Raw genomic sequence first — 72,089 nt, forward strand, 5'->3', positions numbered from 1 at the left:
TTAATTATATTTCCAAAAATGGTATGAGCGAGTAGCCTGTATTAATATTTATCTTTATTAAGAGGCAAAACTACTTTCGTTAATATGAGACTACTTTAATATACTACTAGGTATTAACCTGGGTTATCCGCAGGCTGAATTCTTTTTTTTTTTGATAAAAAATTGTTATAATTTATTTTGTTATTATATTATTTATTAATTTTTAAAATTTTAGCTGTTAAACTGAATTGACAGAGATTTTCTTTGATTAGATTTTTAATAATATTTTTTTAAGCACGAATTAGTTTAGATTCAGATAGATTTTATTTATTTTTTAAATTTTCTTTAATTTTGTAGATCTAATTTAATTTGATCTTATACAAATTTTTTTGTTTATTTATAATTAATAAAGATTAATTAAGTAATTATATTTTTCTAATAGCAAGTGAATGTAATTTTTTACATATTTTAAGGTTAATTTCATATTTGTACTTCCTAATTAATATAGTAAAATTTGTTTAATTCAGTTTTTGATTTATATATTTTTTCTAATATATTTTTCTTTTTAAAAAACTTTCCCTATTGTTTTCTCTGATAACTAGAGCTAGAGAAGAGTAGTCTGCTGCCCTTTGCAATCTATAGAATCAAGGTTATTCCAGAGACTTCTCTGATTTGATATTTTTAATGCTTCTGAGTTTCAACCGTCCGAACCTTTGATCTGTAATCTTTTCGGTACCCGAAATCAACCTTTAATCCATTCCAATTTTTTTCCATTTTTAAATACCTCATTGTCCTAAAAGGTAATTGAACTTGAGGCATCAAGGAACCAAACCCTTTGTACTACCACTAAGGCACCAAGGTTTTGGTTAGTGTAGAGTATATTGGATTGGAACCTAAGGTCATCCCCATCAAAGAATTTAATGAGTTGCTTAGGAGTTGCTAAAGTATTTTTACAGATTAAATTTAATTCTTTTTGTATGATTTAGCTTAGGATCGATGGTTAGGTAAGATGTTTTAGATTTGTTCAGAAACTTGGGTGTGTCAGTTTTTGATTGGATGAGTGAAAAATAAAGTTTTTTTTTTGTTATGTGGTTTTCTCTCTCTCGTCTCTCTCCCGATGGATGGCAATACTCCACATAGAAGAAGCCGAGAATTGATTTCACCGGAGGCATCATATCTCCACTGTAAGAGACACTATCGACGATCTCGGTTCATCAATCCGGGAGCCAATTGATTGACCAAATCGGAAATTTTAGTTGCCAAATCTCCAACGGGGTGGTTCAATGATGCTGTGTAAGTTTTTTTCTTGGTCAAAATCTGATTGATTTCATATGTAGATGGGCATGCATCATAGTTTTATGGATGAGAAGAATTAGGGTTCTACAAATTAGAATCGATTTTAGCAAAATTATGGTTGTATGATGATAGCTGTTTGAGTTGAAACTTATTTGTTTGTTTGTATACTTGCGTTTTATACTTTGTCTGATGATAAGAAACCATGTGTTTGATAGATGTGAATCAAACACTACCAATAGGAGCCAGTGAACCAAACAAAAATAGACAAAACAGAAGACCAAGAACACTAAAATTAGGAGCCAATGAAACTCTTTTCATTTCGTTTTTGATCTCTATTGCTGTGTGGTTTTGTAACATTGCTCAGTAGACTTCTTATTGAAACTGTTTTGATTGATGGGTTTAGTTTGACCAATTTTGTGGTGACTGTTTTGTTTTGATTTCTGTGGTGACCAATTCTGACCAATTCAGTAACATTGATCTCAATTTTGATTTTGTTTGACCAATTATGTTGTGACTGTTTTGCTCGGTAGACTTCTTATTGAAACTGTTTTGATTGATGGGTTTCTTACTTGGATGTTTTGTTGTTCAATATTAACTTTCTATTGGGTTATTGACTATGCATTTTACTAATTACAATGAGCTCTCGTCTTGTACACTTTGCAGGCTGCTGATTCTCAAGTTGTTTCAAATTTTGATATACAGGATATCTTTAACTAAATAAACAACATGTGTTCAGATTAAAGATTACACTACAACAATCTCTCTCATGGAATTCTTCGATTGTCCGCAACAATTCTCTCTCTCTTGGATTCCATCGCGATTTACTCGGCGTTCCGCGAGCTACTCAGTTTCGACAGAGTTTGAATTCTTGGAATCCAATTCTAAAGAGCTATGGTTTGTGATTTTTGTGTTCAGATTGATATCTTGAAAGTGGAGCGGATTTGGTGAAACATAGAGGTCCATCTTCTGTTGCAGGTTTTTATTTCTATATTGGTTGTGTTCTTGCTTTTATTATAAAGAACTATGCAATCTCTTGTATTATGTGTTTTTTTGTATCAATATAGTGATACTCACTCTTGTTTACAAATGAAGCAATGGACTTGTAAAGTCATGAAAAATATACTCTTGTTTGGTCTCCATTGCTTCATCTCTCTTTTTTACTTCTAAAAATACAACATATGATGCATAGATGGACGTCGCTTTATTCATGATCTACCAAAATTAACTTGTTGTGTATTCACTTCTATTCGTGATGTTCTTCATCCTTCATTCGTGAGGAACATTGGGTTTGTTGCTGAAGTAGTGATGAGTGGAATGACCCATTGAAGGCAAAAAGCTTGAAGCTTTCTTCACATCTGATGCATGGTTTGGTTCATTGCAATGGTTTTGGTCATTTGCTCTGTATCTCTCTACACATTGTTTAGTGATTTTGAGATTGAATCACATAAATTTTGACATTATTATAAACTTTTTGTTTTTGGGTTTCTTTGTTAAACCATGATTGAATTTGAGTATTTCTTTTCAAGAACCCCAAATTTAAAAACCTTCAATGGACCCGTGAAATTTTGAAGTTTCTTAAGAAGTTCTTATACTAACTTTTTTCAAGATTAATAGTAAAATATGTTTTTAGCAAACTTTGTTTACATCCATTGATGGAGATGCCCTAAGGCCTTGATAAGTAGGATTATAGTAAAGTTGTATAGCAGCATGCATGGAACATAATTTACGTGTATACATATATACTAGTTACAAATGTATATCTGAAATATTTTAGATCGCAGCACATGAAAATAGTTGTGAGATTACGATAGTATGTCATTAGTTAATTTAACTTTGCAATTTAATCTAGTAATGACTATCCTTAATTACGTGCCCGGATGTAATTAATAAGCATTCAAAAGATTCTATCATTTCTACAAAACATATATTGCATTGCATGGATAGTACTTTAATGTTATAAGTTATGTGTGAGGTAAATTTATTTACTAAATAAAGAATTATATACACTACTGCCACAATTTACAACACACAGTTTGCCGTCCAAATCGGTTTGGAACATGAAAACAATTAATAGTCTCTTTGGCTATTCTCTCGCGACCGTAAATGAATCCACCAATTTCTCTTACTCAAATTTAGAATTTTTAAGCATTTATATAAGTCGAGTTCTCTCTTAGAAATTAAATCATTCAAGAAAAACCCAAAAAAAAAAACTAAACATAAACTTAAAAAACCAAAAAAAAAAATAGAAATCCTTCTAATATTGTTTACCCATCTGATAAGAAAATGGCTAGGTTTCCTATAGAGATATGTCTGATGTTGATACTAGTAGCATCAAGTACCATATACGAAGCGCAAGGGACGTTCTTATTAAGGCATTACATGAGGAAGTTTCCTAAAATGTCCCAAGATTTTGAGCCTTTCGCTTACAAGGGTATGCTTAGTTTTGTGGACAACCTTGAGAGTATGTGTCCATTAAAAGGAGAGTACAAGGACTTCTTCTCAAAGCTGAAGGCTTTCATATCCTTTATAAACACCGCAAAAGGGTCGTCTTCGGAGTTCCAGTCTCAAATGAAATCACAATCTGAGGGTCTCTTCAAGGCAATCTCTGCTTTAGGTGTCAAAGGAGGATCATCGGTACGCAAGAATTTATATTTTATTATTGTTCACATGATGAGTGTTAGAGCATGTTAAATATTGTTTGTTGGTTTTGTGATAGGCGGATACGAGCAAATTGATCGAGAGTTTGATGTCAATGGGAAAAACTTTTGCTGAATTTAAGAGGAGCGGTGCAACAACGATGACCAGTGAGCAAAGAAGAGAGCTGGTCATATCTATGTCAAAATGGGCACAAGTGATTGGTCAATTTGTGAAAACCGTTGGCGAGAAGAGTGGTGATGGCGGAAATATTGATCTTTCATCTATTCTTGGCATTGGAGGCTCTGGTGGTGACAATGGAAGTCCAAGCTCTGATACCAGTTTCCCCTCGACCGACGCTGGGACTCCTACCAACAGTGGAAGCTATCCTGACAGCACCGGTGACAGTGGAACCTCAGCTGGTGGACCGAGTGGAAGTACAACTGATTCAGGAGATGGAAGTATGGGTGATACGGGTAGTGGAAGCACTGCTGGTGGCCCAAGTGGAAGTACAACTGATTCAGGAGATGGAAGTATGGGTGATACGGGTAGTGGAAGCACTGCTGGTGGCCCAAGTGGAAGTACAACTGATTCAGGAGATGGAAGTATGGGTGATACGGGTAGTGGAAGCACTGCTGGTGGCCCAAGTGGAAGTACAACTGATTCAGGAGATGGAAGTATGGGTGATACGGGTAGTGGAAGCACTGCTGCTGGCCCAAGTGGAAGTACAACTGATTCAGGAGATGGAAGTATGGGTGATACGGGTAGTGGAAGCACTGCTGGTGGCCCAAGTGGAAGTACGACTGATTCAGGAGATGGAAGTATGGGTGATACGGGTAGTGGAAGCACTGCTGGTGGCCCAAGTGGAAGTACAACTGATAGTTTAATGGGTGCCGGAGGTGGAGCTGCTGCCGATGGCGAAAACGGTCGAGCTGCTGCTGGTGGCGAAAACGGTGGAGCTGCTGCTGGTGACGAAAGCGGTGGAGCTGCTGCCGATGGCGAAAGCGGTGAAGCTGCTGCGGGTGTCGAAAGCGGTAGAGCTGCTGCGGGTGGCGAAAACGGTGGAGCTGCTGCCGATGGCGAAAGCCGTGAAGCTGCTGCCGATGGCGAAAGCGGTGGAGCTGCTGCCGATGGCGAAAGCGGTGAAGCTGCTGCTGGTGGATCAACTCAACGTACTGAAAGTGGTGGAGCAAATTCAATGGGTGGCGCAACTCAACGTACTGAAAGTGGTGGAAGCGCTGCTGTCGGTGGTGAGAGTGAAACTGAAAGTTCAATGATTGGTGGAGGTGCCTACATAGATTCTACAGGTGGAAGTCCTGCCAGTAGCCCCTCTGCTGGTGGCCCGAGTGGAAGTACAACTAAAAATTCGATGGAAGGTGTTGCGGGTGGCAGTGCAACTGTTACAAGTTATCAAGCTGCCAACTACCAAAAGACACACTCAAAATCGTCAGGCAAAAGCTCCTTTAGCCATTCTTTAGAGGAGAAAAACTCTGGAGGTACCAATGCTGACTCGTAGATTCAGACCCGTAGAAGTCAAAAATTTATTAATACTATATTATTTCAATAAAGAGATGGCCCTGCTTAGTACAGCGAGCTGTAGAATGTTTTGTCGTAAGTCTATTAATTACAGACACTCAATACTAGAGAAATTACAAACATGCGTAAACTGCATGGATATCAAATTAACTCTCTCTCTCTCTTTTTTTAATATTTTTGTTGTAAAACATATTGATACAAGAAATTTTGGTTAATTATCGACATGATACATTGAGTAAAAATTTTGTAAAACCTCGAGCATGAGAAGTTTATTTAATAAACACATTAAATCAAAATTTTGATCCTTATCATCATGTTTTATTCTCTTTTAATTTTTTTTTCCCAAAATTTTATCCTCATTTAGTATCCCCTTTTTAAAATTATTATTGGTGATATAAACTTGACAAGATCTTTTAGAAGAGCCCAAATAGTCAAATAGAATAGGCAAGAGACATACACACTAAAAGAAATTGTCCATATTCTAATAGTACTATCTTGTTTTATCCCTCTTGTGAATTGTGATTAGTAAAAATATAGAAAACAATACATGTCTTACCAGAAGAGTTGTCAAAATGGAATAACCTATAGCAAATTAAAATAGTTAGAGCAGTTCGTAGAGTTTTGCTTAAAGCAGTTCTTAAAACTAAATTAACCCCATGAGGCAGAACCGATCGAGGTTATTAATCAGGCGGACAATGATAAATTGTTATGAGAAGAGGCTAAGTCTTTCTATTCGGCTACCCTACATTCATTGCCTGTGGAGTCTCGGGTTCCTTCTCCCTGGTGTCAGGTTGATGGTTCTTGGAAGGCTTCAGATCTTCTTGTAGGTTTGGACTGGTGGTTTTGTAATAGTGAGGATGCCACGCTACTACTGGGAGCACAGAGTCAACGTCGCATTTCTTCCCCTCTACATTCGGAGTTTCAGGCATTGATTTGGGCGATGAATTCCCTACTGACGGCGGGTGTTGACTGTCAGAGCTTCGAGACGGATTACGCAGAATTAGTGGCGATGGTGCAGTCTCCTGATGAATGGCCCGCTTTCTCCAACCTTTTGGACGATTTCAACTTACTCCGACCATCCTTCCAGCTGTCAAGGATTCCACGGACGTCAAACGTAAGGGCAGATTGTTTGGCTCGTTCTTCGAGATCTTTATCTTCTCAGACTTTTTTTGTAAACTCTTATCCTCCGGTTTGTGCAACCAATCTTGGAGTTATTTTCTAGATTAATGTTTGGTTAAAAAAAAAAAAAAAACTAAATTAACCCATGGGAGTCTCCTACTTAGAGTTTTCCTATTAAAATAAACAAAAATTGAAAAGGTGAAGAAAGAGTCAAGATAAAACCATCTCCAAATGTAGAAATTTTTAATTTTTTTTTTACAAAACAATATGTATTAAGTGTTGTATACAATATGACAAAGTACAGAAGAAAGAAAATTTGACCATTTTCTCCAGTACTATTGTGGGAAATATTCCGGAGAATAAATTTTTATGAATATCCCTCAAAAATATGTTAGGATTTCTGATAGTTTATGTATTGCTATTTATGAGTATATCAAGAATTAATAATAATTAATTAAAATAAAATAAAATAAAAATTAGAATTGTGAAATTATTCTTAAATCATAAAATAAAATTATAATTTAAAAGAAAACAATAATAATTTTAATATGAAAAAAAACTGAAATTATTAAGATTCACCAAACTATCTCAGCATCGATTATGTGGACTTTGTGTTCTCTACGCTATTCCAAGTGTTTTTTTTCTCTCCGTTTAATCTCTGCATTATGCGCTAAGATTTTCTCGTTCGTCTAAAAACATTGGATTTTTTTATGCATATGATTTGGCAGGATTAGAAAACAAAAAAAAAATGAACAAAATATACATATCCAAAGAAAATCATTAACCACATAAAACATGCAAGATTATTTATGTCCTAAATACATAAAACATGTGATCATCTGAATGACTAATGAGACTTTTTCTTTTTACACATATATGACAAGAATCAAGGTCGGCCCAAGTTTATTGGATGCCTAAAACAAAAATAGTTTTATTCACCATTAAACATAAAAAGAAATTATATCAAACACGTATTTGCCAAGTTCAAACTCGGAAAATTTTGGAAATAAATGAAAGTGTTGACCACTGCACCACAAAAACTTTTCAAAAATGATCCCGTAAGTTCCATTATATTAGTTTCTGTCTAAATCTTTTGCTTTACCAACGTTAGCTGCGGGACAGGCCAAAGAAAAATGTATGATTTGCATCCACATTTACATTCTTTTATAAAAGTCTAAACCTCAAAACGATTTGGATTTAATTTACAGTTAAAAATATTTTCTAATTAATCATAAATAATAATATTTTAGAGTTTATTATTTATATATGTACTATCTAACCATCCATATCTAGTCCCTTTAAAGTTTCACCGTTTACCTTGAAGTCCAAATTTGAACTTGAAGTGGAACTCGAAATCGAACTTGAGCTTGAACTAGAGTTAGAACTCTTCTTCATGTGATAGCCATTTCCGGTTGAAATCTCGATTGAAAATTGTTTCTCACTTTCTGTTGCAACTTTCACAAATTGAGAAATAACTTGTTCCCATTTCAACAATATCTCCTTGATTGCTTCTTGTTGTGATAGTGTGAGCGTGAACAAACCACCGCTCGTAGTTTGTTTTTCAAATATGGCTTTGGTCATAACTGATTGTAAGATGTTTAGAGTCTTCATCACTTCTTCTTGATATCCTTGTAGTATTGTTTTCATCTGTTTAATAAATAAATTAAAGTTTCATTTTTCACTTTGTAATTTCTATAATTTTTTATGAGTATTGTATTTAGTTAACTCACCTGTCCTGACCCACTTTTCTTGGCTTGCAAGACAGCCATAGCATATGAGAGTTTTGTGGCCATATTTACCATTTCAGACATGTAATAGCTCGAGTCTTTTGCTTTTAATGTTGAAGAGACTGGACACAAGTATTTCATGTAATCTTTAAGTTTCTGAAAGAAACTTTGGTACTTTTGGGTACCTGGAGATTTCTTTTCAAGGTTTGATATGAAATTTGTAACCTCTTTAGAAGTATTGGTCTCAATATCTGTCTTTAGTTCTTGTTTTGTTGTGGAATTTACGCCATGTTCTATTGTTTGATTATTCATAAAGTTAGTATTGCTTCCTCCATCATTATTTTCTTTATTCTCCTCTTCTACGCCATTGAATCTCCATTACTACTTTCTTGAGCTTCAATTGTCTAGTTTTTCATAGAATCTCCACTCATATCTACTTTACCTCCTTTAGATTCCTTTGATGTAACGCTTGTTTCATTTATGTTACCATTTTTAGAATCTTCTCTCACTCCATTGGCTTCAACTATCTTACCATATGCCGTCAAATTTGTAGCTCCATTTAAATTTCCTGTCGCACTATCTTTAGATTTTTCCTCCATTGAATTGTCTTTACCTCCAATTATTCCAGTTGTTTTATCATAATTAGAACCTTCTTCCATAGTTACTTCTTTACCTCCATTAATTTCATCTGACTTACCTTCTTTGAAACCTTTATTTGTAGAGTCTTCTTGACCTTTATGCACTTCATTTATATTACCATCTTTAGAATTTTCTTCTACAGAAACATTTTTACCTCCATTGGTTTCAGCTCTCTTAGCGTCTTCAGAATTTTCTTTTATGAAATCTTTTTTATCTCCACTGGTATCAACTATCTTACTATCTTCAGATGTATTTTCCATCGAATTTGTACCTCCATCTTTAGATTTTTCCTCCATTGAATCTTCTTTACCTCCATTTGCTTTAACTTTTTTATCATCTTTAGAACCTTCTTCCATATTTACTTCTTTACCTCCATTAGTTTCATTTGTCTTATAGTCTTCTTGACCTTTATCATCTATATGATTAGCTTTAAAAGTTTTTTCCATTGAAACATCTTTACCTCCATTGGTTTTCACTGTACTACCACCTTTAGAACTTTCATATGTGGAATTTGTACCTCTACTTATTTCAACTATGTTACCATCTTTCAAATCTTTTTTGTTTCCATTGATGTTCGTTGTCTTATCATCTACAGAACCTTCTTCTCTGTGATTCTTACCTCCACTTGTCTCAACTAACATTCCATTTTTAGAATCTTTATTCATGGAATCTTCTTTACCTTCATTGATTTCAGTTGTATTACCATCTTTAGAACCTTTTTCATTAAAATCTCTTTTAGCTTTGTTATGTTCATTCTTCTTATCAGCTTTGGAATTTTCTTCCTTACCTCTAATGCTGTCTTTGGAGCCTTCTTTTAAAGAACTTTCTTTACCTCCTTTGATTTCAACTTTCTTACCATCATTGGAAACTTCTTCTATGGAATTGTTCTTACTTTGATAAGATTCAATTCTTTTACCATCTCTGGACTCTTTGTTTTCTCCTCTAACCTCTATACTCGTACCATTTACTAAATCTCTGTTAGTTTCTTTAGTTTTTCCCTTTGATTTTCAATATTTGTGTCACCCTCATCAATTTGTTTTTGTTTCATTAAGGCTTCATCATTTTCTTTAGACGCATCATCACTAGACTCATTTTGCAATTTCTTCTCACTGATATTTGATTCCTTATTGGCTTCTTGAACCCCTACATGTTTTTTCATCGAGGAAGCTTTACTATCTTCTTACTTTTTCTTTGATTTTGTATCTTCTATCTTTTTATCTAATGCCTTCTTATCTTCGATCATCTTTCCAGATTTCTTTTTAAAATGTTCATTTTTTTCTTTACCGACTTTGTCTTCATTATCTTCTTTACTCTTTCCTTTCTTATATTCCAAAGATTCTTCACCCTTTACTTGATCATCCGCTTGCATTTCTTTCTCATATTTTTCTGATTTACCATGTTTAGACACTTTGTTATCTTCTTTCGTCTTCTTTTTATTCTTTTCAGAATCTTTGTTACTAACTTGAATCCCAACTTTCTTTTCTTTCCCATGATTTTTCTTTTGTTTTTCTGTTTCTCTTGACTCGAAATTCTTAGATTCCTTCTTGTCTTCCTTTTCTTTCATCAAGTATTCTGTATTTGACTGAAATCCTCCTTGCTTTGAGTTTCCAATGTGTTTTTTACTGTGTTTTGATTTATTGTCTTGAGACTCTTCCTTCTTCTCTTTATTTTCTTCTCGTTTCTTATTTTTTGCTTCAAATATTGTTTTCTTCTTTCTATCTTCCTCATTTTTCTTCGTAATTTTGTTGTTAGACTCTTTCTTATCTTGTTCTTTTTTCTTCTGTTGGTTGTGTATGGAATTTTTCTTTTCTTTTTTCTTTGATTCACTGTTTTTAACATCTGTCGTTACGCTTTTATCTTCTATATTTTTATTTATTATTATTTTTTTTAATATCTTCATTCTTCAATGATTTACCGTCTTGAGACTTCTTCTTCTCTCTCTTATCTTCTAGTTTTTTCTTTGATTTTTTTTCTTCATGCTCTTTCGTTTCTATTTTCTTTTCTTCGTTTTTCTTCATATTGTGATCCTTAAACTCTTTCTTCTCTTCTATCATTGATTTCTTCTCTTTATATTCATTCTTTTCCTTTTTATTTGCTTCATGTTAAGAAACCATGTGTTTGATAGATGTGAATCAAACACTACCAATAGGAGCCAGTGAACCAAACAAAAATAGACAAAACAGAAGACCAAGAACACTAAAACTAGGAGCCAATGAAACTCTTTTCATTTCGTTTTTGATCTCTATTGCTGTGTGGTTTTGTAACATTGCTCGGTAGACTTCTTATTGAAACTGTTTTGATTGATGGGTTTAGTTTGACCAATTTTGTGGTGACTGTTTTGTTTTGATTTTTGTGGTGACCAATTCTGACCAATTCAGTAACATTGATCTCAATTTTGGTTTTGTTTGACCAATTATGTTGTGACTGTTTTGCTCGGTAGAATTCTTATTGAAACTGTTTTGATTGATGGGTTTCTTACTTGGATGTTTTGTTGTTCAATATTAACTTTCTATTGGGTTACTGACGATGCATTTTACTAATTACAATGAGCTCTCGTCTTGTACACTTTGCAGGCTGCTGATTCTCAAGTTGTTTCAAATTTTGATATACATGATATCTTTAACTAACTAAACAACATGTGTTCAGATTAAAGATTACACTGCAACAATCTCTCTCATGGAATTCTTCGATTGTCCGCAACAATTCTCTCTCTCTTGGATTCCATCACGATTTACTCGGCGTTCCACGAGCTACTCAGTTTCGATAGAGTTTGAATTCTGGGAATCCAATTCTAAAGAGCTATGGTTTGTGATTTTTGTGTTCAGATTGATATCTTGAAAGTGGAGCGGATTTGGTGAAACATAGAGATCCATCTTCTGTTGCAGGTTTTTATTTCTATATTGGTTGTGTTCTTGCTTTTATTATAAAGAACTATGCAATCTCTTGTATTATGTGTTTTTTTGTATCAATATAGTGATACTCACTCTTGTTTACAAATGAAGCAATGGACTTATAAAGTCATGAAAAATATACTCTTGTTTGGTCTCCATTGCTTCATCTCTCTTTTTTACTTCTAAAAATACAACATATGATGCATAGATGGACGTCGCTTTATTCATGATCTACCAAAATTAACTTGTTGTGTATTCACTTCTATTCGTGATGTTCTTCATCCTTCATTCGTGAGGAACATTGGGTTTGTTGCTGAAGTAGTGATGAGTGGAATGACCCATTGAAGGCAAAAAGCTTGAAGCTTTCTTCACATCTGATGCATGGTTTGGTTCATTGCAATGGTTTTGGTCATTTGCTCTGTATCTCTCTACACATTGTTTAGTGATTTTGAGATTGAATCACATAAATTTTGACATTATTATAAACTTTTTGTTTTTGGGTTTCTTTGTTAAACCATGATTGAATTTGAGTATTTCTTTTCAAGAACCCCAAATTTAAAAACCTTCAATGGACCCGTGAAATTTTGAAGTTTCTTAAGAAGTTCTTATACTAACTTTTTTCAAGATTAATAGTAAAATATGTTTTTAGCAAACTTTGTTTACATCCATTGATGGAGATGCCCTAAGGCCTTGATAAGTAGGATTATAGTAAAGTTGTATAGCAGCATGCATGGAACATAATTTACGTGTATACATATATACTAGTTACAAATGTATATCTGAAATATTTTAGATCGCAGCACATGAAAATAGTTGTGAGATTACGATAGTATGTCATTAGTTAATTTAACTTTGCAATTTAATCTAGTAATGACTATCCTTAATTACGTGCCCGGATGTAATTAATAAGCATTCAAAAGATTCTATCATTTCTACAAAACATATATTGCATTGCATAGATAGTACTTTAATGTTATAAGTTATGTGTGAGGTAAATTTATTTACTAAATAAAGAATTATATACACTACTGCCACAATTTACAACACACAGTTTGCCGTCCAAATCGGTTTGGAACATGAAAACAATTAATAGTCTCTTTGGCTATTCTCTCGCGACCGTAAATGAATCCACCAATTTCTCTTACTCAAATTTAGAATTTTTAAGCATTTATATAAGTCGAGTTCTCTCTTAGAAATTAAATCATTCAAGAAAAACCCAAAAAAAAAAACTAAACATAAACTTAAAAAACCAAAAAAAAAAATAGAAATCCTTCTAATATTGTTTACCCATCTGATAAGAAAATGGCTAGGTTTCCTATAGAGATATGTCTGATGTTGATACTAGTAGCATCAAGTACCATATACGAAGCGCAAGGGACGTTCTTATTAAGGCATTACATGAGGAAGTTTCCTAAAATGTCCCAAGATTTTGAGCCTTTCGCTTACAAGGGTATGCTTAGTTTTGTGGACAACCTTGAGAGTATGTGTCCATTAAAAGGAGAGTACAAGGACTTCTTCTCAAAGCTGAAGGCTTTCATATCCTTTATAAACACCGCAAAAGGGTCGTCTTCGGAGTTCCAGTCTCAAATGAAATCACAATCTGAGGGTCTCTTCAAGGCAATCTCTGCTTTAGGTGTCAAAGGAGGATCATCGGTACGCAAGAATTTATATTTTATTATTGTTCACATGATGAGTGTTAGAGCATGTTAAATATTGTTTGTTGGTTTTGTGATAGGCGGATACGAGCAAATTGATCGAGAGTTTGATGTCAATGGGAAAAACTTTTGCTGAATTTAAGAGGAGCGGTGCAACAACGATGACCAGTGAGCAAAGAAGAGAGCTGGTCATATCTATGTCAAAATGGGCACAAGTGATTGGTCAATTTGTGAAAACCGTTGGCGAGAAGAGTGGTGATGGCGGAAATATTGATCTTTCATCTATTCTTGGCATTGGAGGCTCTGGTGGTGACAATGGAAGTCCAAGCTCTGATACCAGTTTCCCCTCGACCGACGCTGGGACTCCTACCAACAGTGGAAGCTATCCTGACAGCACCGGTGACAGTGGAACCTCAGCTGGTGGACCGAGTGGAAGTACAACTGATTCAGGAGATGGAAGTATGGGTGATACGGGTAGTGGAAGCACTGCTGGTGGCCCAAGTGGAAGTACAACTGATTCAGGAGATGGAAGTATGGGTGATACGGGTAGTGGAAGCACTGCTGGTGGCCCAAGTGGAAGTACAACTGATTCAGGAGATGGAAGTATGGGTGATACGGGTAGTGGAAGCACTGCTGGTGGCCCAAGTGGAAGTACAACTGATTCAGGAGATGGAAGTATGGGTGATACGGGTAGTGGAAGCACTGCTGCTGGCCCAAGTGGAAGTACAACTGATTCAGGAGATGGAAGTATGGGTGATACGGGTAGTGGAAGCACTGCTGGTGGCCCAAGTGGAAGTACGACTGATTCAGGAGATGGAAGTATGGGTGATACGGGTAGTGGAAGCACTGCTGGTGGCCCAAGTGGAAGTACAACTGATAGTTTAATGGGTGCCGGAGGTGGAGCTGCTGCCGATGGCGAAAACGGTCGAGCTGCTGCTGGTGGCGAAAACGGTGGAGCTGCTGCTGGTGACGAAAGCGGTGGAGCTGCTGCCGATGGCGAAAGCGGTGAAGCTGCTGCGGGTGTCGAAAGCGGTAGAGCTGCTGCGGGTGGCGAAAACGGTGGAGCTGCTGCCGATGGCGAAAGCGGTGAAGCTGCTGCCGATGGCGAAAGCGGTGGAGCTGCTGCCGATGGCGAAAGCGGTGAAGCTGCTGCTGGTGGATCAACTCAACGTACTGAAAGTGGTGGAGCAAATTCAATGGGTGGCGCAACTCAACGTACTGAAAGTGGTGGAAGCGCTGCTGTCGGTGGTGAGAGTGAAACTGAAAGTTCAATGATTGGTGGAGGTGCCTACATAGATTCTACAGGTGGAAGTCCTGCCAGTAGCCCCTCTGCTGGTGGCCCGAGTGGAAGTACAACTAAAAATTCGATGGAAGGTGTTGCGGGTGGCAGTGCAACTGTTACAAGTTATCAAGCTGCCAACTACCAAAAGACACACTCAAAATCGTCAGGCAAAAGCTCCTTTAGCCATTCTTTAGAGGAGAAAAACTCTGGAGGTACCAATGCTGACTCGTAGATTCAGACCCGTAGAAGTCAAAAATTTATTAATACTATATTATTTCAATAAAGAGATGGCCCTGCTTAGTACAGCGAGCTGTAGAATGTTTTGTCGTAAGTCTATTAATTACAGACACTCAATACTAGAGAAATTACAAACATGCGTAAACTGCATGGATATCAAATTAACTCTCTCTCTCTCTTTTTTTAATATTTTTGTTGTAAAACATATTGATACAAGAAATTTTGGTTAATTATCGACATGATACATTGAGTAAAAATTTTGTAAAACCTCGAGCATGAGAAGTTTATTTAATAAACACATTAAATCAAAATTTTGATCCTTATCATCATGTTTTATTCTCTTTTAATTTTTTTTTCCCAAAATTTTATCCTCATTTAGTATCCCCTTTTTAAAATTATTATTGGTGATATAAACTTGACAAGATCTTTTAGAAGAGCCCAAATAGTCAAATAGAATAGGCAAGAGACATACACACTAAAAGAAATTGTCCATATTCTAATAGTACTATCTTGTTTTATCCCTCTTGTGATTTGTGATTAGTAAAAATATAGAAAACAATACATGTCTTACCAAACAATACATGTCTTATCCCTTTTGATAGGAAATTTTTGTTTTACAAAAATATCCTTCCAATTTTTTTCTGTAGGTCGCAGAATTGTTTTTTTATTTAATTTTTTTAAAGTATGTCATTCAGTTGTCACAGATTTTATATTCGTGGCAGATTTTATTATTTACGACAGATTTTTCCACGACAGATTTTTTATTTTTGACAGATTTTTTGTAGTTCGTTATGACAGATTTAATTTTACTCACAGTTTTTTGTTATACGACAGACTTATTGTTGTTTTTACCACAGACTTTCATACTGTACGACATATTTTTTTATTTTACCAAAAAACTGCGGCATAGTGGCAGATTTTTAATTTAAAAAAGAAATCCTTGATTAACCCACAGTCGAATTATTGTTGTTTCATGTTATGGCAGATTTTGGTTTATGTTATGACAATTTTTAGTTTTTTTTTTAAAAAACTGTGGTTTACTAACAGATTTTTTAAAGAAAATAACATTTGCTAGAATGACTTTAAGAGTGTTTACACATTTATTTACGTTTTTACAGAATTTTTTAAGTTATGACAGATTTGTTTGAAATTTGTATGATGACAGATTTATTTTTAAAATCTGTATAGTGACAGATTTATTGTTTCTTTTTTTAAGTTATGACTGATTTGTTTTAAAAATCGTATGCTGACAAATTTTATGAATGTCATAACATATATGTTTTTAAATCCTTATAATGAAAGATTTATTGTTTTGCTTTGGTGTCCAATATTTATTGAATAAACTGATTTATTTTGTTACTAAACGGCAGACTTAATATATATATGACAGATTTTTATGATACTTGCCATATTTGTCATCGAAACCATATAATTATTAGGGTTATAGATTAGGCAACAGTTTCCTTAACATTCGCGATCTCCATCGTCGGTTTCCTTAACATTCGCGATCTCCATCGTCGCCTCTATTTTTTTCCTTTTGTGTTCTTTATCCAATCAATTCCGATGGTTTTTTTTTCTTTTGGGATCATCTAAGATTCGGTTCTGGGTTCTAAATCTTAGTGGGTTTTCTCTTCACTTTTTCTGTTTTGGGTTTGTGACCGTAATTTCTCACGTATCAAAGAACTGGATGTCACATGGAGCAAGTGATTCTCGTATGTGGTAAGTGGATCTTTGAGGAATCGAAATGGTTGTTTGCTGTGGATAATAAGAGAGGTTGTCGAATTCTAGAGTGTAACAACAAAACGAGTTATGATTATTGTATTCAAATGGTATATGAGGATTTCTGTTTGGATGACAAAGTATATGATGTTGGGTTGAGTTACAAGATTTCGAAGATGCTTTTACAGAAGTTACCGAGTGATACACCTCCAGTATTTATTGGTAATACACGACAGTTTCACACGTTTTTGGGGCAACTGAAAAGGGATACTTTACGACTTTGTGTTGAAGTGAAGGAAAAAGTTGTGTGTGAATCGAATCAAAAGTGCCCTTTAGTTGATCCAACGTTACATAGGAAACGTTCAAGAAACGAGGAAAATTTAGTGGAAGATGTTTATGTTGAAGATGTTGTCGCTAAGGAAGATGATGATGATGCTGACGATGACGAAACTAGATTCGATTATTGTGACGATTCTGATGGAACAGATTCTGACGATGAGAACTTTGCCAACTGAAACTGACTACTTTTGTGGTGTGGTGGTTGAATGATGTATGGAATGATGACTTATGAATGAATGGATGTCAGGGTGTTTCAATTCCCCTTATGCAATTGTAGTATAAGAGGTGTCAATCCAATCTGAGTGTTTGTGAACAATCAAGATGTGCATATAAGTCTAAGTCAAGCCAGATGTAAAGGTTGTTTGTCACTAACAATCCTATGATGAAATGGAAAGTGCAGGAAGTAAAACTACAAGAACTAGGAGGTAAATGCAAATGGAACAGAGTGATTATGACAAACAGAAATAGAAACTATGGAAATGGAAGTATTGAACTAATGCAAGGTAAGTAATGAACAGGATACTAAATGAATGCAACAGAAATGCAACTAGGGTGAGACAGGACAAACACAAATCATAAACACAAGTTCTGGGTTGGAACTCGAGCAATCACTCGATCGAGTGCTGATCGAGTGCATGGTCGAGCTGGACAAATACGCAAAACAGAACAACACAAGAAAAACAGAGCAATACCAAAACGAATCAAACAACAGGATTTAAGCTAAGAAATCAATAAACAAGGAAGGTCTTGAGGAGGGATTCATGGGCTGGACTATGATTGAGGTCATCTAACTTGGTCAACAAATCTCAAACAACTTGAGCTAATCTCTAGACATATATTTCTAAGACATGTTTAATCCACTCTCATGGCAAGAAACAATCAAACTCATGCATCTCTAGACTTGTTCTCACAAAGTAAAGAATCTACACAAGCAGGCATTAAGCAATATGTCAAAAATCAAACAAGACTTCTAATCTCTTAGCAAGCCTAATGATAATCTCTAGATCTAGCCTTATCTATGCTCCTTAGACATTGGTGTGATGCTAAGAGGCTTGAAATCAGATCCTACCCTCTCAGATATAGGATCAGCATTAAGAACATCTAGCCTAGAAGAGATCTACAACAATAAGGCTTGACCAAATCAAACAAACCACAAACACAGCCCATCCTAACCCATCCTCAAGATCCTAAGCAACTACTCACAAGAACACATGATGAACATCAAAGTCATAAACCCAGAAAATGATGAAACTTGCATGATTAGATAGATAAAGCAAAGATCTACAATATTGAAGAAGGAATCAAACACGAATTCTTAATATCTTGAAAGTTATGGAACCAACAAAATCCAAGAATCCTTTGTTTTTCTCCTTTTAAAAGAAGTACAAGATCTATAAAAAATAAAAGTGCAAAAGGAATAATTCTAAAAAAAGTAAAAACTAGGTTTTAGACTCTCTAAAAAGCTGGCCTCTTGGTGGCTGCAGGTACAAGGGCCTTATATAGGAGATGAGGTGGAAGCCCTAAAAATACAAAAAGTCAAAGCAGTCAACGGCTCGGTCAACTCGACCAGTGCTCGGTCGAGTGGCTGGTAGAGCTGGCTTCTCTCGTGCATTCTCCATTTGGTCGAATCTTTCTCAGCACCCGGTCGAGTGTTTGGTCGAGTGTGCGGTCGAGTTGGACTCTGGACCTTGATTCTTCAGCCTTAACTCTCTTGTTTTCTCCTCATGATTGCTTCACTTCTCCTCAGCATTGCTTCCATGCTGCTTAAGCTCCAAAATCACCTGTTTATGCATGAAAAGATGCAAATGCAATGCAACTATACTCTAATGCATGATTAGTCCTAAAGCTACACAATAATGGCCTAAATGGATAGCAAAAGATGCAAAAGTTGTGAATAAACTAAGGGAAAACAAGGTAAAATATATGAACATCAACACCCCCAAACTTAGTCTTTGCTTGCCCTCAAGCAAATAATCAAGAAAAAAGAAGGTAGGTGAGGTTTGAAAGTGGGATCTCAGCTCCTAAAGCTTGCAAATAGACTATCTAGAATTAATGTCCAAGTTACTAGTACTATGATGCAAGTTGAATGAGCTATACTTAAAGACTTTAGACAAGCATATCACAACCTTTATTGATTTGAGCCTTAGACATCCACATGCATTCAAATCAACCATTTCCTTTAACATTCATTAATCAAGAACATGAATCAATTCTATGCAATGCTTAAACTCATTTGGCTTGGAAATAAAGGCTTTGAGACAATGATGGTCTCTTTTTAGAGTAGGGCTTATCAATACCAAGGTTCTCTCATGAAAATGGATTGAGCTTTAGAAGAATGCTAAAGGCAAGAACACCTAGACACATACAAGAATAAAACCTTGTCTACCCAAAGGCTCCCAAAGTGTTTTATCCTAGCAATCTAAACCCAAATGATCCTAGTTCTACCCTTTAACTTCTTCTTTTCTTTTTCACCCTTTTCTCTTTTGGTTTTCAAGTCTTAGGAGATGTTTCTTATTTGATCTTTCTAGTGGGATGGGGGATTCTTACTTATTTGCTATGGTTCTCTTTTCTTCTTATTCTTAAGACATATAAGCACTTTGCTAGACTTTCCTTTTCTTTCTTTTCTCAACATTTTTTACTTCCCATCCTTTCACTAGACTTTTACTTAAACACATTCTCCTCTTAAAGACTCTACCCTCTTTTCTTTCTCTTTTTCCTCTTTTCTTTTCATAACAGCCAAGTCCCAAACCCAACAAGTGAACCACCTAGTCGTATCTAGTTTGAAAAATGCAAACTAGAACTACACAAGGCTTTACTCTTGTCAGTTCAAACCTAACACTATCTACCAAGCTCAATCCCAAAAATAGGCCTCACGCACACAAGAATAAACATGGCTTGAAAGAAGGTTTGGTTTAGGGGTAGGGGAACTGATTCTTAATGAGGAAATCAGCTACTTGGATCAACAAGAGTGGTAAAAAGGAAGAAGATGATCCAAATATGTATATGGTATCCATGAGTTTAAAGCAATGCACACATTGATAATTGAAAGTCAATATTAGGTTCTTATAAATAGGAAATGGTTTCAAATCTCAACATGCTTCAATTTAGACCAAATGCAATGTAGGAATTCAAGGCTTGGTTCAATCTTATGCTTCTAACCACTCAACTAGCATCAAAGTACTATTAACTTGGGCATTGATCCTAGTCTAGTGAATAAACAAGCTAACAAGGGAATACTCATCATAGATCCTTAATGCAAATACTATACAATCCTACATGAAACATGCTAAACAAGGTCCTAATATGCAATGCAAACTACATGAACACTCTTTTTTTTAATAAAGATTTTTTCAAAAATTTTCAAATTTTTAGGGTTTTTCTATGCCTTAGATGATATGCAAATACTAACATGATGATGCTAAAAATTTGAAATAAGAATCACAAAACACAATGTCAAATGCTATCTCAAACCCTCCCCCAAACTTAAATCACACAATCCTCTGTGTGAAAGAAACTTGATTGAGGTTTCAAGATCAAAAACAAAACACAACATCAAATGCAATGGTATCTACAAGTGAAGGTGATAGTGGTACCTCAAGGATTGGAGAAGAAACTGTCTACATCCTCCTGCATGTTGTCAAAGGTGTAATTGGGATCTCGTTGATGAATTGGAGGTGGAGATTGGGGCAGCTCGACGATGGGGATCGATCGGGACTCGGTCGAGTACGTGTTCGAGTGGGGGGGGGGTCGAGCTGGACCACGAGTGTCAAAATTCTGACCTTGCTGCTGGTAGAACTGTTGGTAGAGTGCTGGATCCATGAAGTACTGGGGTGGGATGGGAGGGTAACCTGGATATCCTGGATAAGCAGCTGGAGGTGGGAAGCCATATGGTGATCTGGGCTGGAACTCGGCCGAGTGCATCTGGGGTGCTCGGTCGAGTGGGTGCTCGAGTGACCCAGTTGAAAACCTTGAAAATTGTTGTTCTCGGGTACTTGAGCTCCTCTTCCTCTGATTTGGCTCATACATTGAAGCCCTAGCTGGTTCCACAAGGTTCGCAACTCTAGAAAGTGCTCTAGTTGAGCTACTCCTCCTCAAAGGGCTTGGTGGTGTAGGTGAAGAATTCCCACTCTTCAACTCAGCTATCTCCTTCTTTAAGCCCTTGATAGACTTAGCCATGTTGGTCACCTTCTTCTTCAGCTTATCAAACCTCTTCCCATGCCATTTGTTCCATTTTTGCAAAAGAGTTAATCTCTTCGTAGTCTCCCTCACTCCTCTACTATCTCTTGGGTTGAGCTCATAATCCTCAAAGTAAAATTGCTCCTCCCCATCAGCCATTTGTGCATTCCCAGCTTCCCCAACTCTAGGTTGAACTATCCCATCAAACAAATGCTCCTCATCTGGCCAAAAGTCAATGTTGGCTCCTTCTTGAATGGTGGTGAGCTCTTGGTTAGGCAAAATCAGTTGCTTTTTCCCAAGTGTTGGAAGCTCAAAGTTGAAAATGTGATTCCCTTGATGCATCTTCTTGGCTAGGATGAGAGTAGAGGTGAGGTAGCTAGAGTCAATCCATCTTGGTGAAACCCTTTCTCCTCTAAGTGGAACCTTAGCAGCTTGTAGGATTGAAGTAATGATGCCTCCAATGGTTAGTGCTCCTCTTGATCCTTTGTTCTCCAACTTGCCTACCCAACTTCCCAATTGAATCATGTGGTCAATGAGTACCATTGCTAGGTCAGTCTCCACAGTGCTCCCAAGAATGATGGTACCATTTCTTGCTTGAAAGATGATTCCATTGAGAGCCAAATCAATCATCTTTAGCTCCCCCTCATTAATGTTCCCAGTTTCCTTCCTAGCAAAGAAGGTGTTGGCAAGAGCCTTGTGGAAGTACCTTAGGACTGGGCTCCTTATCCTTGAGCTCTTGGAGTTGGAGGATGAGTAGTATTTGTTGTCCCCAATGGTTTCCCACACAGCATACAGTTCTTCTCTTGGAATCATCAAACTCCTATTGCTCCCAACCTCAAAACCAAACACATTGGCTATCTTCTTCATTGAAAGATCATACCTCTTCCCCTTGATTGTGAAAGCAATGTGACCAGCTCCTAACTCAGCATCCTTCCTTGCATATGTGGTCAGCTTGACAGTGGCTAGGAACTCACAACTCTCTTCTTTGTAGCCCTCCATGCAAAGCCTCATAAACTTGGTTAGGTTGCTCTTCTCAAAGAGATACTCCACATCTTCATCAATGGCTAGCTTCTCCATGGTTTCCTTGCGTGGATATCTAGTCCCTAAGAACTCCATTCTCATGAAAGCATCATAATGTTGCCTCTTTGACAACCCACAAGACTCAGCTTCTCCATCATCCTCTAACTCTTCTTCTTCACTTTCTTCCTCACTCTCATTCTCACTCTCCTCTTGTTCAACCTCAACTGCTGGCCTCTTCCCTTTGGCCTTGTGTCTCCTCATGAACTCATTGAGAGTTGGCTCCCTTTCCTCCTCACTTTCAGTCCTCTCAGGATCTTCCTAAACTGACTCTCTCCTTGGACACGGCATCTGGCTCGACCGGCTGCTCAAACCGCCACTCGGTCAAGTGCATGATCGAGTAGGGCGTCGAGTGGCTCTTCCAGCTTCTCCTCTTGATTCAAGGCTAGCATCATGACGTTCCATGGAGTTTGCAGCGGTTTGTTGAGACTTCCTAGTGATCTTGAAGACATTTTTCAAAAAGAACTGAAGGGAATAGACTCAAAGCTCAAAGTTAATAGGTTAGTGACCCATAAACTTGAAAGAACTAAGCTTGAGCAAAAGATAAGCTATGAGAGAGACTTTAAAACTTGAATTTAATTGTTTTGAGCAAATGAGAGAATCTGAGAGGTATAATCTCGTGCAAGGTCTATATAAAGAAGCTAAGGAGACAAAGAGACAAGGGTGGAGCGTCCATACCATTCAAATTTGAAATGGGAATCTTTGACCTGCTTTTTGCTGCCACTCGACCCCACACTCGACTGTACACGGTCGAGCACCTTGACCAAATTTTGAAATTTCAAAATTTTTCTTCTTGTTCTTCCCTCCACTTGATCGTTCTGGGCCTTAATTCCTTTCTAGCTCGGTCGAGTACCTCTCGTGGGCAGGTCGAGTGGGCCTGCGAGTCTCCTTCTCCAAGTCTAAATCTCTCCTTACCCAACTACATTTTCACCTAAAGGCCTGTCCAACACAAACATAAAAGAAAACACATCAGAACTACAAGGAAAATAAACCATATTTACAAAGGATACCTTAGGGACTTCCTCCTTAGTGAGCTTGTTTAAAGTCACTAAGCTTGACTTTTGTTTCCTTCTTAGACTTGATCTAGATACCAAGGAGGTGATGAAATCCTCCCTGGAACCTCTTGGTCATTGTGAAGTTGATCCTTAATCACCTCACCCTTAACACACAAACCATATTTCTTCTTGATTTTGAGCCTTGGTCTTGCTTTCCTCAAAGACCTCTTGTTCAGCTTAACTTGGAGATCCTCAACCATACTAGTCAACTCTTGAACTGTCCTCTTAAGCTTTTCCACATAATCTTCTTGAAGTGAGAGCTCAGCCTTTGGAGTTGCCTTATCACTTAAACTTCCTTGACCACCTTTGTCCTTGATAGTAAAAGGCTGATCATCAATGGTAGGAAGGTTGGTTGGGTTATAGATGTTGAACTTCATAACTACATCTTCAGCAATGTTCAAAGTCACAAGACCTTCCTTGACATCAATGACTGCTCCAACGGTGGCTAAGAATGGCCTCCCAAGAATGATTGGATCTTCAGGTTCCTTGTCCATCTCCAACACCACAAAATCTGTATGAACCCTTGCCTTCCCTATCTTGATTGGGACATTCTCCAACCTTCCAATTACTTCTCTGTTTGACCCATCAGCTAGGCATACATGGAGGTTGGTGGATTTGAAATCAGTTCTCCCTAGCTTTTGTGCTATGGAGTATGGCATCACACTTGTTGAAGCTCCCAAATCACAAAGGCATTGGTTGTAGTGGAGGTAACTGATTGTGCAAGGCAGATAGAATGGCCCTGGATCCTTAAGCTTAATTGGGATGATCACTCCGCCAAGGTCCTCAAGATCCTTCTCATCTTGAGCTTGAGCCTTCTTCTTTGACAAATCAAGCAGAAAATCTCTATAGAGAGGATATGGTTCATACTTTTCCAAGGCAGGTCCTCTCTCCTCTTCTTGGTAAGCAATGATGACCTCTTGTATGGCCAACACTTCCTCTTGTTTCTCAACCATAGCTTCTTCCTTCAAAACCCTTTCTTCCTCTTGTTGCTTAGCCAACATTTCTTTTTTCTCAATGATCTCCCTTAGTTCCTTAATCCTCTGTGCTTTGAAACGCCCTGGGAATGGTAGTGGAGGCTTGTAAGCAGGAGGTATGTACTTAACAGGTTTGATAGCTTCGGAGTCTCCAGCTCGATCGACGACTCGAGCATGCACTCGGTCGAGTGGCTGCTCGAGTTCCTGGTCGAGTGCAATGTCGACCTCCTTTTGCTTTGCACAAATGTCACTTGGGGCTTCAGTAACTGATGAATTCCCCCAAACTTGGACTTCACTGTCCTCAGTGACAAGTGCCTCATTGAGATGAATGGCCTTAGCAGTGCATTCCCTTGGGTGTTGAAGTTGGTTTGGTGTAGGAGAGGAAGTACAAGCCATGCAACTTTCCATGTTCGTGATTGTAGAGCTCAGTCTCTCCAACTGGTTATTCAGTCCAGTAGAATAAGAATTCAACGTTTGGTGCAGCTCAGCAAACTGCCTTGCTTCCTCAATCTGCTTAGTGGCTTGCCCAAGCAACAGTTGTTGCATCATAGCTCTTAAGTCAGGTTCTTGAGCTTGTGAGGTCTGGAACCATGGAGAGGGATACAATTCAGTCTGGTAGACTGGTTGATGTTGCATGGGTATGTAATTGAACATACTGTTGTGGTACATCATTACTGACTCGAACAGGGACTCGGTCGATCACAGGCTCGAGTTGAAGGTCGGGCTGACTGAGATGAGAAGACAAATGTATTTGGGGTGTGACTCGATCAGGTACTCGATCATCACTCGGTCGAGTGCTAGCTCAAGTTGATGGTCGAGTTGGTACCTGAAACTCAACACAGACAATCAGAAGAAGAATCGAGATTAGTAGTGATCAAGGTAGGAATAGAACTTAAACTTAGACTAATAATGACCCTAATTGTCACAAATAAACACTCAAATGGGCAACGGCGCCAAATTGAAACTGACTACTTTTGTGGTGTGGTGGTTGAATGATGTATGGAATGATGACTTATGAATGAATGGATGTCAGGGTGTTTCAATTCCCCTTATGCAATTGTAGTATAAGAGGTGTCAATCCAATCTGAGTGTTTGTGAACAATCAAGATGTGCATATGAGTCTAAGTCAAGCCAGATGTAAAGGTTGTTTGTCACTAACAATCCTATGATGAAATGGAAAGTGCAGAAAGTAAAACTACAAGAACTAGGAGGTAAATGCAAATGGAACAGAGTGATTATGACAAACAGAAATAGAAACTATGGAAATGCAAGTATTGAACTAATGCAAGGTAAGTAATGAACATGATACTAAATGAATGCAACAGAAATGCAACTAGGGTGAGACAGGACAAACACAAATCATAAACACAAGTTCTGGGTTGGAACTCGAGCAAGCACTCGATCGAGTGCTGATCGAGTGCATGGTCGAGCTGGACAAATACGCAAAACAGAGCAACACAAGAAAAACAGAGCAATACCAAAACGAATCAAACAACAGGATTTAAGCTAAGAAATCAATAAACAAGGAAGGTCTTGAGGAGGGATTCATGGGCTGGACTATGATTGAGGTCATCTAACTTGGTCAACAAATCTCAAACAACTTGAGCTAATCTCTAGACATATATTTCTAAGACATGTTTAATCCACTCTCATGGCAAGAAACAATCAAACTCATGCATCTCTAGACTTGTTCTCACAAAGTAAAGAATCTACACAAGCAGGCATTAAGCAATATGTCAAAAATCAAACAAGACTTCTAATCTCTTAGCAAGCCTAATGATAATCTCTAGATCTAGCCTTATCTATGCTCCTTAGACATTGGTGTGATGCTAAGAGGCTTGAAATCAGATCCTACCCTCTCAGATATAGGATCAGCATTAAGAACATCTAGCCTAGAAGAGATCTACAACAATAAGGCTTGACCAAATCAAACAAACCACAAACACAGCCCATCCTAACCCATCCTCAAGATCCTAAGCAACTACTCACAAGAACACATGATGAACATCAAAGTCATAAACCCAGAAAATGATGAAACTTGCATGATTAGATAGATAAAGCAAAGATCTACAATATTGAAGAAGGAATCAAACACGAATTCTTAATATCTTGAAAGTTATGGAACCAACAAAATCCAAGAATCCTTTGTTTTTCTCCTTTTAAAAGAAGTACAAGATCTATAAAAAATAAAAGTGCAAAAGGAATAATTCTAAAAAAGTAAAAACTAGGTTTTAGACTCTCTAAAAAGCTGGCCTCTTGGTGGTTGCAGGTACAAGGGCCTTATATAGGAGATGAGGTGGAAGCCCTAAAAATACAAAAAGTCAAAGCAGTCAATGGCTCGGTCAACTCGACCAGTGCTCGGTCGAGTGGCTGGTCGAGCTGGCTTCTCTCGTGCATTCTCCACTCGGTCGAGTTCTTCTCAGCACACGGTCGAGTGTCTGGTCGAGTGTGCGGTCGAGTTGGACTTTGTACCTTGATTCTTCAGCCTTAACTCTCTTGTTTTCTCCTCATGATTGCTTCACTTCTCCTCAGCATTGCTTCCATGATCCTTAAGCTCCAAAATCACCTGTTTATGCATGAAAAGATGCAAATGCAATGCAACTATACTCTAATGCATGATTAGTCCTAAAGCTACACAATAATGGCCTAAATGGATAGCAAAAGATGCAAAAGTTGTGAAGAAACTAAGGGAAAACAAGGTAAAATATATGAACATTACCAACTATGGGATTCCACCAGAAGAAGAAGAAAAAACTAAATTACCATTGAAGAAGAGGAGTACTGGTATTTATATTGAAGAGCAAAAGAATGATGAACATTTTGCAAAGTTGGAATTGTCGTCTCTTGATTTGGCTGTTGGACAGTGTTATGAAAGAAAAGAGCACTTGGAAACAAGGTTAAGGATACTAACCTTGGTTCAGAAGTTTGATTATTTTGTTTATAAATCCACACCATCTCTATTGATTGTCAAGTGCTGGGTAAAAGGATGTTTTTGGAGGGTACGAGCTACACCAACAAAAGAGTATCCAAAGTTTCAAGTGCGTGTTTTTGTTTCAGATCATACATGTTCGGTTACAGAGCGTTCATCACGTACCCGACAAGCAACGCATGAGATACTTGGAATTTTATACAAGGATTTCGTAGGTGGAGTCGGACCCAAGGTGTTGCCAAAGCATGTTGCAGAAGCCTTAAATAAACGATTTGATGTCAAGGTACTATTTTATTTCCTATCATTTTATACTACGTCTACGCTACATACAAATATTAACATTATCATTTTCTCACGTTAACAGATTGGATATTGGAAAGCTTATCGAACACTAAGATATGCTTGTGAGTTGGTTAGTGGTAGTCCAGAGAGTGGATATTTGCAGCTACCTGCATACTTGGACATGATAAAAAGGGCAAATCCTATAACATTTACCAATCTTGAAGTGGATGACTCTAAAAGATTTAAGTATCTGTTTCTAGCATTTGGTGCAAGCATAATTGGATTTCCGTTTATGAGGAAGGTGGTGGTCGTTGATGGCACTTTTTTGCATGGAAAATAAAAAGGAACACTCCTTACTGCCATGGCCGTAGCTGCTGCGCCTCCTTGGTTCATAGGACCGGTACTGTGACCACTCGCCCCTTCTTGCGAGAGATTTGCCTTGAACTTCGCCGGCTTAAGATGAGGGTGAAGGATCCAACATTTGTCCTTCACATGACCCCTTTTCTTACAGTGGTCGCACACCACCACTTTCCTGTCCTCATGCTTGTAGACTCCTTTGTTGGCGGTGAGTAGCTCCTCCTTGCCGCTAAAGAGACCAAGCGAGCCTTGTTCTTTCTGAACTTGAGAGCACACATCTTCGAGTGTTGGGAGCTTATCACCTCTAAGTATGTATTTAAGAGGTCGTTGAATGCCGGATTGAGAGTTAGTAGGAGGCCAAAGACCTTATCTTGCTCTTTTCTCTCATTCAGGATAGCCGGATCGATGGTGCTTGGTCGGAGCATCTCTAGTTCGGCCCATAAGGACCTAAACTTCCCAAAGTGCTTCGTGAACTCCAAGTCTTCTTGGTGGAGACCGTTGATAGCCTTCTTGACTTCAAATACTGGAGTCAAGTTGGTTACGTTTGCAAGTGTCTCCCACAACTCCTTGGCCGTCTCGCAATACGAGTATGCGTCAAGGATAGGAGCGTCCAGCGAGTTTTGAAGAATGGCAAGCACAGTCTGATCGTCTTGGAACCACTTGACTTCCCTCTCAAGATCAGCCTCCTTGTCTTCTTCCTTTTCTTCTTTACCGTCTTCCTTCATGGCTTTCTTGGGGAGTTGCTCTGTCTTAACATGGATCCATAGTCCCCCGCCACTAAGTGCGGTCTTTGTGGTTCGTTTCCACAATAAGTAGTTTGAGCCCTTGAGTACTACCGGAGTTACAATAGGCTTTGTGGTGTCCATAGCGGGGCTTATACAAGTGAGTGAGTGTAGAGAGTGTAATGAGTATCTAGAGATTAGGAATAGAGTATTGTGAGGATAGAGTAGAATAGACTTAAGAAGAGGAAGTTTAGAGTGTCATAGATCGAGAGACTTGCTCTGATACCATGTTAGACTTAAGCGGAAGTAAACTGATAGAAATGAAGAGAGAATCGACAAAGAGAATTGTATTCCATAAGTGTTGTAGTTACAATGTAGTCTAATGTCTTTAAATATCAAGGGAGATTAGGGTTTTCCCTTCTACACTCGACAACTTGGTGATAGGGACATAAAGAGAGAGAATAAGCAGATCCCAATGGTGAAAGTGACTTGTCTTGGTCTCCCAACGTGAAGCAACCCGTGACCTTATCCATTAACGGCTACAAGAAGACTTCGAGATCCTTCTCTTGGGCTTTCACATATTGTAAGGCCTCATCTCTACTTTATACGTCCATAGTAGCCGGCCTTATTGGACACACGTACGGACGACTGTACGGACGACCATACGGACATAGCTAGAACTCGATCAATATACGGACATAGCTAGAACATGATTAATAAACACTCCAAATTCAACCTGAAATCTTATAGTTAGTCAAATGCATTGGATTGTTACATATTTTGACCCTATAAAGAGTAACATAGCTGTTTACTGCTTCGAATCAATGTTTTCTCTCTGGTTTTGCCTGTTTTCTAGATTTAAGCCTGTTTTGGGATAAAACGGGTTTAAGTGTTGTCTAAACACTCCAAATTCATCCCGAACTCTTACAATTAGTCAAATGCATTGGTTTCTCACACAATTTGACCCTGGAAACAGTAACAAAGCTGTTTACTGCTTTGATACAATTTTTTCTCGGTTTATCTTGTTTCGGGACAAAATGGGTATAAGCGGTGTCTAAACACTCCAAATTCATTCCGAACTCTTAAAATAAGTCAAATGCATTGGATTGGCACACCTTCTGACCCTAGAAATAGTAACAAAGCTGTTTACTGCTTAGAATCAATGTTTTCTCGGTTTTAGCCTGTTTCGGGACAAAATGGGTAAAAGTGGTGTCTAAACACTTCAAATTCAACCCGAGCTTTTATAATTAGTCAAATGCATTGGATAGTTACATATTTTGACCCTAGAAAGAGTAACATAGATGTTTACTACTTCGAATCAATGTTTTCTCTCGGTTTTAGCCTGTTTCGGACAAAATGGGTAAAAGTGGTGTCTAAACACTCCAAATTCAACCCGAGCTCTTATAATTAGTCAAATGCATTGGATTGTTACATATTTTGACCCTAGAAAGAGTAACATAGCTGTTTACTACTTCGAATCAATGTTTTCTCTTGGTTTTAGCCTGTTTTCTCGGTTTATGCCTATTTTAGGATATAACGGCTTTTAGTGTTATCTAAACACTCCAAATTCATCCTGAACTCTTACAATTAGTCAAAAACATTGGTTTGTCAAACATCTGATCCTAGAAACAGTAACAAAGCTGTTTACTGCTTTGAATCAATGTTTTCTCGGTTTTAGCATGTTTCGGGATAAAATGAGTTTAAGTGTTGTCTAAAAACTTCATGTTCATCCCGAACTTTTACAATTAGTCAAATGCATTGAATTTTCACACATTTTGACCCTAGAAACAGTAACAAAGCTGTTTACTGCATTGATACAATGTTTTCTCGGTTTAGCCTGTTTCGGGACAAAATGGGTATAAGTGGTGTCTAAACACTCCAAATTCATTCCGAACTCTTACAATAAGTCAAATGCATTGGATTGGCACACATTCTGACACTAGAAACAGTAACAAAGCTGTTTACTGCTTAGAATCAATGTTTTCTCGGTTTGAGCCTATTTCGGTACAAAATGGATAAAAATGGTGTCTAAACACTCCAAATTCAACCTGAAATCTTATAGTTAGTCAAATGCATTGGATTGTTACATATTTTGACCCTATAAAGAGTAACATAGCTGTTTACTGCTTCGAATCAATGTTTTCTCTCTGTTTTAGCCTGTTTTCTAGATTTAAACTTATTTTGGGATAAAACGGGTTTAAGTGTTGTCTAAACACTCCAAATTCATCCCGAACTCTTACAATTAGTCAAATGCATTGGTTTGTCACACATTCTGACCCTAGAAACGGTAACAAAGATGTTTACTTTGAATCAATGTTTTCTCGGTTTTAGCCTGTTTCGGGACAAAATGGGTTTAAGTGTTGTCTAAAACACTCCAAATTCATCCAGAACTTTTACAATTAGTCAAATGCATTGAATTTTCACACATTTTGACCCTAGAAACAGTAACAAAGCTGTTTACTGCTTCAATACAATGTTTTTTTCGGTTTAGCCTGTTTCGGGACAAAATGGGTATAAGTGGTGTCTAAACACTCCAAATTCATTCTGAACTCTTACAATAAGTTAAATGTATTGGATTGGCACACATTCTGACACTAGAAACAGTAACAAAGCTGTTTACTGCTTAGAATCAATGTTTTCTCGGTTTTAGCCTGTTTCGGACAAAATGGGTAAAAGTGGTGTCTAAACACTACAAATTCAACCGAGCCCTTATAATTAGTCAAATGCATTGGATTGTTACATATTTTGACCCTAGAAAGAGTAACATAGCTGTTTACTACTTCGAATCAATGTTTTCTCTTGGTTTTAGCCTGTTTTCTCGGTTTATGCCTATTTTAGGATATAACGGCTTTTAGTGTTATCTAAACACTCCAAATTTATCCTGAACTCTTACAATTAGTCAAAAGCATTGGTTTGTCAAACATTCTGACCCTAGAAACAGTAACAAAGCTATTTACTGCTTTGAATCAATGTTTTCTCGGTTTTAGCCTGTTTCGGGATAAAATGAGTTTAAGTGTTGTCTACAAACTTCAAGTTCATCCCGAACTTTTACAATTAGTCAAATGCATTGAATTTTCACACATTTTGACCCTAGAAACAGTAACAAATCTGTTTACTGCTTCGATACAATGTTTTCTCGGTTTAGCCTGTTTTGGGACAAAATGGGTATAAGTGGTGTCTAAACACTCCAAATTCATTACGAACTCTTACAATACGTCAATTGCATTGGATTGGCGCATATTCTAACACTAGAAACAGTAACAAAGCTGTTTACTGCTTAGAATCAATGTTTTCTCGGTTTGAGCCTATTTCGAGACAAAATGGGTAAAAAGGGTGTCTAAACACTCCAAATTCAACCCGAAATCTTATAGTTAGTCAAATGCATTGGATTGTTACATATTTTGACCGTATAAAGAGTAACATAGCTGTTTACTGCTTTGAATCAATGTTTTCTGTCTGTTTTAGCCTGTTTTCTAGATTTAAACCTGTTTTGGGATAAAACGGGTTTAAGTGTTGTCTAAACACTCCAAATTCATCCCGAACTCTTACAATTATTCAAATGCATTGGTTTGTCACACATTCTGACCCTAGAAACAATAACAAAGATGTTTACTGCTTTGAATCAATGTTTTCTCGGTTTTAGCCTGTTTCGGGACAAAATGGGTTTAAGTGTTGTGTAAAACACTCTGAAATCATCCCGAACTTTTACAATTAGTCAAATGCATTGAATTTTCACACATTTTGTCCCTAGAAACAGTAACAAAGCTGTTTACTGCTTCAATACAATGTTTTCTCGGTTTAGCCTGTTTCGGGACAAAATGGGTATAAGTGGTGTGTAAACACTCCATTTTCATTCCGAACTCTTACAATAAGTCAAATGCATTGGATTGGCACACATTCTGACACTAGAAACAGTAACAAAGCTGTATACTGGATAGAATCAATGTTTTATCGGTTTTAGCTTGTTTCGGACAAAATGGGTAAAAGTGGTGTCTAAACACTCCAAATTCAACCCGAGCTCTTATAATTAGTAAAATGCATTGGATAGTTACATATTTTGACCCTAGAAAGAGTAACATAGCTGTTTACTACTTCAAATCAATGTTTTCTCTCGGTTTTAGCCTGTTTTCTCGGTTTATGCCTATTTTAGGATATAACGGCTTTTAGTGTTGTCTAAACACTCCAAATTCATCCTGAACTCTTACAATTAGTCAAATTCATTGGTTTGTCAAACATTCTGACCCTAGAAACAGTAACAAAGCTGTTTACTGCTTTGAATCAATGTTTTCTCGGTTTTAGCCTGTTTCGGGATAAAATGAGTTTAAGTGTTGTCTAAGAACTTCAAGTTCATCCCGAACTTTTACAATTAGTCAAATGCATTGAATTTTCACACATTTTGACCCTAGCAACAGTAACAAAGCTGTTTACTGCTTCGATACAATGTTTTCTCGGTTTAGCTTGTTTTGGGAAAAATGGGTATAAGTGGTGTCTAAACACTCCAAATTCATTCCGAAATCTTACAATATGTCAAATGCATTGGATTGGCACATATTCTGACACTAGAAACAGTAACAATGCTGTTTAGTGGTTAGAATCAATGTTTTCTCCGTTTTAGCCTGTTTCGGACAAAATGGGTAAAAAGGGTGTCTAAACACTCCAAATTCATCCCGAACTCTTACAATTAGTCAAATGCATTGGTTTGTCACACATTCTGACCCTAGAAACAGTAACAAAGATGTTTACTGCTTTGAATCAATGTTTTCTCGGTTTTAGCCTGTTTCGGGACAAAATGGGTTTAAGTGTTGTCTAAAACACTCCAAATTCATCCCGAACTTTTACAATTAGTCAAATGCATTGAATTTTCACACATTTTGACCCTAGAAACAGTAAGAAAGCTTTTTACTGCTTCGATACAATGTTTTCTTGGTTTAGCCTGTTTCGGGACAAAATGGGTATAAGTGGTTTCTAAACACTCCAAATTCATTCCGAACTCTTACAATACGTCAATTGCATTGGATTGGCGCATATTCTGACACTAGAAACAGTAACAAAGCTGTTTACTGCTTAGAATCAATGTTTTCTCGGTTTGAGCCTATTTCGGGACAAAATGGGTAAAAATGGTGTCTAAACACTCCAAATTCAACCCGAAATCTTATAGTTAGTCAAATGCATTGGATTGTTACATATTTTGTCCCTATAAAGAGTAACATAGCTGTTTACTGCTACGAATCAATGTTTTCTCTCTGTTTTAACCTGTTTTCTAGATTTAAACCTGTTTTGGGATAAAACGGGTTTAAGTGGTGTCTAAACACTCCAAATTCATCCCGAACTCTTACAATTAGTCAAATGCATTGGTTTGTCACACATTCTGACCCTAGAAACAGTAACAAAGATGTTTACTGCTTTGAATCAATGTTTTCTCGGTTTTAGCCTGTTTCGGGACAAAATGGGGTTAAGTGTTGTCTAAAACACTCCAAATTCATCCCGAACTTTTACAATTAGTCAAATGCATTGAATTTTCATACATTTTGACCCTAGAAACAGTAAGAAAGCTGTTTACTGCTTCGATACAATGTTTCTTGGTTTAGCCTGTTTTGGGACAAAATGGGTATAAGTGGTTTCTAAACACTCCAAATTCATTCCGAACTCTTACAATACGTCAATTGCATTGGATTGGCGCATATTCTGACACTAGAAACAGTAACAAAGCTGTTTACTGCTTAGAATCAATGTTTTCTCGGTTTGAGCCTATTTCGAGACAAAATGGGTAAAAAGGGTGTCTAAACACTCCAAATTCAACCCGAAATCTTATAGTTAGTCAAATGCATTGGATTGTTACATATTTTGACCCTATAAAGAGTAACATAGCTGTTTACTGCTTTGAATCAATGTTTTCTGTCTGTTTTAGCCTGTTTTCTAGATTTAAACCTGTTTTGGGATAAAACGGGTTTAAGTGTTGTCTAAACACTCCAAATTCATCCCGAACTCTTACAATTATTCAAATGCATTGGTTTGTCACACATTCTGACCCTAGAAACAATAACAAAGATGTTTACTGCTTTGAATCAATGTTTTCTCGGTTTTAGCCTGTTTCGGGACAAAATGGGTTTAAGTGTTGTGTAAAACACTCTAAAATCATCCCGAACTTTTACAATTAGTCAAATGCATTGAATTTTCACACATTTTGTCCCTAGAAACAGTAACAAAGCTGTTTACTGCTTCAATACAATGTTTTCTCGGTTTAGCCTGTTTCGGGACAAAATGGGTATAAGTGGTGTGTAAACACTCCATTTTCATTCCGAACTCTTACAATAAGTCAAATGCATTGGATTGGCACACATTCTGACACTAAAAACAGTAACAAAGCTGTTTACTGGATAGAATCAATGTTTTATCGGTTTTAGCTTGTTTCGGACAAAATGGGTAAAAGTGGTGTCTAAACACTCCAAATTCAACCCGAGCTCTTTTAATTAGTAAAATGCATTGGATAGTTACATATTTTGACCCTAGAAAGAGTAACATAACTGTTTACTACTTCAAATCAATGTTTTCTCTCGGTTTTAGCCTGTTTTCTCGGTTTATGCCTATTTTAGGATATAACGGCTTTTAGTGTTGTCTAAACACTCCAAATTCATCCTGAACGCTTACAATTAGTCAAATTCATTGGTTTGTCAAACATTCTGACCCTAGAAACAGTAACAAAGCTGTTTACTGCTTTGAATCAATGTTTTCACGGTTTTAGCCTGTTTCGGGATAAAATGAGTTTAAGTGTTGTCTAAGAACTTCAAGTTCATCCCGAACTTTTACAATTAGTCAAATGCATTGAATTTTCACACATTTTGACCCTAGCAACAGTAACAAAGCTGTTTACTGCTTCGATACAATGTTTTCTCGGTTTAGCTTGTTTTGGGAAAAATGGGTATAAGTGGTGTCTAAACACTCCAAATTCATTCTGAAATCTTACAATATGTCAAATGCATTGGATTGGCACACATTCTGACAATAGAAACAGTAACAATGATGTTTAGTGGTTAGAATCAATGTTTTCTCCGTTTTAGCCTGTTTCGGACAAAATGGGTAAAAAGGGTGTCTAAACACTCCAAATTCAACCCGAAATCTTATAGTTAGTCAAATGCATTGGATTGTTACATATTTTGACCCTATAAAGAGTAACATAGCTGTTTACTGATTCGAATCAATGTTTTCTCTCTGTTTTAGCCTGTTTTCTAGATTTAAACCTGTTTTGGGATAAAACATGTTTAAGTGTTGTCTAAACACTCCAAATTCATCCCGAACTCTTACAATTAGTCAAATGCATTGGTTTGTCACACATTCTGACCCTAGAAACAGTAACAAAGATGTTTACTGCTTTGAATCAATGTTTTCTCGGTTTTAGCCTGTTTCGGGACAAAATGGGTTTAAGTGTTGTCTAAAACACTCCAAATTCATCCCGAACTTTTACAATTAGTCAAATGCATTGAATTTTCACACATTTTGACCCTAGAAACAGTAAGAAAGCTGTTTACTGCTTCGATACAATGTTTTCTTGGTTTAGCCTGTTTCGGGACAAAATGGGTATAAGTGGTTTCTAAACACTCCAAATTCATTCCGAACTCTTACAATACGTCAATTGCATTGGATTGGCGCATATTCTGACACTAGAAACAGTAACAAAGCTGTTTACTGCTTAGAATCAATGTTTTCTCGGTTTGATCCTCTTTCTGGACAAAATGGGTAAAAATGGTGTCTAAACACTCCAAATTCAACCCGAGCTCTTATAGTTAGTCAAATGCATTGGATTGTTACATATTTTGACCCTAGAAATAGTAACATAGCTGTTTACTACTTCGAATCAATGTTTTTTCTCGGTTTTAGCCTGTTTTCTCGGTTTATGCCTATTTTAGGATATAACGGCTTTTCGTGTTGTCTAAACACTCCAAATTCATCCCGAACTCTTACAATTAGTCAAATGCATTGGTTTGTCAAACATTCTGACCCTAGAAACAGTAACAAAGCTGTTTACTGATTTGAATCAATATTTTCTCGGTTTTAGCCTGTTTCGGGATAAAATGAGTTTAAGTGTTGTCTAAGAACTTCAAGTTCATCCCGAACTTTTACAATTAGTCAAATGCATTGAATTTTCACACAATTTGACCCTAGAAACAGTAACAAAGCTGTTTACTGCTTCGATACAATGTTTTCTCGGTTTAGCCTGTTTCGGGACAAAATGGGTATAAGTGGTGTGTAAACACTCCAAATTCATTCCGAACTCTTACAATAAGTCAAATGCATTGGATTGGCATACATTCTGACACTAGAAACAGTAAAAAAGCTGTTTACTTCTTAGAATCAGTGTTTTCTCGGTTTGAGCCTATTTTGAGACAAAATGGGTAAAAAGGGTGTCTAAACACTCCAAATTCAACCCGTAATCTTATAGTTAGTCAAATGCATTGGATTGTTACATATTTTGACCCTATAAAGAGTAACATAGCTGTTTACTGCTTCGAATCAATGTTTTCTCTCTGTTTTATCCTGTTTTCTAGATTTAAACCTGTTTTGGGATAAAACGGGTTTAAGTGTTGTCTAAACACTCCAAATTCATCCCGAACTCTTACAATTAGTCAAATGCATTGGTTTGTCACACATTCTGACCCTAGAAACAGTAACAAAGATGTTTACTGCTTTGAATCAATGTTTTCTCGGTTTTAGCCTGTTTCGGGACAAAATGGGTTTAAGTGTAGTCTAAAACACTCCGAATTCATCCCGAACTTTTACAATTAGTCAAATGCATTGAATTTTCACACATTTTTTCCCTAGAAACAGTAACAAAGCTGTTTACTGCTTCGATACAATGTTTTCTCGGTTTAGCTTGTTTCGGGACAAAATGGGTATAAGTGGTGTCTAAACACTCCAATTTCATTCCGAACTCTTACAATAAGTCAAATGCATTGGATTGGCACACATTCTGACACTAGAAACAGTAGCAAAGCTGTTTATTGGTTAGAATCAATGTTTTCTCGGTTTTAGCCTGTTTCGGACAAAATGGGTAAAAGTGGTGTCTAAACACTCCAAATTCAACTCGAGCTCTTATAATTAGTAAAATGCATTGGATAGTTACATATTTTGACCCTAGAAAGAGTAACATAGCTGTTTACTACTTCAAATCAATGTTTTCTCTCGGTTTTAGCCTGTTTTCTCGGTTTATGCCTATTTTAGGATATAACGGGTTTAAGTGTTGTCTAAACACTCCAAATTCATTCCGAACTCTCACAATAAGTCAAATGCATTGGATTGACACACATTCTGACACTAGAAACGATAACAAAGCTGTTTACTGCTTTGAATCAATGTTTTCTCGGTTTTAGCCTGTTTCGGGATAAAATGAGTTTAAGTGTTGTCTAAGAACTTCAAGTTCATCCCGAACTTTTACAATTAGTCAAATGCATTGAATTTTCACACATTTTGACCCAAGCAACAGTAACAAAGCTGTTTACTGCTTCGATACAATGTTTTCTCGGTTTAGCTTGTTTTAGGACAAAATGGGTATAAGTGGTGTCTAAACACTCCAAATTTATTCCGAACTCTTACAATAAGTCAAATGCATTGGATTGGCATACATTCTGACACTAGAAACAGTAAAAAAGCTGTTTACTTCTTAGAATCAGTGTTTTCTCGGTTTGAGCCTATTTCGAGACAAAATGGGTAAAAAGGGTGTCTAAACACTCCAAATTCAACCCGAAATCTTATAGTTAGTCAAATGCATTGGATTGTTACATATTTTGACCCTATAAAGAGTAACATAGCTGTTTACTGCTTCGAATTAATGTTTTCTCTCTGTTTTAGCCTGTTTTCTAGATTTAAACCTGTTTTGGGATAAAACGGGTTTAAGTGTTGTCTAAACACTCCAAATTCATCCCGAACTCTTACAATTAGTCAAATGCATTGGTTTCTCACACATTCTGACCCTAGAAACAGTAACAAAGATGTTTACTTCTTTGAATCAATGTTTTCTCGGTTTTAGCCTGTTTCGGGACAAAATGGGTTTAAGTGTTGTCTAAAACACTCCAAATTCATCCCTGATGTTCATATATTTTACCTTGTTTTCCCTTAGTTTATTCACAACTTTTGCATCTTTTGCTATCCATTTAGGCCATTATTGTGTAGCTTTAGGACTAATCATGCATTAGAGTATAGTTGCATTGCATTTGCATCTTTTCATGCATAAACAGGTGATTTTGGAGCTTAAGGAGCATGGAAGCAATGCTGAGGAGAAGTGAAGCTGTCCTGAGGAGAAAACAAGAGAGTTAAGGCTGTAGAATCAAGGTCCGGAGTCCAACTCGACCGCACCACTCGACCACCACTCGACCGTGTGCTGAGGAGGACTCGACCGAGTGGAGAATGCACGAGAGAAGCCAGCTCGACCAGCCACTCGACCGAGCACTGGTCGAGTTGACCGAGCCGTTGACCACTTTGACTTTTTGTATTTTTAGGGCTTCCACCTCACCTCCTATATAAGGCGTTTGTACTTGCAGCCACAAAAGAGTCCAGCTTTTTAGAGAGTCTAAAACCTAGTTTTTACCTTTTTTAGATATTATTCCTTTTGCACTTTTATTTTATTTTTAGATCTTGTACTTGTTTGAGAGAGAAAGACTAGATTCTTATATTTTGTTTGTTTCATAACTTTCAAAGTATTAAGATTTCGAGTTTTATTCCTTCATCAATATTATAGATCTCTGTTTCATCTCTCTAATGATGCAAGTTTCATTATTTTCTGGGTTTTTGACATATTTCACCATGTGTTCTTGTGAGTAGTTTGTTTAGGACCTTGAGGATGGGTTAGGCTGGGTTGATCTTGTGGTTTGTTTGATTTGGTCAAGCTTGATTGTTGTAGATCTCTTCTAGGCTAGATGATCTTAATGCTGATCCTATATCTGAGAGGGTAGGGTTTGATTTCAAGCATCTTAGCATCACACCAATGTCTAAGGAGCATAGATAAGGCTAGATCTAGAGCTTACCATTAGGCTTGCTAAGAGATTAGGAGTCTTGTTTGGTTTGAGATGTATTGCTTAATGCCTGCTTGTGTAGATTCTTTTCTTTGTGAGAACAAGTCTAGAATTGCATAGGTTTGATTGTTTCTTGCCATGAGAGTGGATTAAACATGTATTAGAATAGTATGTCTAGAGATCAGCTCAATGTTTGCTTGAGATTTGTTGACCAAGTTAGATAACCACAATGATTAGCTCAGCCCATGAATCCCTCCTCAAGGCCTTCTTTGTTTATTGAAATCCTAGTCTAAATATCATTGCTTGTTTGTTGTTTGATTGGTTTTAGCATTGCTCTGTTTTTCTTGTGTTGCTCTGTTTTCACGTTTAAGTCTAGCTCAACCACCCACTCGACCTACACTCGGTCGACTGCTGCTCGAGTTCATCCCCAGAACTTGTGTTTTTTTTTGATTAGTGATTGTCTTGTTTCATTCCTGTTTCATTTCCATTGCATTCACGTAGTTTCCTGTTCATTACTTGTCTTGCATTAGTTCATTAGCATAGTTTCTATCTTTGTTCTAGTTTCATTATAGCTTCAAGTTGTTTGTTCTGTTTGCATTTAGTATCCTGTTCTAGTTGTTTTTACTTTCTGCATTTCATATCTCATTTTAGGATTGTTAGTGACAAACAATCTTTACAATTGGCTTGACTTAGACTCATATGCACATCTTAATTGTTCACAATCACTCATATAGGATTGACACCTCTTATACTGCAACTGCATAAGGGGAATTGAAACACCTTGACTTCTATTCAATCCATACATCATCATTCCATACATCATTCATTCATACACCACAAAGAAAGTCAGTTTCAATTTGGCGCCGTTGCCCATTTGAGTGTGTTTTGTGACATTTAGGATCACTATTAGTCTAAGATTAAGTTCGTTTTAAACACTTGTGAAGTTACTGAACTCGAATCTTCCTTTGCTTGGCTGTTTTGTGTTTCAGGTACCCACTTGACCCCCTACTCGACCACCACTCGACCGAGCTGTGATCGAGCACTTGATCGAGCCAGAAGCCGGATCAAATTAGCCATTACTTCCCAGTCGACTCGACCACCCACTCGAGCCTGCGCTCGACCGTGTACCTGTTCGAGTCCGTAGTAGAGTTTGTTGATGCACACAAGGTCAAAAGGCAAGGATAGTCTTCAACAGCCTATTGACAACATCCACAGGCTACAAAAGGGTTTGAGACATAAGCAAGGAAGAGTAGTTCAACAACAACAAGGTCAAGACATCATGGAGCAACAAGCTATCCATGAGCAAAGACCAAGGCACATTGGTGCAGGAGATGCACCCAATACCCACAACCAAAGGGCTGGAATTGTGCCACCTTCAGTAGCCAACAATAACTTTGAGATCAAGAGTGGATTGATCTCAATGATACAAGCAAACAAGTTTCATGGGTTGCCTATGGAGGATCCACTAGATCACCTTGATGAGTTTGACAGAATATGTGGACTCACTAAGATCAATGGAGTGAGTGAAGATGGATTCAAATTAAGACTCTTCCCATTTTCTCTTGGAGACAAAGCTCACCTTTAGGAGAAGACTCTTCCTACTGGAGCTATCACCACATGGGATGCATGCAAGAAAGCTTTTCTGGCCAAGTTCTTCTCCAATGCAAGGACTGCTAGGCTGAGGAATGAGATTTCTGGGTTTGCTCAAAGGAATTATGAGAGCTTTTGTGAAGCTTGGGAGAGGTTTAAAGGATTCCAAACTCAGTGTCCTCACCATGGCTTCAGCAATGAGTCACTTCTAAGCACCTTGTATAGAGGAGTGCTTGCTAAGATAAGAATGCTTCTTGACACAGCCTCAAATGGCAATTTCCTCAACAAGAATGTGGAAGAAGGATGGGAATTAGTTGAGAATCTTGCTCAATCTGATGGCAATTATAATGAGGACTATGATAGGACCATAAGTAGCTCCTCAACTGATCAAGAGGACAAGTATAAGAAGGATTTAAGGATGGTCAATGAGAAGCTTGACAAGATCCTCCTCAGCCAATCCAAGTCCATTCACTTCATTGGTGAAGAGGAAGCTCCAGTTCAAGAGGGGGAGCCTGAATTTGCTGAGTTATGCTACATGCAGAACCAGGGAGGATTCAAAGGCTACAACCAAGGAGGTTTCAAGAACAACAATCTCTCTTATAGGAGCACCAATGTGGCCAACCCTCAAGACCAGTTCTATCCACCTCCTCAACCTCAACAGCAACAAAACTACATCCCCAAGCAACAACACCAAGTGTTCCAGCCCCAATTGTGTCCCCCACCAGGGTTTCAGACTAACCAAGGCCAGGAACAAGACTTAAGAGCAATGATGCAACAGTTGTTGATTAGGCAAACACAAGGCAAGATTGAGGAAGCCAAACAGTTTGCTGAGTTGAATCAAAGGCTCACATCACAGTACAATGATCTGAACTTGAAGTTTGAAGGTCTCAACTCCAGAATGAAGTATATGGAGAGTAACATTGCCTCTACTTCAGCTCCTAAACCCAACCAACTCCCTGGAAAAGCTGTTCAAAATCCAAGGGAGTTTACTGCAAAAGCCATTCATATCTCTGATGAGGAAGTCACTGAGGACAGTGAAGTCCAAGTTTGGGGGAATTCATTAGTTACTGAAGCCCCAAGTGACGTTTGTGCAAAGCAACTGGATTCCGTTATTGCACTCGACCATGTACTCGAACAGCCACTCGATCGAGTGCATGCTCGAGTGGTCGATCGAGTTGCAGACTCAGAAGCTGTCAAGCCTGCTAAGTACACTCCTCCTGCTTACAAGCCACCTCTTCCATTCCCAGGACGTTTCAAAGCACAAAAGATTAAGGAGCTTAGGGAAATCATTGAGAGAAAGGAGATGATGGCTAAGCAACAAGAGGAAGAGAAGGCTTTGAAGGAAGTGGTTGTGATTGAAGAAGCTGTGGTTGAGGAAGTGTTGGCCATACAAGAGATCACCATTGCTTATCAAGAAGAAGAGAGAGGACCTGCCTTGGAACAGTATGATCCATATCCTCTCTACAAAGACTTTTTGCTTGATTTGTCAAAGAAGAAGGCTGAAGCTCAAGATGAGAAGGATCTTGAGGACCTTGGAGGAGTTATCATTCCAATCAAGCTTAAGGATCCAGGTCCATTCTATCTGCCTTGCACACTTAGCTATCTTCACTACAACCAATGCCTTTGTGATTTGGGAGCTTCAACAAGTGTGATGCCATACTCCATAGCACAAAAGCTTGGGAGAACTGATTTCAAGTCCACCAACCTTCATATATGTTTAGCTGATGGGTCAAACAAAGAAATAGTTGGAAGGTTGGAGAATGTCCCAGTCAAGATAGGGAAGGCAAGGGTTCACACTGATTTTGTGGTGTTGGAGATGGACAAGGAACCTGAAGATCCAATCATTCTTGGAAGGCCATTCCTAGCCACTGTTGGAGCAGTTATTGATGTCAAAGAGGGTCTTATGACCTTGAACATTGCTGAAGATATAGCCATGAAGTTTAACATCTATAACCCAACCAACCTTCCTACCATTGATGATCAACCTTTTACTATCAAGGACAAAGGAGGTCAAGAAGGTTCAAGTGGTGAAGCAACTCCAAAGGCTAAGCTCTCCTTTCAAGATGATTCTGTGGAAAAGCTTAAGAGGTCAGTTCAAGAGTTGACTAGTATGGTTGAGGATCTTCAAGTTAAGCTGAACAAGAGGTCCTTAAGGAAGGCAAGACCAAGGCTCAAAATCAAGAAGAAACATGGTTTGTGTGTTAAGGGTGAGGTGATCAAGGATCAACTTCACAGTGATCAAGAGGTTCCAGGGAGGATTTCATCACCTCCTTGGTATCTAAACCAAGTCTAAAAAGGACACCAAAGTCAAGCTTAGTGACTTTAAACAAGCTCACTAGGGAGGAAGTCCCTAAGGTATCCTTTGTAAATATGGTTTATTTTCCTTGTAGTTTTGATGTGTTTTCTTTTTTGTTTGTGTTGGACAGGCCTTTAGGTGAGAATGTAGTTGGGTAAGGAGAGGTTTAGACTTGGAGAAGGAGACTCGTAAGCCCACTCGACCAACCCACAAGAGGTACTCGACCGAGCTGGAAAGGAATTGAGGCCCATTTGATCTTCAAATCATTAGAACGATCGAGTGGAGGGAAGAACAAGAAGAAAAATTTTGAAATTTCAAAATTTGGTCAAGGTGCTCGACCGTGTACAGTCGAGTGTGGGGTCGAGTGGCAGCAAAAAGCAGGTCAAAGATTCCCATTTCAAATTTGAATGGTATGGACGCTCCACCCTTGTCTCTTTGTCCCCTTAGCTTCTTTATATAGACTTTGCACGAAATTATACCTCTCACATTCTCTCATTTGCTCAAAACCATTGAATTCAAGTTTTAAAGTCTCTCTCTTAGCTTATCTTTTGCTCAAGCTTAGTTCTTTCAAGTTTTTCGTTCACTAACCTATTAACTTTGAGCTTTGAGTCTATTCCCTTCAGTTCTATTTGAAAAATGTCTTCAAGAATCACTAGGAAGTCTCAACAAACCGCTGCAACCTCCATGGAACGTCATGATGCTAGCCTTGAATCAAGAGGAGAAGCTGGAAGGGCCACTCGACGCCCCACTCGATCATGCACTCAACCGGGTGGTGGTTCGAGCAGCCGGTCGAGCCAGATGCCGCGTCCAAGGAGAGAAAGAGTTGAGGAAGATCCTGAGAGGACTGAAAGTGAGGACGAAAGGGAGTCAACTCTCAATGAGTTCATGAGGAGACACAAGGCCAAAGGGAAGAGGCCAGCAGTTGAGGTTGAACAAGAGGAGAGTGAGAATGAGAGTGAGGAAGAAAGTGAAAAAGAAGAGATAGAGGATGATGGAGAAGCTGAGTCCTGTGGGTTGTCAAAGAGGCAACTCTATGATGCTTTCATGAGAATGGAGTTCTTAAGGACAAGATATCCACACAAAGAAACCATGGAGAAGCTAGCCATTGGTGAAGATGTGGAGTACCTCTTTGAGAAGAGCAACCTGACCAAGTTTATGGGGCTTTGCATGGAGGGCTACAAAGAAGAGAGTTGTGAGTTTCTGGCCACAGTCAAGCTGCATACATATGCAAGGAAGGATGCTGAGTTTGGAGCTGGCCACATTGATTTCACAATCAAGGGGAAAAGGTATGAACTCTCAATGAAGAAGATAGCCAATGTGTTTGGTTTTGAGGTTGGGAGCAATAGGAGTTTGATGATTCCAAGAGAAGAGCTCTATGCTGTGTGGGAAACCATTGGGGACAACAAATACTACTCATCCTCCAATTCCAAGAGTTCAAGGATAAGGAGCCCAGTCCTAAGGTACTTCCACAAAGCTCTTGCCAACACCTTCTTTGCTAGGAAGGAAACTGGGAATATTAATGAGGGGGAGCTAAAGATGATTGATTTGGCTCTCCCTGGAGTCATCTTCCAAGCAAGGAATGGCACCATCATTCTTGGGAGCACTGTGGAGACTGACCTAGCAATGGTGCTCATTGATCACATGGTTTACTTGAGAAGTTGGGTAGGCAAGTTGGAGAATAAAGGATCAAGAGGAGCACTAACCATTGGAGGCATCATTACTCCAATCCTTCAAGCTGCTAAGGTTCCACTTAGAGGAGAAAGGGTTTCACCAAGATGGATTGACTCTAGCTACCTCACCTCTACTCTCATCCTAGCCAAGGAGATGCATCAAGGGAATCACATTTTCAACTTTGAACTTCCAACACTTGGGAAAAAGCAACTGATTTTGCCTAACCAAGAGCTCACTACCATTCAAGAAGGAGCCAACATTGACTTTTGGCCAGCTGAGGAGCATTTGTTTGATGGGATAGTTCAACTTAGAGTTGATGAAGCTGGAGATGTGCAAATGGCTGATGGGGAGGAGCAATTTTACTTTGAGGATTATGAGCTCAACCCAAGAGATAGTAGAGGAGTGAGGGAGGCTACCAAGAGATTAACCCTTCTGCAAAAATGGAACAAATGGCATGGGAAGAGGTTTGATAATCTGAAGAAGAAGGTGACCAACATGGCTAAGTCCATCAAGAGCTTAAAGAAGGAGATTGCTGAGTTGAAGAGTGGGAATTCTTCACCTACACCATCAAGCCCTTTGAGGAGGAGGAGCTCAACTAGAGCACGTTCTAGAGTTGCGAACCCTGTGGAACCAGCTAGGACTTCAATGTATGAGCCAAATCAGAGGAAGAGGAGCTCAAGTACCCGAGAACAACCCTTTTCAAGGTACTCGACCGGGTCACTCGAGCACCCACTCGACCGAGCACCTCCAATGCACTCGGCCGAGTCCCGGTCGATCCCCATCGTCGAGCTGCCCCAATCTCCACCTCCAAGTCACCAACAAGACCCCAACTACTCCTATGATAGCATGCAGATGGATGTGGACAACTACTTCCACAATCCCTAAGGTACCACTATCACCTTCCCTTGTAGATATCATTGCATTTGACATTGTGTTTTGTTTTTTGTTTTTCATCTTGAATCCTCAATCAAATTTCTTTCACACAGGGATTGTGTGATTTAAGTTTGGGGGAGGGTTTGAGATAGCATTTGACATTGTGTTTTGTGATTCTTATTTCAAATTTTTAGCATAATCATGTTAATACTTGCATAGCATCTAAGGCATAGAAAAACCCTAAAAATTTGAAAATTTTTGCAAAAATCTTTATAAAAAAAAAAAAGAGTGTTCATGTAGTTTGCACTGCACATTAGGATCTTGTTTAGCATGTTTCATGTAGGATTGTATAGTACTTGCATTAGGGATCTATGATGAGTATTCCCTTATTAGCTTGTTTATTCACTAGACTAGGATCAATGCCCAAGTTAATAGTACTTTGATGCTAGTTGAGTGGTTAGAATAAGATTGAACCAGGCCTTGAATTCCTACATTGCATTTGGTCTAAATTGAAGCATGTTGAGATTTGAAACCATTTCCTATTTATAAGAACCTAATATTGACTTTCAATTATCAATGTGTGCAATGCTTTAAACTCATGGATACCACATACATATTTGGATCATCTTCTTCCTTTTTACCACTCTTGTTGATCCAAGTAGCTGATTTCCTCATTAAGAATCAGTTCCCCTACCCCTAAACCAAACCTTCTTTCAAGCCATGTTTATTCTTGTGTGTGTGAGGCCTGTTTTTGGGATTGAGCTTGGTAGAAAGTGTTAGGTTTGAACTGACAAGAGTAAAGCCTTGTGTAGTTCTAGTTTGCATTTTTCAAACTAGATAGGACTAGGTGGTTCACTTGTTGGGTTTGGGACTTGGCTATTATGAAAAGAAAAGAGGAAAAAGAGAAAGAAAAGGTTAGAGTCTTTAGGAGGGGAATGTGTTTAAGAAAATTTAAAGTCTAGTGAAAGAATGGGAAGAATAAGGTTGTTTAAAGATGGTTCTAGTTAAAGAAAAGAAAGAAAGGAAAGAGAAGTCTAGCAAAATGCTTTTATGTCTTAAGAATAAGAAGAAAAGAGAACCATAGCAAATAAGTAAGAATCCCCCATTCCACTAGAAAGATCAATTAAGAAACCTCTCCTAAGACTTTAAAACCAAAAGAGAAAAGGGTGAAAAAGAAGAAAAGAAGTTAAAGGGTAGCACTAGGATCAATTGGGTTTAGATTGATAGGATAAACACTTTGGGTGCCTTTGGGTAGACAAGGTTTTGTTCTTGTATGTGTCTAAGTGTTCTTACCTTTAGCATTCTTCTAAAGCTCAATTCATTTTTTATGAGAGAGCCTTGATATTGATAAGCCCTACTCTAAAAAAAAAGAGACCATCATTGTCTCTAAATCTTTTACTGCCAAGCCAAATGAGTTTAAGCATTGCATAGAATTGATTCATGTTCTTGATTAATGAATGTTAAAGGAAATGGTTGATTTGAATGCATGTGGATGTCTAAGGCTCAAATCAGTGAAGGTTGTGATATGCTTGTCTAAAGTCTTTAAGTATAGCTCATTCAACTTGCATCATAGTACTAGTAACTTGGACATTGATTCTAGATAGTCTATTTGCAAGCTTTAGGAGCTGAGATCCCACTTTCAAACCTCACCTACCTTCTTTTGTCTTTGATTATTTGCTTGAGGGCAAGCAAAGACTAAGTTTGGGGATGTTGATGTTCATATATTTTACCTTGTTTTCCCTTAGTTTATTCACAACTTTTGCATCTTTTGCTATCCATTTAGGCCATTATTGTGTAGCTTTAGGACTAATCATGCATTAGAGTATAGTTGCATTGCATTTGCATCTTTTCATGCATAAACAGGTGATTTTGGAGCTTAAGGAGCATGGAAGCAATGCTGAGGAGAAGTGAAGCTGTCCTGAGGAGAAAACAAGAGAGTTAAGGCTGTAGAATCAAGGTCCGGAGTCCAACTCGACCGCACCACTCGACCACCACTCGACCGTGTGCTGAGGAGGACTCGACCGAGTGGAGAATGCAAGAGAGAAGCCAGCTCGACCAGCCACTCGACCGAGCACTGGTCGAGTTGACCGAGCCGTTGACCACTTTGACTTTTTGTATTTTTAGGGCTTCCACCTCACCTCCTATATAAGGCCTTTGTACTTGCAGCCACAAAAGAGTCCAGCTTTTTAGAGAGTCTAAAACCTAGTTTTTACCTTTTTTAGATATTATTCCTTTTGCACTTTTATTTTATTTTTAGATCTTGTACTTGTTTGAGAGAGAAAGACTAGATTCTTATATTTTGTTTGTTTCATAACTTTCAAAGTATTAAGATTTCGAGTTTTATTCCTTCATCAATATTATAGATCTCTGTTTCATCTCTCTAATGATGCAAGTTTCATTATTTTCTGGGTTTTTGACATATTTCACCATGTGTTCTTGTGAGTAGTTTGTTTAGGACCTTGAGGATGGGTTAGGCTGGGTTGATCTTGTGGTTTGTTTGATTTGGTCAAGCTTGATTGTTGTAGATCTCTTCTAGGCTAGATGATCTTAATGCTGATCCTATATCTGAGAGGGTAGGGTTTGATTTCAAGCATCTTAGCATCACACCAATGTCTAAGGAGCATAGATAAGGCTAGATCTAGAGCTTACCATTAGGCTTGCTAAGAGATTAGGAGTCTTGTTTGGTTTGAGATGTATTGCTTAATGCCTGCTTGTGTAGATTCTTTTCTTTGTGAGAACATGTCTAGAATTGCATAGGTTTGATTGTTTCTTGCCATGAGAGTGGATTAAACATGTATTAGAATAGTATGTCTAGAGATCAGCTCAATGTTTGCTTGAGATTTGTTGACCAAGTTAGATAACCACAATGATTAGCTCAGCCCATGAATCCCTCCTCTAGGCCTTCTTTGTTTATTGAAATCCTAGTCTAAATATCATTGCTTGTTTGTTGTTTGATTGGTTTTAGCATTGCTCTGTTTTTCTTGTGTTGCTCTGTTTTCACGTTTAAGTCTAGCTCGACCACCCACTCAACCTACACTCGATCGAGTGCTGCTCGAGTTCATCCCCAGAACTTGTGTTTTTTTTTTGATTTGTGATTGTCTTGTTTCATTCCTGTTTCATTTCCATTGCATTCACGTAGTTTCCTGTTCATTACTTGTCTTGCATTAGTTCATTAGCATAGTTTCTATTTTTGTTCTAGTTTCATTATAGCTTCAAGTTGTTTGTTCTGTTTGCATTTAGTATCCTGTTCTAGTTGTTTTTACTTTCTGCATTTCATATCTCATTTTAGGATTGTTAGTGACAAACAATCTTTACAATTGGCTTGACTTAGACTCATATGCACATCTTAATTGTTCACAATCACTCAGATAGGATTGACACCTCTTATACTGCAACTGCATAAGGGGAATTGAAACACCCTGACTTCTATTCAATCCATACATCATCATTCCATACATCATTCATTCATACACCACAAAGAAAGTCAGTTTCAATCCCAAACTTTTACAATTAGTCAAATGCATTGAATTTTCATACATTTTGACCCTAGAAGCAGTAAAAAGCTGTTTACTGCTTCGATACAATATTTTCTCGGTTTAGCTTGTTTCGGGACAAAATGGGTATAAGTGGTATCTAAACACTCCAAATTCATTCCGAACTCTTACAATAAATCAAAAGCATTGGATTGGCACACCTTCTGACCCTAGAAACAGTAACAAAGCTGTTTACTGCTTAGAATCAATGTTTTCTCGGTTTGAACCTATTTCGGGACAAAATGGGTAAAAATGGTGTCTAAACAATCCAAATTCAACCCGAAATCTTATAGTTAGTCAAATGCATTGGATTGTTACGTATTTTGACCCTATAAAGAGTAACGTAGCTGTTTACTGCTTTGAATCAATATTTTCTCTCTGTTTTAGCCTGTTTTCTAGATTTAAACCTGTTTTGGGATAAAACGGGTTTAAGTGTTGTCTAAACACTCCAAATTCATCCTGAACTCTTACAATTAGTCAAATGCATTGGTTTGTCACACATTCTGACCCTAGAAACAGTAACAAAGATGTTTACTGCTTCGAATCATTGTTTTCTCGGTTTTAGCCTGTTTCAGGATAAAATGAGTTTAAGTGTTGTCTAAAAACTTCATGTTCATCCCAAACTTTTACAATTAGTCAAATGCATTGAATTTTCACACATTTTGACCCTAGAAACAGTAACAAAGCTGTTTACTGCTTCGATACAATGTTTTTTCGGTTTAGCTTGTTTTGGGACAAAATGGGTATAAGTGGTGTCTAAACACTCCAAATTTATTCCGAACTCTTACAATAAGTCAAATTCATTGGATTGGCACACATTCTGACACTAGAAACAGTAACAAAGCTGTTTACTGGTTTGAATCAATGTTTTCTCGGTTTTAGCCTGTTTCGGACAAAATGGGAAAAAGTGGTGTCTAAACACTCCAAATTCATCCTGAACTCTTACAATTAGTCAAATGCATTGGTTTGTCAAATATTCTGACCCTAGAAACAGTAATAAAGCTGTTTACTGCTTTGAATCAATGTTTTCTCGGTTTTAGCCTGTTTCGGGATAAAATGAGTTTAAGTGTTGTCTAAGAACTTCAAGTTCATCCCGAACTTTTACAATTAGTCAAATGCATTGAATTTTCACACATTTTGACCCTAGAAACAGTAACAAAGCTGTTTACTGCTTCGATACAATGTTTTCTCGGTTTAGCCTATTCCGGGACAAAATGGGTATAAGTGGTGTCTAAACACTCCAAATCCATTCCAAACTCTTGCAATACGTCAAATGCATTGTATTGGCACACATTCTGACACTAGAAACAGTAACAAAGCTGTTTACTGCTTAGAATCAATGTTTTCTCGGTTTCAGCCTATTTTAGGATATAACGGCTTTTAGTGTTGTCTAAACACTCCAAATTCATCCTGAACTCTTACAATTAGTCAAATGCATTGGTTTGTCAAACATTCTGACCCTTGAAACAGTAACAAAGCTATTTACTGCTATGAATCAAAGTTTTCTCGGTTTTAGCCTGTTTCGGGATAAAATGAGTTTAAGTGTTGTCTAAGAACTTCAAGTTCATCCCGAACTTTTACAAATAGTCAAATGCATTGAATTTTCACACATTTTGAACCTAGAAACAGTAACAAAGCTGTTTACTGCTTCGATACAATGTTTTCTCGGTTTAGCGTGTTTCGGGAAAAAATGGGTATAAGTGGTGTCTAAACACTCCAAATTCATTCCGAACTCTTAAAATACGTCAAATGCATTAGATTGGCACACATTTTGACACTAGAAACAGTAACAAATCTGTTTACTGCTTAAAATCAATGTTTTCTCGGTTTAGCCTATTTCGGGACAAAATGGGTAAAAATGGTGTCTAAACACTCCAAATTCAACCCGAAATCTTATAGTTAGTCAAATGCATTGGATTGTTACATACTTTGACCCTATAAAGAGTAACGTAGCTGTTTACTGCTTTGAATCAATGTTTTCTCTCTGTTTTAGCCTGTTTTCTAGATTTAAACCTGTTTTGGGATAAAACGGGTTTAAGTGTTGTCTAAACACTCCAAATTCATCCTGAACTCTTACAATTAGTCAAATGCATTGGTTTGTCACACATTCTGACCCTAGAAACAGTAACAAAGATGTTTACTGCTTCGAATCAATGTTTTCTCGGTTTTAGCCTGTTTCGGGATAAAATGAGTTTAAGTGTTGTCTAAAAACTTCATGTTCATCCCAAACTTTTACAATTAGTCAAATGCATTGAATTTTCACACATTTTGACCCTAGAAACAGTAACAAAGTTGTTTACTGCTTCGATACAATGTTTTCTCGGTTTAGCTTGTTTTGGGACAAAATGGGTATAAGTGGTGTCTAAACACTCCAAATTTGTTCCAAACTCTTACAATAAGTCAAATTCATTGGATTGGCACACATTCTGACATTAGAAACAGTAACAAAGCTCTTTACTGGTTCGAATCAATGTTTTCTCGGTTTTAGCCTGTTTCGGACAAAATGGGAAAAAGTGGTGTCTAAACACTCCAAATTCAACCCGAGCTCTTATAATTAGTCAAATGAATTGGATAGTTACATATTTTGACCCTAGAAAGAGTAACATACCAGTTTACTACTTCGAGTCAATGTTTTCTCTCGGTTTTAGCCTGTTTTCTCGGTTTATGCCTATTTTAGGATATAACGGCTTTTAGTGTTGTCTAAACACTCCAAATTCATCCTGAACTCTTACAATTAGTCAAATGCATTGGTTTGTCAAACATTCTGACCCTAGAAACAGTAACAAAGCTTGAAACTGACTTTCTTTGTGGTGTATGAATGAATGAAGTATGGAATGAATAGAAGTCAGGGTGTTTCAATTCCTCTTATGTAGTTGCAGTATAAGAGGTGTCAATCCTATCTGAGTGATTGTGAACAATTAAGATGTGCATATGAGTCTAAGTCAAGCCAATTGTAAAGATTGTTTGTCACTAACAATCCTAAAATGAGATATGAAATGCAGAAAGTAAAAACAACTAGAACAAGATACTAAATGCAAACAGAACAGACAAATTAAAGCTATAAAGAAACTAGAACAGAGATAGACACTATGCTAATGAACTAATGCAAGACAAGTAATGAAGAGGAAACTATGTGAATGCAATGGAAATGAAACAGGAATGAAACAAGACAATCACAAATCAAAAACACAAGTTCTGGGGATGAACTCGAGCAGCACTCGACCGAGTGTAGGTCGAGTACGTGGTCGAGCTAGACTTAAACGTGAAAAGAGAGCAACACAAGAAAAACAGAGCAATGCTAAAACTAATCAAACAACAAGCAAGCAATGATATTTAGACTAGGATTTCAATAAACAAAGAAGGCCTTGAGGAGGGATTCATGGGCTGAGCTAAATCATTGTGGTTATCTAACTTGGTCAACAAATCTCAAGCAAACATTGAGCTGATCTCTAGACATACTATTCTAAGACATGTTTAATCCACTCTCATGGCAAGAAACAATCAAACCTATGCAATTCTAGACTTGTTCTCACAAAGTAAAGAATCTACACAAGCAATCATTAAGCAATACATCTCAAACCAAACAAGACTCCTAATCTCTTAGCAAGCCTAATGGTAAGCTCTAGATCTAGCCTTATCTATGCTCCTTAGACATTGGTGTGATGCTAAGATGCTTGAAATCAAACCCTACCTTCTCAGATATAGGATCAGCATTAAGATCATCTAGCCTAGAAGAGATCTACAACAATCAAGCTTGACCAAATCAAACAAACCACAAGATCAACCCAGCCTAACCCATCCTCAAGGTCCTAAGCAAACTACTCACAAGAACACATGGTGAAATATGTCAAAAACCCAGAAAATAATGAAACTTGCATCATTAGAGAGATGCAACAGAGATCTACAATATTGATGAAGGAATAAAACTCGAAATCTTAATACTTTGAAAGTTATGAAACAAACAAAATATAAGAATCTAGTCTTTCTCTCTCAAACAAGTACAAGATCTAAAAAAATAAAATAAAAGTGCAAAAGGAATAATATCTAAAAAAGGTAAAAACTAGGTTTTAGACTCTCTAAAAAGCTGGCCTCTTTAGTGGCTGCAAGTACAAGGAACTTATATAGGAGGTGAGGTGGAAGCCCTAAAAATACAAAAAGTCAAAGTGGTCAACGGCTCGGTCAACTCGACCAGTGCTCGATCGAGTGGCTGGTCGAGCTGGCTTCTCTCGTGCATTCTCCACTCGGTCGAGTCCTCCTCAGCACACGATCGAGTGGTGGTCGAGTGGTGCGATCGAGTTGGACTCCGGACCTTGATTTTACAGCCTTAACTCTCTTGTTTTCTCCTCAGGACAGCTTCACTTCTCCTCAGCATTACTTCCATGCTCCTTAAGCTCCAAAATCACCTGTTTATGCATGAAAAGATGCAAATGCAATGCAACTATACTCTAATGCATGATTAGTCCTAAAGCTACACAATAATGGCCTAAATGGATAGCAAAAGATGCAAAAGTTGTGAATAAACTAAGGGAAAACAAGGTAAAATATATGAACATCAACACCCCCAAACTTAGTCTTTGCTTGCCCTCAAGCAAATAATCAAAGACAAAAGAAGGTAGGTGAGGTTTGAAAGTGGGATCTCAGCTCCTAAAGCTTGCAAATAGACTATCTAGAATCAATTTCCAAGTTACTAGTACTATGATGCAAGTTGAATGAGCTATACTTAAAGACTTTAGACAAGCATATCACAACCTTCACTGATTTGAGCCTTAGACATCCACATGCATTCAAATCAACCATTTCCTTTAACATTCATTAATCAAGAACATGAATCAATTCTATGCAATGCTTAAACTCATTTGGCTTGGCAGTAAAAGGTTTAGAGACAATGATGGTCTCTTTTTAGAGTAGGGCTTATCAATATCAAGGTTTTCTCATAAAAAATGAATTGAGCTTTAGAAAAATGCTAAAGGTAAGAACACTTAGACACATACAAGAACAAAACCTTGTCTACCCAAAGGTACCCAAAGTGTTTATCCTATCAATCTAAACCCAATTGATCCTAGTGCTACCCTTTAACTTCTTTTCTTCTTTTTCACCCTTTTCTCTTTTTGGTTTTAAAGTCTTAGGAGAGGTTTCTTATTTGATCTTTCTAGTGGAATGGGGGATTCTTACTCATTGGCTATGGTTCTCTTTTCTTCTTATTCTTAGGACATATAAGCATTTTGCTAGACTTCTCTTTTCTTTCTTTCTTTTCTTTAACTAGAACCATCTTTAAACAACCTTATTCTTCCCATTCTTTCACTAGACTTTAAATTTTCTTAAACGCATTCCCCTCCTAAAGACCCTAACCTTTTCTTTCTCTTTTTCCTCTTTTCTTTTCATAATAGCCAAGTCCCAAACCCAACAAGTGAACCACCTAGTCCTATCTAGTTTGAAAAATGCAAACTAGAACTACACAAGGCTTTACTCTTGTCAGTTCAAACCTAACACTTTCTACCAAACTCAATCCCAAAAATAGGCCTCACACACACAAGAATAAACATGGCTTGAAAGAAGGTTTGGTTTAGGGGTAGGGGAACTGATTCTTAATGAGGAAATCAGCTACTTGGATCAACAAGAGTGGTAAAAAGGAAAAAGATGATCCAAATATGTATGTGGTATCCATGAGTTTAAAGCATTGCACACATTGATAATTGAAAGTCAATATTAGGTTCTTATAAATAGGAAATGGTTTCAAATCTCAACATGCTTCAATTTAGACCAAATGCAATGTAGGAATTCAAGGCTTGGTCCAATCTTATTCTAACCACTCAACTAGCATCAAAGTACTATTAACTTGGGCATTGATCCTAGTCTAGTGAATAAACAAGCTAATAAGGGAATACTCATCATAGATCCCTAATGCAAGTACTATACAATCCTACATGAAACATGCTAAACAAGATCCTAATATGCAGTGCAAACTACATGAACACTCTCTTTTTTTTTTATAAAGATTTTTGCAAAAATTTTCAAATTTTTAGGGTTTTTCTATGCCTTAGATGCTATGCAAGTATTAACATGATTATGCTAAAAATTTGAAATAAGAATCACAAAACACAATGTCAAATGCTATCTCAAACCCTCCCCCAAACTTAAATCACACAGTCCCTGTGTGAAAGAAATTTGATTGAGGATTCAAGATGAAAAACAAAAAACAAAACACAATGTCAAATGCAATGATATCTACAAGGGAAGGTGATAGTGGTACCTTAGGGATTGTGGAAGTAGTTGTCCACATCCATCTGCATGCTGTCATAGGAGTAGTTGGGGTCTTGTTGGTGACTTGGAGGTGGAGATTGGGGCAGCTCGACGATGGGGATCGACCGGGACTCGGTCGAGTACGTGCTCGAGTGGGGGGGTCGAGCTGGACCACGAGTGTCAAAATGCGGTCCTTGCTGCTGGTAGAACTGCTGGTAGAGTGCTGGATCCATGAAGTACTGGGGTGGGATGGGAGGGTAACCTTGATATCCTGGATAAGCAGCTGGAGGTGGGAAACCATAGGGTCATCTGGGCTGGAACTCGACCGAGTGCATTGGGGGTGCTTGGTCGAGTGGGTGCTCGAGTGACCCGGTCGAGTAACTTGAAAAGGGTTGTTCTCGGGTACTTGAGCTCCTCTTCCTCTAATTTGGCTCATACATTGAAGCCCTAGCTGGTTCTACAGGGTTCGCAACTCTAGAAAGTGCTCTAGTTGAGCTACTCCTCCTCAAAGGGCTTGATGGTGTAGGTGAAGAATTCCCACTCTTCAACTCAGCAATCTCTTTCTTTAAGCCCTTGATGGACTTAGCCATGTTGGTCACCTTCTTCTTCAGCTTATCAAACCTCTTCCCATGCCATTTGTTCCATTTTTGCAGAAGGGTTAATCTCTTGGTAGCCTCCCTCACCCCTCTACTATCTCTTGGGTTGAGCTCATAATCCTCAAAGTAAAATTGCTCCTCCCCATCAGCCATTTGCACATCTCCAGCTTCATCAACTCTAAGTTGAACTATCCCATCAAACAAATGCTCCTCAGCTGGCCACAAGTCAATGTTGGCTCCTTCTTGAATGGTAGTGAGCTCTTGGTTAGGCAAAATCAGTTGTTTTTTCCCAAGTGTTGGAAGTTCAAAGTTGAAAATGTGATTCCCTTGATGCATCTCCTTGGCTAGGATGAGAGTAGAGGTGAGGTAGCTAGAGTCAATCCATCTTGGTGAAACCCTTTCTCCTCTAAGTGGAACCTTAGCAGCTTGAAGGATTGGAGTAATGATGCCTCCAATGGTTAGTGCTCCTCTTGATCCTTTGTTCTCCAACTTGCCTACTCAACTTCTCAAGTAAATCATGTGGTCAATGAGCACCATTGCTAGGTCAGTCTCCACAGTGCTCTCAAGAATGATGGTACCATTTCTTGCTTGGAAGATGACTCCATTGAGAGCCAAATCAATCATCTTTAGCTCCCCCTCATTAATATTCCCAGTTTCCTTCCTAGCAAAGAAGGTGTTGGCAAGAGCTTTGTGGAAGTACCTTAGGACTGGGCTCCTTATCCTTGAACTCTTGGAATTGGAGGATGAGTAGTATTTGTTGTCCCCAATGGTTTCCCACACAGCATAGAGCTCTTCTCTTGGAATCATCAAACTCCTATTGCTCCCAACCTCAAAACCAAACACATTGGCTATCTTCTTCATTGAAAGTTCATACCTTTTCCCTTTGATTGTGAAAGCAATGTGACCAGCTCCAAACTCAGCATCCTTCCTTGCATATTTATGCAGCTTGACTGTGGCTAGAAACTCACAACTCTCTTCTTTGTAGCCCTCCATGCAAAGCCCCATAAACTTGGTTAGGTTGCTCTTCTCAAAGAGATACTCCACATCTTTACCAATGGCTAGCTTCTCCATGGTTTCCTTGTGTGGGTATCTAGTCCCTAAGAACTCCATTCTCATGAAAGCATCATAGAGTTGCCTCTTTGACAACCCATAGGACTCAGCTTCTTCATCATCCTCTATCTCTTCTTTTTCACATTCTTCTTCACTCTCATTCTCACTTTCCTCTTGTTCAACCTCAACTGCTGGCCTCTTCCCTTTGGCCTTGTGTCTCCTCATGAACTCATTGAGAGTTGACTCCCTTTCCTCCTCACTCTCAGTCCTCTCAGGATCTTCCTCAACTCTCTCTCCCCTTGGACGCGGCATCTGGCTCGACCGGCTGCTCGAACCACCACTCGGTCGAGTGCATGATCGAGTGGGGCGTCGAGTGGTCCTTCCAGCTTGTCCTCTTGATTCAAGGCTAGCATCATGACGTTCCATGGAGGTTGCAGCGGTTTGTTGAGACTTCCTAGTGATTCTTGAAGACATTTTTCAAATAAAACTGAAGGGAATAGACTCAAAGCTCAAAGTTAATAGGTTAGTGAACCAAAAACTTGAAAGAACTAAGGTTGAGCAAAAGATAAGCTATGAGAGAGACTTTAAAACTTGAATTCAATGGTTTTGAGCAAATGAGAGAATGTGAGAGGTATAATTTCGTGCACGGTCTATATAAAGAAGCTAAGGGGACAAAGAGACAAGGGTGGAGCGTCCATACCATTCAAATTTGAAATGGGAATCTTTGACCTGCTTTTTGCTGCCACTCGACCCCACACTCGACTGTACACGGTCGAGCAACTTAACCAAACTTTGAAATTTCAAAATTTTTTCTTCTTGTTCTTCCCTCCACTTGATCGTTCTAGCGATTTGAAGATCAAATGGGCCTCAATTCCCTCCCAGCTCGGTCGAGTACCTCTCGTGGGTAGGTCGAGTGGGCTTGCGAGTCTCCTTCTCCAAGTCTAAATCTCTCCTTATCCAACTACATTCTCACCTAAAGGCCTGTCCAACACAAATATAAAAGAAAACACATCAAAACTACAAGGAAAATAAACCATATTTACAAAGGATACCTTAGGGACTTCCTCCCTAGTGAGCTTGTTTAAAGTCACTAAGCTTGACTTTGGTGTCCTTTTTAGACTTGGTTTAGATACCAAGGAGGTGATGAAATCCTCCCTGGAACCTCTTGATCACTATGAAGTTGATCCTTGATCACCTCACCCTTAACACACAAACCATGTTTCTTCTTGATTTTGAGCCTTGGTCTTGCCTTCCTTAAGGACCTCTTATTCAGCTTAACTTGAAGATCCTCAACCATACTAGTCAACTCTTGAACTGACCCCTTAAGCTTTTCCACAGAATCATCTTGAAAGGAGAGCTTAGCCTTTGGAGTTGCTTCACCACTTGAACCTTCTTGACCCCCTTTGTCCTTGATAGTAAAAGGTTGATCATCAATGGTAGGAAGGTTGGTTGGGTTATAGATGTTAAACTTCATGGCTATATCTTCAGCAATGTTCAAGGTCACAAGACCCTCTTTGACATCAATAACTGCTCCAACAGTGGCTAGGAATGGCCTTCCAAGAATGATTGGATCTTCAGGTTCCTTGTCCATCTCCAACACCATAAAATCAGTGTGAACCCTTGCCTTCCCTATCTTGACTGGAACATTCTCCAACCTTCCAACTATCTCCTTGTTTGACCCATCAGCTAGACAAATATGAAGGTTGGTGGATTTGAAATCAGTTCTCCCAAGCTTTTGTGCTATGGAGTATGGCATCACACTTGTTGAAGCTCCCCAATCACAAAGGCATTGGTTGTAGTGAAGATAGCTAAGTGTGCAAGGCAGATAGAATGGACCTGGATCCTTAAGCTTGATTGGAATGATAACTCCTCCAAGGTCCTCAAGATCCTTCTCATCTTGAGCTTCAGCCTTCTTCTTTGACAAATCAAGCAAAAAGTCTTTGTAGAGAGGATATGGATCATATTGTTCCAAGGCAGGTCCTCTCTCTTCTTCTTGGTAAGCAATGGTGATCTCTTGTATGGCCAACACTTCCTCAACCACAGCTTCTTCAATCACAACCACTTCTTTCAAAGCCTTCTCTTCGTCTTGTTGCTTAGCCATCATCTCCTTTCTCTCAATGATTTCCCTAAGCTCCTTAATCTTTTGTGCTTTGAAACGTCCTGGGAATGGAAGAGGTGGCTTGTAAGCAGGAGGAGTGTACTTAGCAGGCTTGACAGCTTCTGAGTCTGCAACTCGATCGACCACTCGAGCATGCACTCGATCGAGTGGCTGTTCGAGTACTTGGTCGAGTGCAATAACGGACTCCAGTTGCTTTGCACAAACGTCACTTGGTTCAGTAACTAATGAATTCCCCCAAACTTGGACTTCACTGTCCTCAGTGACTTCCTCATCAGAGATATGAATGGCTTTTGCAGTGAACTCCCTTGGATTTTGAACAGCTTTTCCAGGGAGTTGGTTGGGTTTAGGAGCTGAAGTAGAGGCAATGTTACTCTCCATATACTTCATTCTGGAGTTGAGACTGTCAAACTTCATGTTCAGATCATTGTAGTGTGATGTGAGCCTTTGATTCAACTCAGCAAACTGCTTGGCTTCCTCAATCTTGCCTTGTGTTTGCCCAATCAACAACTGTTGCATCATTGCTCTTATGTCTTGTTCCTGGCCTTGGTTAGTCTGAAACCCTAGTGGGGGACACAATTGGGGCTGGAACACTTGGTGTTGTTGCTTGGGGATGTAGTTTTGTTGCTGTTGAGGTTGAGGAGGTGGATAGACCTGGTCTTGAGGGTTGGCCACAATGGTGCTCCTATAAGAGAGATTGTTGTTCTTGAAACCTCCTTGGTTGTAGCCTTTGAATCCTCTCTGGTTTTGCATGTAGCACAACTCAGCAAATTCAGGCTCCCCCTCTTGAACTGGAGCTTCCTCTTCACCAATGAAGTGAATGGACTTGGATTGGCTGAGGAGGATCTTGTCAAGCTTCTCATTGACCATCTTCAAATCCTTCTTATACGTGTCCTCTTGATCAGTTGAGGAGCTCCTTATGGTCCTATCATAGTCCTCATTATAATTGCCATCAGATTGAGCAAGATTCTCAACTAATTTCCATCCTTCTTCCACATTCTTGTTGAGGAAGTTGCCATTAGAGGCTGTGTCAAGAAGCATTCTTATCTTGGGAAGCACTCCTCTATACAAGGTGCTTAGAAGTGACTCATTGCTGAAGCCATGGTGAGGACACTGAGTTTGGAATCCTTTAAACCTCTCCCAAGCTTCACAAAAGCTCTCATTATTCCTTTGAGCAAACCCAGAAATTTCATTCCTCAACCTAGCAGTCCTTGCATTGGAGAAGAACTTGGCCAGAAAAGCTTTCTTGCATGCATCCCATGTGGTGATAGCTCCAGTAGGAAGAGTCTTCTCCCAAAGGTGAGCTTTGTCTCCAAGAGAAAATGGGAAGAGCCTTAATTTGAATCCATCTTCACTCATTATTCCTTTGAGCAAACCCAGAAATTTCATTCCTCAACCTAGCAGTCCTTGCATTGGAGAAGAACTGACTTTCTTTGTGGTGTATGAATGACTGAAGTATGGAATGATGATGTATGGAATGAATAGAAGTCAGGGTGTTTCAATTCCCCTTATGCAGTTGCAGTATAAGAGGTGTCAATCCTATCTGAGTGATTGTGAACAATTAAGATGTGCATATGAGTCTAAGTCAAGCCAATTGTAAAGATTGTTTGTCACTAACAATCCTAAAATGAGATATGAAATGCAGAAAGTAAAAACAACTAGAACAAGATACTAAATGCAAACAGAACAGACAAATTAAAGCTATAAAGAAACTAGAACAGAGATAGACACTATGCTAATGAACTAATGCAAGACAAGTAATGAAGAGGAAACTATGTGAATGCAATGGAAATGAAACAGGAATGAAACAAGACAATCACAAATCAAAAACACAAGTTCTGGGGATGAACTCGAGCAGCACTCGACCGAGTGTAGGTCGAGTACGTGGTCGAGCTAGACGTAAACGTGAAAACAGAGCAACACAAGAAAAACAGAGAAATGCTAAAACTAATCAAACAACAAGCAAGCAATGATATTTGGACTAGGATTTCAATAAACAAAGAAGGCCTTGAGGAGGGATTCATGGGCTGAGCTAAATCATTGTGGTTATCTAACTTGGTCAACAAATCTCAAGCAAACATTGAGCTGATCTCTAGACATACTATTCTAAGACATGTTTAATCCACTCTCATGGCAAGAAACAATCAAACCTATGCAATTCTAGACTTGTTCTCACAAAGTAAAGAATCTACACAAGCAGCCATTAAGCAATACATCTCAAACCAAACAAGACTCCTAATCTCCTAGCAAGCCTAATGGTAAGCCCTAGATCTAGCCTTATCTATGCTCCTTAGACATTGGTGTGATGCTAAGATGCTTGAAATCAAACCCTACCTTCTCAGATATAGGATCAGCATTAAGATCATCTAGCCTAGAAGAGATCTACAACAATCAAGCTTGACCAAATCAAACAAACCACAAGATCAACCCAGCCTAACCCATTCTCAAGGTCCTAAGCAAACTACTCACAAGAACACATGGTGAAATATGTCCAAAACCCAGAAAATAATGAAACTTGCATCATTAGAGAGATGAAACAGAGATCTACAATATTGATGAAGGAATAAAACTCGAAATCTTAATACTTTGAAAGTTATGAAACAAACAAAATATAAGAATCTAGTCTTTCTCTCTCAAATAAGTACAAGATCTAAAAAAATAAAATAAAAGTGCAAAAGGAATAATATCTAAAAAAGGTAAAAACTAGGTTTTAGACTCTCTAAAAAGCTGGCCTCTTTGGTGGCTGCAAGTACAAGGACCTTATATAGGAGGTGAGGTGGAAGCCCTAAAAATACAAAAAGTCAAAGTGGTCAACGGCTCGGTCAACTCGACCAGTGCTCGGTCGAGTGGCTGGTCGAGCTGGCTTCTCTCGTGCATTCTCCACTCGGTCGAGTACTCCTCAGCACACGGTCGAGTGGTGGTCGAGTGGTGCGGTCGAGTTGGACTCCGGACCTTGATTCTACAGCCTTAACTCTCTTGTTTTCTCCTCAGGACAGCTTCACTTCACCTCAGCATTGCTTCCATGCTCCTTAAGCTCCAAAATCACCTGTTTATGCATGAAAAGATGCAAATGCAATGCAACTATACTCTAATGCATGATTAGTCCTAAAGCTAAACAATAATGGCCTAAATGGATAGCAAAAGATGCAAAAGTTGTGAATAAAGTAAGGGAAAACAAGGTAAAGTATATGAACATCAAAGCTGTTTCCTGCTTTGAATCAATGTTTTCTCGGTTTTAGCCTGTTTCGGGATAAAATGAGTTTAAGTGTTGTTTAAGAACTTCAAGTTCATCCCGAACTTTTACAATTAGTCAAATGCATTGAATTTTCACACATTTTGACCCTAGAAACAGTAACAAAGCTGTTTACTGCTTCGATACAATGTTTTCTCGGTTTAGCCTGTTTCGGGACAAAATGGGTATAAGTGGTGTCTAAACACTCCAAATCCATTCCGAACTCTTGCAATACGTCAAATGCATTGGATTGGCACACATTCTGACACTAGAAACAGTAACAAACCTGTTTACTGCTTAGAATCAATGTTTTCTCGGTTTGAGCCTATTTCGGGACAAAATGGGTAAAAATGGTGTCTAAACACTCCAACTTCAACCCGAAATCTTATAGTTAGTCAAATGCATTGGATTGTTACATATTTTGACCCTTTAAAGAGTAACATAGCTGTTTACTGCTTCGAATCAATGTTTTCTCTCTGTTTTAGCCTGTTTTCTAGATTTAAACCTGTTTTGGGATAAAACGGGTTTAAATGTTGTCTAAACACTCCAAATTCATCCCGAACTCTTACAATTAGTCAAATGGGTGTGTTTGTCACACATTCTGACCCTAGAAACAGTAACAAAGATGTTTACTGGTTTGAATCAATGTTTTCTCGGTTTTAGCCTGTTTCGGGACAAAATGGGTTTAAGTGTTGTCTAAAACACTCCAAATTCATCCCAAACTTTTACAATTAGTCAAATGCATTGAATTTTCACACATTTTGACCCTAGAAACAGTAACAAAGCTGTTTACTGCTTCGATACAATGTTTTCTCGGTTTAGCCTGTTTCGGGACAAAATGGGTATAAGTGGTGTCTAAACACTCCAAATCCATTCCGAACTCTTGCAATACGACAAATGCATTGGATTGGCACACATTCTGACACTAGAAACAGTAAAAAACTGTTTACTGCTTAGAATCAATGTTTTCTTGGTTTGAGCCTATTTCGGGACAAAATGGGTAAAAATGGTGTCTAAACACTCCAAATTCAACTCGAAATCTTATAGTTAGTCAAATGCATTGGATTGTTACATATTTTGACCCTTTAAAGAGTAACATAGCTGTTTACTGCTTCGAATCAATGTTTTCTCTCTGTTTTAGCCTGTTTTCTCGGTTTATGCTTATTTTAGGATATAACGGGTTTAAGTGTTGTCTAAACACTCCAAATTCATCCCAAACTCTTACAATTAGTCAAATGCATTGTTTTGTCAAATATTCTGACCCTAGAAACAGTAACAAAGATGTTTACTGCTTTGAATCAATGTTTTCTCGGTTTTAGCCTGTTTCGGGATAAAATGGGTTTAAGTGTTATCTAAAACACTCCAAATTCATCCCGAACTTTTACAATTAGTCAAATGCATTGAATTTTCATACATTTTGACCCTAGAAAAAGTAACAAAGCTGTTTACTGCTTCGATACAATGTTTTCTCGGTTTAGCTTGTTTTGGGACAAAATGGGTATAAGTGGTGTCTAAACACTCCAAATTTATTCCGAACTCTTACAATAAATCAAAAGCATTGGATTGGCACACCTTCTGACCCTAGAAACAGTAACAAAGCCGTTTACTGCTTAGAATCAATGTTTTCTCGGTTTGAGCCTATTTCGGGACAAAATGGGTAAAAATGGTGTCTAAACACTCCAAATTATACACGAAATCTTATAGTTAGTCAAATGCATTGGATTGTTACATATTTTGCCCCTAGAAATGGTAACATAGCTGTTTACTACTTCGAATCAATGTTTTCTCTCGGTTTTAGCCTGTTTTCTCGGTTTATGCCTATTTTAGGTTATCACGGCTTTTAGTGTTGTCTAAACACTCCAAATTCATCCTGAACTCTTACAATTAGTCAAATGCATTGGTTTGTCAAACATTTTGACCCTAGAAACAGTAACAAAGCTGTTTACTGCTTTGAATCAATGTTTTCTCGGTTTTAGCCTGTTTCGGGATAAAATGAGTTTAAGTGTTGTCTAAGAACTTCAAGTTCATCCCGAACTTTTACAGTTAGTCAAATGCATTGAATTTTCACACATTTTGACCCTAGAAACAGTAACAAAGCTGTTCAGTGCTTCGATACAATGTTTTCTCGGTTTATCCTGTTTCAGGACAAAATGGGTATAAGTGGTGTCTAAACACTCCAAATTCATTCCGAACTCTTAAAATACGTCAAATGCGTTGAATTGGCACACATTCTGACACTAGAAACAGTAACAAGTCTGTTTACTGCTTAAAATCAATGGTTTCTCAGTTTTAGCCTATTTCGGGACAAAATGGGTAAAAATGGTGTCTAAACACTCCAAATTCAACCTGAAATCTTATAGTTAGTCAAATGCATTGGATTGTTACATATTTTGACCCTATAAAGAGTAACATAGCTGTTTACTGCTTCGAATTAATGTTTTCTCTCTATTTTAGCCTGTTTTCTAGATTTAAACCTGTTTTGGGATAAAACGGGTTTAAGTGTTGTCTAAACACTCCAAATTCATCCCGAACTCTTACAATTAGTCAAATGCATTGGTTTGTCACACATTCTGACCCTAGAAACAGTAACAAAGATGTTTACTGCTTTAAATCAATGTTTTCTCGGTTTTAGCCTGTTTCAAGACAAAATGGGTTTAAGTGTTGTCTAAAACACTCCAAATTCATCCCGAACTTTTACAATTAGTCAAATGCATTGAATTTTCATACATTTTTACCCTAGAAACAGTAACAAAGCTGTTTACTGCTTCGATACAATGTTTTCTCGGTTTAGCTTGTTTCGGGACAAAATGGGTATAAGTGGTGTCTAAACACTCCAAATTCATACCGAACTCTTACAATAAATCAAAAGTATTGGATTGGCACACCTTCTGACCCTAGAAACAGTAACAAAGCTGTTTACTGCTTAGAATCAATGTTTTCTTGGTTTGAGCCTATTTCGGGACAAAATGGGTAAAAATGGTGTCTAAACACTCCAAATTCAACACGAAATCTTATAGTTAGTCAAATGCATTGGATTGTTACATATTTTGACCCTAGAAAGAGTAACATAGCTGTTTACTACTTTGAATCAATGTTTTCTCTCGGTTTTAGCCTGTTTTCTCCGTTTATGCCTATTTTAGGTTATCACGGCTTTTAGTGTTGTCTAAACACTCCAAATTCATCCTGAACTCTTACAATTAGTCAAATGCATTGGTTTGTCATACACTTTGACCCTAGAAACAGTAACAAAGCTGTTTACTGCTTTGAATCAATGTTTTCTCGGTTTTAGCCTGTTTCGGGATAAAATGGGTTTAAGTGTTATCTAAAACACTCCAAATTCATCCCGAACTTTTACAATTAGTCAAATGCATTGAATTTTCATACATTTTGACCCTAGAAAAAGTAACAAAGCTGTTTACTGCTTCGATACAATGTTTTCTCGGTTTAGCTTGTTTTGGGACAAAATGGGTATAAGTGGTGTCTAAACACTCCAAATTTATTCCGAACTCTTACAATAAGTCAAATTCATTGGATTCGCACACATTCTGACATTAGAAACAGTAACAAAGCTGTTTACTGGTTCGAATCAATGTTTTCTCGGTTTTAGCCTATTTCGGACAAAATGGGAAAAAGTGGTGTCTAAACACTCCAAATTCAACCCGAGCTCTTATAATTAGTCAAATGCATTGGATAGTTACATATTTTGACCCTAGAAAGAGTAACATAGCTGTTTACTACTTCGAATCAATGTTTTCTCTCGGTTTTAGCCTGTTTTCTCGGTTTATGCCTATTTTAGGATATAACGGCTTTTAGTGTTGTCTAAACACTCCAAATTCATCCTGAACTCTTACAGTTAGTCAAATGCATTAGTTTGTCAAACATTCTGACCCTAGAAACAGTAACAAAGCTGTTTACTGCTTTGAATCAATGTTTTCTCGGTTTTAGCCTGTTTTGGGATAAAATGAGTTTAAGTGTTGTCTAAGAACTTCAAGTTCATCCCGAACTTTTACAGTTAGTCAAATGCATTGAATTTTCACACATTTTGACCCTAGAAACAGTAACAAAGCTGTTCAGTGCTTCGATACAATGTTTTCTCGGTTTATCCTGTTTCGGGACAAAATGGGTATAAGTGGTGTGTAAACACTCCAAATTCATTCCGAACTCTTAAAATACGTCAAATGCATTGAATTGGCACACATTCTGACACTAGAAACAGTAACAAATCTGTTTACTGCTTAAAATCAATGGTTTCTCAGTTTGAGCCTATTTCGGGACAAAATGGGTAAAAATAGTGTCTAAACACTCCAAATTCAACCCGAAATCTTATAGTTAGTCAAATGCATTGGATTGTTACATATTTTGACCCTATAAAGAGTAACATAGCTGTTTACTGCTTCGAATCAATGTTTTCTCTCTGTTTTAGCCTGTTTTCTAGATTTAAACCTGTTTTGGGATAAAACGGGTTTTAGTGTTGTCTAAACACTCCAAATTCATCCCGAACTCTTACAATTAGTCAAATTCATTGGTTTGTCACACATTCTGACCCTAGAAACAGTAACAAAGATGTTTACTGCTTTGAATCAATGTTTTCTCGGTTTTAGCCTGTTTCGGGACAAAATGGGTTTAAGTGTTGTCTAAAACACTCCAAATTCATCCCGAACTTTTACAATTAGTCAAATGCATTGAATTTTCATACATTTTGACCCTAGAAACAGTAACAAAGCTGTTTACTGCTTCGATACAATGTTTTCTCGGTTTAGCTTGTTTCGGGACAAAATGGGTATAAGTGGTGTCTAAACACTCCAAATTCATTCCGAACTCTTACAATAAATCAAAAGTATTGGATTGGCATACCTTCTGACCCTAGAAACAGTAACAAAGCTGTTTACTGCTTAGAATCAATGTTTTCTCGGTTTGAGCCTATTTTGGGACAAAATGGGTAAAAATGGTGTCTAAACACTCCAAATTCAACACGAAATCTTATAGTTAGTCAAATGCATTGGATTGTTACATATTTTGACCCTAGAAAGAGTAACATAGCTGTTTACTACTTTGAATCAATGTTTTCTCTCGGTTTTAGCCTGTTTTCTCCGTTTATGCCTATTTTAGGTTATCACGGCTTTTAGTGTTGTCTAAACACTCCAAATTCATCCTGAACTCTTACAATTAGTCAAATGCATTGGTTTGTCAAACACTTTGACCCTAGAAACAGTAACAAAGCTGTTTACTGCTTTGAATCAATGTTTTCTCGGTTTTAGCCTGTTTCGGGATAAAATGGGTTTAAGTGTTATCTAAAACACTCCAAATTCATCCCGAACTTTTACAATTAGTCAAATGCATTGAATTTTCATACATTTTGACCCTAGAAAAAGTAACAAAGCTGTTTACTGCTTCGATACAATGTTTTCTCGGTTTAGCTTGTTTTGGGACAAAATGGGTATAAGTGGTGTCTAAACACTCCAAATTTATTCCGAACTCTTACAATAAGTCAAATTCATTGGATTGGCACACATTCTGACATTAGAAAGAGTAACAAAGCTGTTTACTGGTTCGAATCAATGTTTTCTCGGTTTTAGCCTGTTTCGGACAAAATGGGAAAAAGTGGTGTCTAAACACTCCAAATTCAACCCGAGCTCTTATAATTAGTCAAATGCATTGGATAGTTACATATTTTGACCCTAGAAAGAGTAACATAGCTGTTTACTACTTCGAATCAATGTTTTCTCTCGGTTTTAGCCTGTTTTCTCGGTTTATGCCTATTTTAGGATATAACGGCTTTTAGTGTTGTCTAAACACTCCAAATTCATCCTGAACTCTTACAATTAGTCAAATGCATTAGTTTGTCAAACATTCTGACCCTAGAAACAGTAACAAAGCTGTTTACTGCTTTGAATCAATGTTTTCTCGGTTTTAGCCTGTTTCGGGATAAAATGAGTTTAAGTGTTGTCTAAGAACTTCAAGTTCATCCCGAACTTTTACAGTTAGTCAAATGCATTGAATTTTCACACATTTTGACCCTAGAAACAGTAACAAAGCTGTTCAGTCTTTCGATACAATGTTTTCTCGGTTTATCCTGTTTCGGGACAAAATAGGTATAAGTGGTGTCTAAACACTCCAAATTCATTCCGAACTCTTAAAATACGTCAAATGCATTGAATTGGCACACATTCTGACACTAGAAACAGTAACAAATCTGTTTACTGCTTAAAATCAATGGTTTCTCAGTTTGAGCCTATTTCGGGACAAAATGGGTAAAAATGGTGTCTAAACACTCCAAATTCAACCTGAAATCTTATAGTTAGTCAAATGCATTGGATTGTTACATATTTTGACCCTATAAAGAGTAACATAGCTGTTTACTGCTTCGAATTAATGTTTTCTCTCTGTTTTAGCCTGTTTTCTAGATTTAAACCTGTTTTGGGATAAAACGGGTTTAAGTGTTGTCTAAACACTCCAAATTCATCCCGAACTCTTACAATTAGTCAAATGCATTGGTTTGTCACACATTCTGACCCTAGAAACAGTAACAAAGATGTTTACTGCTTTGAATCAATGTTTTCTCGGTTTTAGCCTGTTTCGGGACAAAATGGGTTTAAGTGTTGTCTAAAACACTCCAAATTCATCCCGAACTTTTACAATTAGTCAAATGCATTGAATTTTCATACATTTTGACCCTAGAGACAGTAACAAAGCTGTTTACTGCTTCGATACAATGTTTTCTCGGTTTAGCTTGTTTCGGGACAAAATGGGTAGAAGTGGTGTCTAAACACTCCAAATTCATTCCGAACTCTTACAATAAATCAAAAGCATTGGATTGGCACACCTTCTGACCCTAGAAACAGTAACAAAGCTTTTTACTACTTTGAATCAATGTTTTCTCGGTTTAGCCTATTTCGGGACAAAATGGGTAAAAATGGTGTCTAAACACTCCAAATTCAACCCGAAATCTTATAGTTAGTCAAATGCATTGGATTGTTACATACTTTGACCCTATAAAGAGTAACGTAGCTGTTTACTGCTTTGAATCAATGTTTTCTCTCTGTTTTAGCCTGTTTTCTAGATTTAAACCTGTTTTGGGATAAAACGGGTTTAAGTGTTGTCTAAACACTCCAAATTCATCCCGAACTCTTACAATTAGTCAAATGCATTGGTTTGTCACACATTCTGACCCTAGAAACAGTAACAAAGATGTTTACTGCTGATGTTCATATATTTTACCTTGTTTTCCCTTAGTTTATTCACAACTTTTGCATCTTTTGCTATCCATTTAGGCCATTATTGTGTAGCTTTAGGACTAATCATGCATTAGAGTATAGTTGCATTGCATTTGCATCTTATCATGCATAAACAGGTGATTTTGGAGCTCAAGGAGCATGGAAGCAATGCTGAGGAGAAGTGAAGCTGTCCTGAGGAGAAAACAAGAGAGTTAAGGCTGTAGAATCAAGGTCCGGAGTCCAACTCGACCGCACCACTCGACCACCACTCGACCGTGTGCTGAGGAGGACTCGACCGAGTGGAGAATGCACGAGAGAAGCCAGCTCGACCAGCCACTCGACCGAGCACTGGTCGAGTTGACCGAGCCGTTGACCACTTTGACTTTTTGTATTTTTAGGGCTTCCACCTCACCTCCTATATAAGGCCCTTGTACCAGCCACCAAAGAGGCCAGCTTTTTAGAGAGTCTAAAACCTAGTTTTTACCTTTTTTAGATATTATTCCTTTTGCACTTTTATTTTATTTTTTTAGATCTTGTACTTGTTTGAGAGAGAAAGACTAGATTCTTATATTTTGTTTGTTTCATAACTTTCAAAGTATTAAGATTTCGAGTTTTATTCCTTCATCAATATTGTAGATCTCCGTTTCATCTCTCTAATGATGCAAGTTTCATTATTTTCTGGGTTTTTTACATATTTCACCATGTGTTCTTGTGAGTAATTTGCTTAGGACCTTGAGGATGGGTTAGGCTGGGTTGATCTTGTGGTTTGTTTGATTTGGTCAAGCTTGATTGTTGTAGATCTCTTCTAGGCTAGATGATCTTAATGCTGATCCTATATCTGAGAACGTAGGGTTTGATTTCAAGCATCTTAGCATCACACCAATGTCTAAGGAGCATAGATAAGGCTAGATCTAGGGCTTACCATTAGGCTTGCTAGGAGATTAGGAGTCTTGTTTGGTTTGAGATGTATTGCTTAATGGCTGCTTGTGTAGATTCTTTACTTTGTGAGAACAAGTCTAGAATTGCATAGGTTTGATTGTTTCTTGCCATGAGAGTGGATTAAACATGTCTTAGAATAGTATGTCTAGAGATCAGCTCAATGTTTGCTTGTGATTTGTTGACCAAGTTAGATAACCACAATGATTTAGCTCAGCCCATGAATCCCTCCTCAAGGCCTTCTTTGTTTATTGAAATCCTAGTCTAAATATCATTGCTTGCTTGTTGTTTGATTAGTTTTAGCATTGCTCTGTTTTTCTTGTGTTGCTCTGTTTTCACGTTTAAGTCTAGCTCGACCACGTACTCGACCTACACTCGGTCGAGTGCTGCTCGAGTTCATCCCCAGAACTTGTGTTTTTGATTTGTGATTGTCTTGTTACATTCCTGTTTCATTTCCATTGCATTCACATAGTTTCCTCTTCATTACTTGTCTTGCATTAGTTCATTAGCATAGTGTCTATCTCTGTTGTAGTTTCTTTATAGCTTTAATTTGTCTGTTCTGTTTGCATTTAGTATCTTGTTCTAGTTGTTTTTACTTTCTGCATTTCATATCTCATTTTAGGATTGTTAGTGACAAACAATCTTTACAATTGGCTTGACTTAGACTCATATGCACATCTTAATTGTTCACAATCACTCAGATAGGATTGACACCTCTTATACTGCAACTGCATAAGGGGAATTGAAACACCCTGACTTCTATTCATTCCATACATCATCATTCCATACTTCATTCATTCATACACCACAAAGAAAGTCAGTTTCAATTTGGCGCCGTTGCCCATTTGAGTGTGTTTTGTGACATTTAGGATCATTATTAGTCTAAGATTAAGTTCGTTTTAAACACTTGTGAAGTTACTGAACTCGAATCTTCCTTTGCTTGGCTGTTTTGTGTTTCAGGTACCCACTTGACCTTCTACTCGACCACCACTCGACCGAGCTGTGATCGAGCACTAGATCGAGCCAGAAGCCGGATCAAATTAGCCATTACTTCCCAGTCGACTCGACCACCCACTCGAGCCTGCGCTCGACCGTATACCTGTTCGAGTCTGTA

At 37.9% G+C, this 72,089-nt stretch overlaps 3 protein-coding genes, 1 long non-coding RNA gene and 2 other non-coding genes across 6 annotated transcripts; 5 read left to right on the plus strand and 1 right to left on the minus strand.

Annotated features, from left to right (window-relative positions):
* Positions 1–603: 603 nt before the first annotated feature.
* On the plus strand, positions 604–2,414 carry LOC104780110 (uncharacterized). The gene is made up of 2 exons (XR_766650.3): positions 604–1,272; positions 1,939–2,414. It is a non-coding gene; the product is annotated as an uncharacterized LOC104780110 (long non-coding RNA).
* Positions 2,415–3,454: 1,040 nt separating this feature from the next.
* On the plus strand, positions 3,455–5,741 carry LOC104780109 (uncharacterized). The gene is made up of 2 exons (XM_087510165.1): positions 3,455–3,909; positions 3,992–5,741. The coding sequence occupies exons 1-2, from the start codon at positions 3,559–3,561 to the stop codon at positions 5,423–5,425; spliced, it is 1,785 nt and encodes a 594-aa protein (XP_087366291.1). The 5' UTR covers positions 3,455–3,558; the 3' UTR covers positions 5,426–5,741.
* Positions 5,742–12,939: 7,198 nt separating this feature from the next.
* Positions 12,940–15,252, plus strand: LOC147945726 (uncharacterized). Its single transcript, XM_087510166.1, has 2 exons — positions 12,940–13,474; positions 13,557–15,252. Exons 1-2 carry the CDS (start codon positions 13,124–13,126, stop codon positions 14,988–14,990), a joined length of 1,785 nt encoding a protein of 594 aa, XP_087366292.1. The 5' UTR covers positions 12,940–13,123; the 3' UTR covers positions 14,991–15,252.
* Positions 15,253–16,689: 1,437 nt separating this feature from the next.
* LOC147945727 (uncharacterized) lies at positions 16,690–27,527 on the plus strand. Its single transcript, XM_087509347.1, is given in 3 exon segments — positions 16,690–17,218; positions 27,051–27,469; positions 27,471–27,527. Coding segments are annotated over 3 exon segments (1,005 nt in total).
* A 13,776-nt stretch (positions 27,528–41,303) lies between these two features.
* On the minus strand, positions 41,304–41,410 carry LOC147945728 (small nucleolar RNA R71). Its single transcript, XR_015597795.1, has one exon. It is a non-coding gene; the product is annotated as a small nucleolar RNA R71 (small nucleolar RNA).
* Positions 41,411–60,689: 19,279 nt separating this feature from the next.
* LOC147945729 (small nucleolar RNA R71) lies at positions 60,690–60,796 on the plus strand. The gene has a single exon (XR_015597825.1). It is a non-coding gene; the product is annotated as a small nucleolar RNA R71 (small nucleolar RNA).
* Positions 60,797–72,089: the final 11,293 nt, after the last annotated feature.

Source organism: Camelina sativa, chromosome 4 (assembly GCF_030686135.1).
Source record: "Camelina sativa cultivar CO46 ecotype springtype chromosome 4, ASM3068613v1".
Taxonomy (NCBI): domain Eukaryota; kingdom Viridiplantae; phylum Streptophyta; class Magnoliopsida; order Brassicales; family Brassicaceae; genus Camelina; species Camelina sativa.

What these genes read in the sequence shown, in the direction of transcription:
- LOC104780109 (XM_087510165.1), top strand. Translation starts at nt 3,559, where the DNA reads ATGGCTAGGTTTCCTATAGAGATATGTCTGATGTTGATACTAGTAGCA. An exon ending in GTGTCAAAGGAGGATCATCG is followed by an intron (nt 3,910 to 3,991) that starts GTACGCAAGAAT and finishes GTTTTGTGATAG; the next exon opens with GCGGATACGAGCAAATTGAT.
- LOC147945726 (XM_087510166.1), top strand. Translation starts at nt 13,124, where the DNA reads ATGGCTAGGTTTCCTATAGAGATATGTCTGATGTTGATACTAGTAGCA. An exon ending in GTGTCAAAGGAGGATCATCG is followed by an intron (nt 13,475 to 13,556) that starts GTACGCAAGAAT and finishes GTTTTGTGATAG; the next exon opens with GCGGATACGAGCAAATTGAT.